The sequence below is a fragment of the Pleurodeles waltl genome, chromosome 5 (genome assembly GCF_031143425.1).
Source record: "Pleurodeles waltl isolate 20211129_DDA chromosome 5, aPleWal1.hap1.20221129, whole genome shotgun sequence".
NCBI lineage: Eukaryota > Metazoa > Chordata > Amphibia > Caudata > Salamandridae > Pleurodeles > Pleurodeles waltl.
In genome coordinates this window covers 524469202-524541290 of record NC_090444.1, presented here as the reverse complement: position 1 = coordinate 524541290, position 72089 = coordinate 524469202, and the positions used below count along the sequence as shown (strand labels likewise).

The 72089-nt window shown below is 45.7% G+C and overlaps 1 long non-coding RNA gene across 1 annotated transcript; it reads right to left on the bottom strand.

The window, feature by feature from the left end:
• Positions 1-32071: 32071 nt before the first annotated feature.
• Positions 32072-33540, bottom strand: LOC138297281 (uncharacterized). The gene is made up of 4 exons (XR_011203997.1): positions 33365-33540; positions 33119-33180; positions 32978-33033; positions 32072-32869 (listed from the first exon to the last, which is right to left on the bottom strand). It is a non-coding gene; the product is annotated as an uncharacterized lncRNA (long non-coding RNA).
• Between the last annotated feature and the right edge of the window lie 38549 nt (positions 33541-72089).

Below are 72089 nucleotides of genomic sequence, written 5' to 3'. Positions count from 1 at the left end.
TGTGGTGTAATTTTGCCCAGGGTGCAGAATCTCTATGGAAAAATGCATGGGGGAAAAAGCATTTTGGGACCCCTCTCTTTTTCTTGGCCCCTGCTTGACGGATCACCCCAAAAAACTTTCAAGACAGCAGCTGAAGTGAGCGTCATATATTTTTTGGGGGAAATTTAGTGAAGATTAATCAAACTGTGCTAACGTTATTTGCAAAACAAAAAAAAGTTTTTTTCTGTAGAAACTAAAGGCCACATTACGAGTTTGGTGGTCCCACCGCCAGACCCCATGTTGGTGGTCCTGAAAAGACCATCATGTTGGCGGTGTCATAGACCGCCCTATCACAATTTACACATGCAGGAACAATGAACGCTATCCAAAAAAGGCTGACAGGCAGTGTTGTGAAGACCCAGAAATAGGTGGTCCGACCGCCAGCCTGACAGCATAGCGACCAACCACTGACTGTATTACAAGCCCAAAGTAGCAGTGGCGGGCACCCATGGCGGTCCGTGGTCTGAAAAGTAAAACGCAACTCCACACTGGATGCATTTGAAAACAACACAGTTGACACACATTGCCATACTGGACACACCTGCAAAGGACGGTGTAAAACACACCCATTCACACACTACATCCTTTGCATCTTCACAGCAACATATTGAAGCAAGAGCACCTATATCTTGAGAGCACATAGATTAGAAATCCTCAAATATTTCTCCATGCCATAGAACATACTGCACACACTTGTAGGAAAGTACCATCTTGCCTGGCATGTTACCTCCATTTTTACAGGTATGTAAGTTTGTTTTTGCCTGTCTCACTGGGATCCTGCTAGCCAGGTCCCCAGTGCTCACAGTTTCTGGCCTGAATGTGTGTTTCTGTGTAGTGACTAACTGTGTCACTGAGGCTCTGCTAACCAGAACATCAGTGCTTATGTTGTCTCTGCCTTTAAATTGTCACTATAGGCTAGTGACCATTTTTACTAATTCTAATTGGCACACTGGAACACCCTTATAATTCCCTAGTAAATGGTACCTAGGTACCGAGGGTATTGGGGTTCCTGGAGATCTCTATGGGCTGCAGCATTTATTTTGCCACCCATAGGGAGCTCAGACAAATCTTACACAGGACTGCCACTGCAGCCTGAGTGAAGTAACGCACATGTTATTTCACAGCCATTTTTCACTGCACTTAAGTAACTTATAAGTCACCTATATGTCTAGCCGTCACTTGCTGAAGGTTAGGTGCAAAGTTACTAAGTGTGAGGGCACACTTTCACTAGCAAAGGTGCCCCCACATAGTTCAGGGCCATTTCACCCGACTTTGTGAGTGTGGGGACACCATTACACGTGTGCACTACGTATAGGTCAATACCTATATGTAGCTTCACAATGGTAACTCCGAATATGGCCATGTAACTTGTCTAAGATCGTGGAATTGTCCCCCCGTGCCAAACCTGGTATTGGGGTGCCAATCCCATGCATTCCTGGGGCTCCACTATGGACCCCAGGTACTGCCAAACCAGCTCTCTGGGGTTTTCTCTGCAGCTACTGCCAACCCGCAGACAGGTTTCTGCCCTCCTGGGGTCTGGGCAACCCAGTCCCAGGACGGCAGAACAAAGAATCTCCTCTGAGAGAGGGTGTTACACCCCCTCCCTTTGGAAATAGGTGTTATGGGCTGGGGAGGAATAGCCTCCCCCAGCCACTGGAAATGCTTTGAAGGGCACAGATGGTGCCCTCCTTGCATAAGCCAGTCTACACCAGTCCAGGGAACCCCCAGTCCCTGCTCTGGCGCAAAACTGGACAAAGGAAGGGGAAGTGACCACTCTCATGTCCATCACCACCACTGGGGTGGTGCCCAGAGCTCCTTCAGTGTGTCCCAGACCTCTGCCATCTTGGATCCAGAGGTGTGAAGGCACTCTGGAGGCCTCTGAGTGGCCAGTGCCAGCAGGTGACGTCAGAGACCCCTCCTGACAGGTGCTTACCTGATTAGGTGGCCAATCCTCCTGTGAGGGCTATTTAGGGTCTCTCCAGTGGGCTTTTCCTCAGATAACGACTTGCAAGAATTCACCAGCGTTCCTCTGCACCTCTCTCTTTGACTTCTGCCAAGGATTGACCGCTGACGGCTCCAGGACGCCTGCAAAACTGCAACAAAGTAGCAAGAAGACTACCAGCGACATTGGAGCGCCTAATCCTGCCGGCTTTCTCGACTGTTTCCTGGTGGTGCATGCTTTGGGGGTTGCCTGCCTTCATCCTGCACTGAAAGCCACGAAGAAATCTCCAGTGGGTTGACGGAATCTTCCCCCTGCTCCAGCAGGCACCAAACTTCAGCATCACCAGTACTCTGGGACCCCTCTCATCCTGACAAGCGTGGCCCCTGGAACACAGGTCGTTGACCCAAGTGACCCAGACTGTCCAGTGGTCCAACTGTCCAAATTTGGAGGCGGTAAGTCCTTGCCTCCCCTCTCCAGACAGTAATCCTGTGCACCACGTGAACTGCAGCTGCTAGGGCTTCTGTGCATATTTCCAAGGAATCCTTTGTGCACAGCCACACCCAGGTCCCCAGCACTCCGTCTTGCATTGCTCAACTCCCTGAGTTGACCTCCAGCTTTGTGGGACCCTCTTTTGTAGTGTTGAGACGACCGCCGTGCTCAGGCTTCTTGAACCCGTGTTCAAGGACTTCTGCGGGTGCTACCTTCTTGTGCTTGGGCTCTCTGTGTTGCTGAGGGCCCCCTCTGTCTCCTCTTCCAAATGGCAACATTCTGGTCCTTCCTGGGCCCGGGCAGCACCCTTATTCTTCAACCACGACTCTTGCAGTTAGCAAGGCTTGTTTGTGGTCTGTTGCTAAAGAAACAACTCTGCATCCTCCAGCACTCCGTGGGACATCTTCTGCACGAAAGAGAAGTTCCTAGCACCTTTCGTTGTTGCAGAATCTTCATCTTCTTCTATCCGGAGGCGGCCATTTTTCACCTTCAACCGGGATTTAGTGGGCTCCTGCCCCCCCCGCCAGACACTTTCATGACTCTTGGACTTGGTCCCCTTCCTTTGCAGGTCCTCAGGTCCAGGAATCCGTCTTCAGTGCTTTGCAGTCTGTTGTGGTCTTTGCAAAATGCTCTATCACAAGTTTACTGTGTTTCTGGGGAAATAGCAGTACTTTACTCCTACTTTCCAGGGTCTTGGGGTGGGGTATCTTGGACACCCTTTGGGGCATATTTATACTCCGTTTGCGCCAAATTTGCGTTGTTTTTTTCGACGCAAATTCGGCGCAAAACTAACGCCATATTTATACTTTGGCGTTAGACGCGTCTAGCGCCAAAGTATGAGGAAAGAGCGTCATTTTTTTGCGTGAACGCCTTCCTTGCGTTAATGAGATGCAAGGTAGGCGTTCCCGTCTAAAAAAATGACTGCGACGCAAATGCGTCGTATTTATACTCCCGGGCAAAAATCACGCCCGGGAGTGGGCGGGGCAAAAAAACCCGCATTTGCGCCTCTTTTTAACGCCTGGGTCAGGGCAGGCGTTAAGGGACCTGTGGGCTCAAAATGAGCCTACAGCTGCCCTCCCATGCCCCCAGGGAGCCCCCCTGCCACCCTTGCCCACCCCAGGAGGACACCCAAGGATGGAGGGACCCATCCCAGGGACATTCAGGTAAGTTCAGGTAAGTATAAAAAAAAAAAGAAAATTATATATTTTTTTGGCATTGGGGGGCCTGATTTGTGCCCCCCTACATGCCACAATGCCCAATGACCATGCCCAGGGGACATAAGTCCCCTGGGCATGGCCATTGGGCAAGGGGGCATGACTCCTGTCTTTACTAAGACAGGAGTCATGTAAATGGCGTCTGGGCGTCGTTAAAAATGGCGCAAATCGGGTGGAGGCGATTTTTTTGCGTCAACCTGACTTGCACCATTTTTAAGACGCCCTAACGCCATTTTTCCCTACGCCGGCGCTGCCTGGTGTACGTGGTTTTTTTCCACGCACACCAGGCAGCGCCGGTCTGCTAGCGCCGGCTAACGCCATTCAATAAATACGGCGCCCGCATGGTGCTTCAGAATGGCGTTAGCCGGCGCTAAACTTTTTGACGCTAAACTGCGTTAGCGCAGTTTAGCGTCAAAAAGTATAAATACGGGCCTTAGTGTTTTCTAACACTCCCAGCAACCCTCTACACACTACACTAGCCTAGGGGTCTATTCGTGGTTCGCATTCCACTTTCATAGTATTATGGTTTGTGCTGTCCCTAGGCCTATTGCATCCTATTGTATTCTTGTGTTTGCACTATTTTTCTAACTGTTTACTTACCTGATTTTGGTTTGTGTGCATATTTTGTGTATTTTACTTACCTCCTAAGGGAGTATATCCTCTGAGATATTTTTGGCACATTGTCACTAAAATAAAGTACCTTTATTTTTAGTAACCCTGAGTATTGTATTTCTTATGATATAGTACATATATGATATAAGTGTTATAGTAGGAGCTTTGCATGTCTCCTAGTTCAGCCTAAGCTGCTCTGCTATAGCTACCTCTATCAGCCTAAACTGCTAGAACACTACTAATCTACTAATAAGGGATAACTGGACCTAGCACAAGGTGGAAATACCATCAGATACCCACTATAAGCCAGGCCAGCCTCCTACAACACTCTTGACCTTTCAACCCCTATTGCACCTCTCCTGTTAAGCAAGTCCCTGTCACCCCAGTTTTCTTTTTTTCTATTTCACCACCATGTCACGTCTTAAAAATCCCCATTTTACAGATGAAGAGTTAAGAGCCATGGTGGATGAAATCATAAGAGTAGAGCCACAATTGTTTGGAGCACAAGTCCACCATACTCCTCTCAGTAGGAAAATGGACAGGATAGTCAACAGAGTAAATGCTGTAAGCACAACCCTGTGCACAAGGGAGGACATGACGAAAAGGTAGACCGGGTCTGCACCCTGGTCTCCAGGCACCAGCTGCAGGCGAAGAAGACTGGTGGTGGCCATCCCACTGCCCCATTACAGCTACTACCTTGGAAGGAGAAGGCCATGGCCATCCTGCATACTGGGGGCTTCACAGGCATACCTGGGGGAGTGGAGTCTGGTAAGTCACAACAATAAAAATATCACCAAAATGCTATGCCATGTATAAACATAGTCACCTGTTGCCTCATTTACTTTTACTCCACTCACCAGCCCACTGCCCACCTGTCCAAACACAACCTTTTGGCAAATCACAATTGAAGTGTAGTCACTTGGGGAGGTAACATATGTACAATGTGTGTAGTTTAGGGACTGACATGGCTACAACTCCCAGGAGCCACTGTTCCTGTAACTACAAACACTACCACAGTGGTATGATCATACTAAAGATCTGTATGAACAAAGAGCAATTGAAGTAGACTCACCTGAGGGGATGACATTTGTACAGTGTGTAGTGCAGAGAGTGACAGGTCTACATCTACCAGCAAGCCTTGGATCTGTGACTCCAAACAACAGCACAGGCTTCACAGGCCCAAATAACCTGCCCACTCCAGTGCTCTACACTCAGCTAGGAGGATAACATTTGTCTAGTGTTGGGAAGTGGAGGGACTGACATGACTGCCAAGGCCAAGATACACTTTCTCTGTGACTACAAGCACAAGACCAGTGGTCACTCACCAAAATGCCCCTGTTTGTCAACTCCCAATTGAAGTCTACAGAACCTGGGAAGATACCATTGGTAGAGGGTGTGTAGCAGAGGCACTGACCTGACTACAGCTCACAATATGCCCTGTTTCTGTCACTTCAACCACCAGACCAGTGTACTGTCCAAATACATCAATTTGTCAAATCCAAAATGCAGTTTACTCACCTGGGGGATACCAATTGTTCAGTGTGTGAAGTACAGGAACTGGGCTGACTACAGCTCACAATAGGCCATGTTTTTGTCACTACAATCCTCATACCAGAGTACTCCAGCCCAAATTCTCTTATTCGGTAACCAAAAAATGAAGTGTACCCACATGGGAGAACAACATTTGTCAAGTGGGGGAAGTAGAGGGAGTGACATGATTGAGAAGGCCAGGAGGCACCCATAACTACAAACACAAGCCCAGTGGTCACATGCCAAGATACCCCTGTTTGTTAAATCCCATTTGAAGTTCACTCACCTGGGAGGATAACATATGTCAAGTCTCTGGGAGCATAGGGAGTGACCTGAGTGCAAATCCCAGCAGCCTCTGTAACTGTTACTCCAAACACCAGACCAGTGGTCACTTGTCAAAATACACTTGCTTGCTAACTCTCAATTGAAGTCTACTCATGTGGGAGAATAACATACGTAAAGTCTCTGGGAGTACAGGGAGTGACCTGACTGCAACTCTCAGCAGCCCCTGTGACTGTTACTCCAAACACCAGACCAATAGTCACTTGTAAAAATACACATGCTTGTTAACTCACAATTGAAGTTTACTTGCCTGGGAGGATAACATATGTCAAGTCTCTGGGAGTATAGGGAGTGACCTGACTGCAACTTCCAGTAGGCCATGTAACAGTTATTCCAAACACCAAACCAGTGGTCACTTGTCAAAGTAAACTTGCTTCCTAACTCTCAACTGAAGTTTACTCACCTGGAAGGGACCAAGATACAGACCATGCTCAACTCAGAGATGTGTCTGCCTACCTACCTCCAACTTGACCTGCTAACCCAAGATGAAACTACTGAGGACAGGAAGGACACCTTTCCCAGTGTGCAAAACAATGATTGCAAAGGCCTCAAGGTTCATCACTAGAATGGTATTGGCAGCAGACACATTCACACTACACTCACCACATGATCACTCCAGTCTTGTATACAACAAACTCCTGCCTCTGCCTGCATCTCAATCAACTAGGCCACTAAATGGCCAAAGCCATATCCTGCAGGCACTGTTATGCATGCACTGGTGGTAAGATGGCATTTCCAGGCCATCCTCCAAAGTGCACATGATCTGCACATCACATCAGCTGCTTGGTTCAAAAGCAATTGGCAAACTTTCACACATGTAAAGTTAAAACACCCAATACCATTGTCACTTGCCACAAATTGGATCAACTGAAACTTAACTTTGAATAAGGTCTCTGCTTATTGTAACACTAAACTGTTGCAGGTAGATGTCACAATACAACAAGTAACATTGTACATTTCACATCAACAGGTCAAGCATCCACTGCGTACCCAGAGGCCACAGAGGAGACTGCCACCCCCCTGACCTCTCCCCCACCCACAGATGAAGCCCTCAGTGAGAACAGCACTCCTGGACTGCTGGACAAGGAGGATGCCCTTGGCCCATCTGGGCAACCTAGTCAGTCAGCTACAGTGAGTTTCACTATGCCCACATCAACACCTCCCAGCCCGGTTGCCACAGCATCTCAGGCAGCCATTCGCCCCCCCAAGCTGTGTACAAACGTAGTGTTGACAATCACATGCCCCCTAGTCCTGGATTCTGAGTTGCGATGCAACACTTCAGACAATGGGGGGTCCAGAAACAAGTGGGAGTGGGCAACCTGTTGCAAGGGCACAGGTCCGTGGAGGTAAGGTGTGTGGGAGGGATGCTGTGGACCAGCGGGGTGAGACTACTGGGGCCGCCGCCAGACAGTACACATTCAGCTACATCTTGGGGGGTCTATCATGAGTTCCAAAGCGTGATGGGTCAGGTACTGAATGAACTCCGGGAAATAAAGCCGCTACAGAGAGGCATCCATCGGGACATACAGGAGCAATGAGAGGCCCAGAACAACAACGTGGCCTCTCTAAAAAGAGTGATGAGGGACATCAACACAACCCTGGGCAGGGCTACTCAACATCACTCCACCCCTTCCTTTGGCACAGCAATACCAGGCCCATCGACATCGGTGCCAGCCACTGCAAAAGAGGCCCTACCTGGGGTACCACCAGACCCAGACACCTCTGTCTCTGTAGCAGCATATCCCCCCTGCAAGCGGGAGGGATGTCCAGCAAATAATCAGTGAGTTGCAGATGGCTAGACACCCACCACTGCCAGCAAGTGACCTCTTCCTAAGGGACTTCCTTGTGTGCCACACATATACTCTGTTGACTGATCCTGACCCACCTACCTGTTCAAATGAGAAGGGTACTCAGGACTTTGGACTCCCAGTGGTGTGGCATCTACTCAGTTGATTTCATCCACCATGACTGACCCCTTCAGTTTACTTTCAAGTTCATGTGTGTCTACAATGAATGTTTTGCACCAGCATTGTAATAGATTCACCCATCACAAACATGTTGTCTACTTGCTTCATTTCCACTAATTGCTATGTAGAGATGTAAGACTATGTGGACAATGATGAGGACACAATCTACTTGTGCAAGGAGGGATATGTCACAGGTACACAGTGTCTGGCTCAGGACCATAATCATTACACACCAACACATTAGCTCAAGTGTCTGGTCACACAAATTTAATTCCAGAGTAACACACATAGGCTGTCAATATGTCTGGACTTCTACAAACAAGAATGTGTAACTCATACTGAGTCATAGTACATTCCCAAGGTACAGCCCCCCAGACCAAGGAGGAAAGGGATTTGCCAGACATTGACCCCTAGAATAGGCAAACATTGAAGTAGATGATGTCACCAGCTTGAGCTTTATCACATACCACACCAAAGTTTTCCAACACCACATAATCCAAGATACAGACTGCTGGCAGTGCAGCACTCCCTGATCATAGGCCCGTCATGATCCAGTTACCATTCATCTAGTGGAATGACACACACATATGTCAGTTTTGTGACACAGGCACTGTGGCCTGCAATGTTGAAACACATCAAGGGGCATATTTATACTCTGTTTGCGCCGGAATTGCGTCGTTTTTTTTTTAGGCAATTCCGACGCAAAACTAACTCCATATTTATACTTTGGCGTTAGACGCGTCTAGCGCCAAAGTCCATGGAGTTTGCGTCATTTTTTAGCGTGGACACCTACTTTGCGTTAATGATATGCAAGGTAGGCGTTCCCGTCTAAAAAAGTGACTCCGAGACATGTGCGCCGTATTTACACTCCCAGGCAAAAATGTCGCCCGGGAGTGGGCTGGTAAAAAAAAATGACGTCCAGCCGCTTTTGCGTCGTTTTTTTGCGCCTGGTCAGGGCAGGCGTTAAGGGACCCGTGGGCTCGGAAGGAGCCCAGAGGTGCCCTCCCATGCCCCCAGGGACCCCCCCTGTCACCCTTGCCCACCCCAGGAGGACGCCTAAGGATGGAGGGACCCATCCCAGGGAACATAAGGTAAGTTCAGGTAAGTATAATTTTTTTTTTTTTGTGGCATAGGGGGGCCTGATTTGTGCCCCCCTACATGCCACTATGCCCAATGACCATGCCCAGGGGACAGAAGTCCCCTGGGCATGGCCATTGGGCAAGGGGGCATGACTCCTGTCTTTGCTAAGACAGGAGTCATTTCAGTGGGGGTTGGGAGTTGAAAAAAATGGCGCAAATCGGGTTGAGGCGATAATTTTGCCTCAGCCTGACTTGCCCCATTTTTTGGCGCCCAAGCTCCATATTCCCCTACGCCGGCGCTGCCTGGTGTACGTCATTTTTTTTGACGCACACCAGGCAGCGCCGCCGGCTAACGCCGGCTAACGTCATTGAATAAATACGGCGCCCGCATGGCGCTTCAGAATGGCGTTAGCCGGCGTTAGATTTTTTGACGCACAACTGCGTTGGCGCAGTTGTGCGTCGAAAAGTATAAATATGGCCCCAAGTGTTTAGTCAATGTAAAGGTAAAATGATCCTTTTGCAATCTATGACTACGTGTCATATGCTGACAGACATGATGCAAGTGGCCCATCCACAGCACAAACAACAAGTCCAATGGGCATTTCTGAGCTTCCACCAAGACACTGAGCAAGCTGTCTTGGCACAGCTCTCCAACACCCACAATCTGTGACTAACATTACCTAGAACAATCCATGCCCACTTTGTCTGTCCTAACAGCATCACAAAACTGCTAATGTCACAACTCTGAAATGTCAAGCTGAGGATGTCATGGTGAAGGTACCTGAACAAGACAAAGCATGGATAATAGGCTAGGAATCATAACCATGACACATTTCCAGCAACTTGTAAAAACCACTTACAATGCAGGGAAAATAACGATAACAAAGCAACATCCTCAATGTAGGGATGTATCAAACACAAATTATTCTAACTGCCTTTGGCTGGTCATTGCAGCTCACATCACATATTTCTTGTGTGTGACGCAGTGCAAATAGTCAAGTACAGCATTTCAGGGCACCAAAATGGCGGCTGCCTGACCTACGCCACTGGACATTAGGAACTGCCTGCAACTGCCTGCATAAGTCGTCATGGCGGTAGGTGGTGCAACAGCGGCAGACACAGCCATAGGCTAACATTGTTGCCAGTGGTGGTTGCAGGCCAATGGCTATGTCCGCCGGCAGTGACCACCACGTACGTGGCAGACATGACCTCCATATTCTGCAGATTCACTCACTTGACTCTGACACTGCTGCCAGCAAGACCTCCACTACCTGAGTTGCTGTGTGCCGCCTCTGGGAGCAATCATGCCATGTCCAGCAGGTGATAGGGCCCCTGCCTTCTCTCCAGAGGAGCTGGAGAGGCTACTGGATGAGGTCCTACCCCTGTATGAACAGCACTATGGTGCACCCAAGGAGCAGGTAAGTACATCATGTGCACCGTTTTCTCTGTACTTCAGAATCCTTTCACTCCTCACAGGCTAAAATGTGGCCATGTGTGCCAGTTTGTCTACTCATGTGCCTGTTGGTGCAGTCTGTGTGGCACCAATAGGAGGGACAATGTGCTGGTATTGGTGGCCAGTGCCACATGTAAAGCTCATTCTCAATGTGTTTTGAGGGTTTCTGGGGTTCCTAGATCCTCCTTTAGTTGGAAGTACAATGAGGAGACATTACTGCCATCCACTGATGTCTTTCCTCATTGTTGTAAATGTCAGACAATATGTATGGGCATGACAGCATAAGCTGAGTATGCATGTTGTATAAGTCAGATGTGAGTAATGTGAGCAATGTGTATGATGCTACAGAGATTTATTTACACATCTGCCCTTGCTAAACTGTTGTTTTGAAGGCATATCATGACTAACTGTGCCCTCCAGGTTGCCACACATACCACATGCCAAATTGCTGTTGGCTACATGATGTACTGTCCTGCATGGAAGTGATGTGAATGTCTTGTCAGGTAGGTTCTTTCTGCTCAGCCTACAGAGACCAGGGTCTGTCACGTATCTCCCAGTATAGCTCCTAGTCCAGGCTAGGTAGAGTCAATGTGGCTATACAACTGTGGCACTGTGTCCACTCTCTGTACTGCAGCAGATCTTATCTTGTCATGTGGACAATATGGGGCTCTGGTGTAAAATCCTGCCCAGAATGCCTCATTCCCTTGATTAGATTAGGAATGGGTTCAGAGGTAAGTTACTAATCTTGTCCACATGTGCACTTAGCATCATTGTCAATGTGAGTGTTTGACTCATGATAGGTCCCTTCCACAGCCCTGTTGTCACCTACCTTCCCATAGGTCATATTTGTCCTGCGCAGGCTTATTGCATAAATGACAGTCCCACAGTGCAGCCAGTGTGTTAATTCCTGGGAGGGCATGATATGTGACACAGCAGCTTTGTCACATAGCAGAAACTGTACAACACATGCCTTTGTTTGTTGGATGCCATCTCTGTAGGATCGAAACATGTCGAAAGGGGTGTGCTGTGATTCAGGCACATAACATAGAACCCCACCACCTGAAGTAGCATGAGTCTGCATTTGTTAGGCCACATATTCACACATGGACATGGTAGACACTTTCTGTACCCACCAATCCAGTCTCTTCATTGTGACCCATGTGAAATCTAGGAGTTTGTACTCTGGCAGTTGTCTGTAGGGACTGAATGCAAAGAGTAATTCTCCCATAGTATGAATGTGTTGGTCCATTCATATCTAAGGAGTTTACCCTTCAGAATCTGCAGAGGTGTGATGTGTCTCATAGTGGCTCACATCTCAGTCAGGTTGCTAGAGCATGGCCTACATGTTGTCAGTAAGCTTGCTTAGTTATTATAGGCCCTGAGCAGAGTAGTGGGTTGGTCTGCAGATGGAGAAATGTATGTCTGTAGTCATGTCCCTGTACTCATTGGCTTGTATGTGTCACACTTGGGGAGTAGTGACAAATAGGAACGTTCTAGCTTGATGTTACTGACATGTATGTGACTCAACCATTTGTGATGAGACTTGTGAAGATATCAATGGAGTCTATCAGGAGTACAAACACACAAGTCCTTGAGGATAGTCCATCGCCACCACGTACACAAATTTAGGTATATCCAAGTCAACTGAAATACTGGTTGGTTCAATGTTCTTTATTCCAGATGAAATAGAAGCAGCTGACATGTTTCGTCAAAGACAACTTTTTCCAGGATGCAAGTCTAGACTCAGGCGCAACTGCAGTGAGGACACTGATTTCAGTCTGAACTTCATGCTCTTGAAAAAAGGTTCCTTTCTAGGGGTTATTTTGCCTTGGTCATCACAAGTGCGAGGCTCAAAATACTCAAAGCCAAACATCAGGCTCTACTCACAAACAAAACCTTCCCCCCCAGGAATGCTCCTAAATTGGCTCTTGTCACTCCATATCACTACCAGACTTGTATCTTTTTCAAAATCTAGTCTTGTCATTGGCACATACTCAATTTAGATACAACACTATGTGAACACATTTCCAAGAGGCTGTAGATCAACTATAGTAGGGGTAAAACTGTGCGCAATACACTGTGCCCCAGCTTCCTGGCTAAAGACATCAAGCAAACTCCTTCAACTTGCTCAATACATTATCTCAGGCTTTTACATGTGTGGACACTGTAATATGTGTCCCTTTGCCTTGGACAGACTGAAATGTTTCTGTTACAACACTACCAGTACATACACAATCAAGTCCTTTTTCAACTACAATACTAAATTTGTGGTCTACTGTATCATATGTGTCTGTCACCTCATCTACATAGGAAGTACAATTATACCACTTAAGAAGAGGATGCAGGAAAATATTTGTGCCATCCAAATGGGAAACAAGAGCTATCTCCTTGCTCTACACTATGTTGCTCAACACAGGATTGGCGAACTTTCACATTTAAGGTTTCACGCCATTGGCAGTGGTCCTGACCATTCAAGAGGAGGTGACAGAGTCCAGGTGCTCAGGAAATTGGAAACAAGTTGGATCACGAAACTTAGAGCAGTGGACTATGACCTCAATCTGGACTGGGAACTACATGTATTTCTTGAAGACTGAGACTTTGTAGGCCCACTTAGGCCTTTCACTTTATGATTGGGCGTTACGAGCAGACGCATTTATCTGAACTGGCAAGTTTATATCATCTTTGTTGATGCTTATATTTGTATTACTGTTAGACCTAACAGCCTTAGGGTAGTCACCCCTAACTTTTTGCCTGCCTCCCTCCACTTTTTAGATACTGTTTTTGCTGGTTTTAAAACTCTGTGCTTTTTACCACTGCTAATCAGTGCTAAAGTACATATGCTCTCTCCCTTTAAACATGGTAACACTGGAGCATACCCGATTGGACTATTTAATCTACTTACAAGTCCCTAGTAGAGTGCACTATATGTGCCCAGGGCCTGTAGATTAAATGCTACTAGTAGGCCTGCAGCACTTGTTGTGCCACCCACTTAAGTAGCCCCTTAACCTTGTCTCAGGCCTGCCATTGCAAGGCCTGTGTGTGCAGTTTCACTGCCAATTCGACTTGGCATTTAAAAGTACTTTCAAAGCCTAAAACTCCCATTTTTCTACATATAAGTCACCCCTAAGGTATGCCCAAGGTAACCCGTAGGACAGGGTGCTGTGTAGGCAAACGACAGGACATGTACCTGTGTAGTTTAAATGTCCTGGTAGTGTAAAACTCCTACATTAATTTTTACACTGCTGTCAGGCCTACTCCCTTCATATGCTAACATTGGGGCTGCCCTCATAAATTGTTTGACTGGTAGCTGCTGATGTGAAAGTAGTAGGAAGGTCATATTTAGTATGGCCAGAATGGTGATACAATATCCTGCTGGCTGGTGAAGTTGGATTTAATATTACTATTTTAGAAATGTTACTTTTAGAAAGTGAGCATTTCTCTGCACTCAAATCCTTCTGTGCCTTACAATCCACGTCTGGCTGGGTTTAGTTAACAGCTCCCTTGTGCATTCACTCAGACACACCCCAAACACAGGATACTGCGCCTCACTTGCATATATCTGCATTTTGAATGGGTCTTCCTGGGCTGGGAGGGTGGAGGGCCTGACACTTGCATGTCAAAGGACAGTAGCCTGCCCTCACACAAAGGACTGCCACACCCACTACTGGGACCCTGGCAGACAGGATTGAACTGAAAGGGGATCTTGTGCACTTCTAAGCCACTCTTTGAAGTCTCCCTCACTTCAAAGGCACATTTGGGTATTTAGACCCTGAACCAGAACCTGCATCCTGCCAAGAAGACCTGCCTGGCTGCTCAAAGGACTCATCTGTCTGCTTTCTGTGAAGGACTGCTACCTTGCTGTTGCCCTGCTGCCTTGCTGCTCTCTGGCTGTGGTGACGAAGTGCTCTCCAAGGGCTTGGATAGAGCTTCCCTCCTGTTCCCTGAAGTCTCAGGACCAAAAAGACTTCATCTCTAGAAGAAGGACTCCTTGTGTGGTGAAATTCGACGCACAGCCTGCCAGAAACGATGCACAGCCTGCACTGCTGTGAAAATTTCACTGCACGCCGAACCGTAACGATGCAGCCTGACTTCACATCGAGAAGATCGAAGCAGCGCCAGCGTAGCGACTGGAAATTCGACACACAGCTCACCGGATCGACGCACAGCCGAGCCGGAACAATGTGGCCCGACTTCCAGAGAGGAATCGACACAGCGCCTGCTGTGCGGTAGAAGATTCGGTGCAACGCCCACCGAATCGACTCAGCTCCTGTGACTTCATCCTGCCAGTGCAGAAAATCCACGCATCGTCCCCGGGGCGTCCGAAAACTCCATAGCCCGAAGAGGATCCATGACCAAGCGCCGGAAATCGACCCACAGCCGTCCCCACGTGAAAACTAAACGACGCATTGCCGTGTGCGGCCCGAGAAATAGACGCACACCCCTTTGTTTCCATGCATCTCCTCCTCTGCGGCTCTTGGTGGAGATTTTGCACGGTAGCCAGGTACTTTCTGCTTGAAAGGGACTTTGATTGCTCTTAAAAGACTTAAGACACTTTATATCACTTTTACAGTGATAACTGAACATATACTTATTGCATTTTAATCGTTTTGACCTGCATTTATCCAGATAAATATTATATATTTTTCTAAACACTGTGTGGTGTATATTTGTGGTGCTATACTGTGTTGTTGTATGATTTATTGCACACATACTTTACACATTGCCTTCTAAGTTAAGCCTGACTGCTCAGTGCCAAGCTACCAGAGGGTGGGCACAGGATAATTTGGATTGTGTGTGACTTACCCTGACTAGAGTGAGGGTTCTTGCTTGGACAGGGGGTAACCTGACTGCCAACCAAAGACGCCATTTGTAACAATTGCCATATGTGCCTAAACATGCAATAATTGATTCGCTAATTCCCTTTGATTGTTACCTGTTCTGGACCATGAGTTATTGGTTTTTTGTGACGACCCATATATGTTGGTGAGACTTTTTTTTTTTTTGAGTTTGTTTTTTCTTACATCATGATTATTAGCAATGTGTTGTTGTACTATTATGTACTCCATTTTTCCCTGAGTGTATGGTGTCTCCTAATTACTCACAAATGTTGTTGGTCAGACCTTTTGCCTGAGCCAGGACTTTTTCAATAACCATCAGCACTGGGTTGTTGTATAAGTATGTACTCCATTTGTCGCTTGCTGAACTTTTGAATGTCTTACTACCCATCTACAGTTTATCTCTGTAAACATACCAAAGATACTTCTAGAACCACTCATGTTCTAATATTTGTGATTACTGTCTCCTCCCCTGTTATTACCGTTTTCTCACAATCCCATCTTTTTTGTCCAATTACATACGGGCCGTCATTTCAGTCCTTTTTCCATGACCTATATAGTCTTTTAAATCTCGTTATGGCAAGGACGAGTGCACTGTCACTTATTGTGCTAGCTTCACCACACATGTGCTGTAAGTCTCCCTATATTTTTTGACTTTGGCCATTGATTACTCATCTGGCATTTCTGTGACTTTTAGTGATCAAGCATGTGCTCATTGTTCAATTACAGGTGCCTCGTGGCATATTATTGCCTCCTCCACATCCTTCTGACATTTTTACTACCTACTACAAATTGGCTACGACCCAGTGCCCGTAATACAGCCTTTTTGCCCTGGAGCGCTTTCTCTTCTACATCAGGTATTTATTCTACTACACTTAACTTACGAGTCATACTTTTTCATATGACTCCCGCCTTGTATTTTCATTTTTCTTCTAAACTAGTTATAACTTTATTTGCTCATCCCTTGCCTTTGTGGGGACTGCTACTCAATCTGCTTTTCTGGCAATACTGATCTTACAGTTACCGCTTACCCTCATGCATACAGGCAAGTTTAATTAACTGAATCTTCTATTCTTTTCTTTTCAGTTGTTTCCCACACTAAACCTGGATGCTCCCTTTTCCAACTTGTAACTGCACACGGTTGAGACCGACATACTTTTTTCAATTTTCCTTTCTTTCTTGTGGTCATGGATTCTGTCTGACACCTACATGGGGGTTGTTGCCTTGTTTCTCATGATTTTCAGCGGTCACTGGCGTTTTGGTGTGTTGTGACGCTTGTGCACCTTGGGGTGCTTCTTTGTGGTTTGGAAGTCACTATGTGTATACATAATACAATGTATACTTATTTTGGCTTTATGATGTTAATCTTGCAACCTTGAAAAGGTTGTCTTTGATGCAAAACGTGTTGGCTACTTCTATTTGTTCTGGAATAAAGAACATTGACCCAACCAGTATTTCGCTTGACTTGGATATACCTAAATTCTTGTATCTAGTGGTGATGGACTATTCTCAAGGACTTGTGTGTTTGTGCTCCTAATAGACTCTATTGTTGTATTTGTATGTGGGGATTTTCCCTGATTGTTTTGACACTGTTTGGTGGTTCGGTATCACTATCAGTTGAGCTTAGTCTCTTCTGAATTTACTCTATTTCAGGGTACTTGTGGGAAGTGCGGCAGCCTCTATACCACAGCCACCTATCCTACTGCCAGACTTCTGAACATGATCTCTTGATTTGTCTTTTGTATTCATGCAGGTCAATGCCCATCAAAAGAAGGGAATACAGAGAGCCCCAGTAGATGAGTGATTGTTTGTGTAGACTTGTCATGTGTTGTATACTGATGTGCCTTGCCTATTGAACCAGGGACCTAGGACACAACTAGGTGGAATCCACAAACCACTTGCTATGCAGGAGCGACATATGATTTTGTACATTGAACAATCAAGTACTGTTTGTTGTTGTGGTGAGTGTAATTTCTATGCAACAGACCACTACTCCTAAATTTTCCATGCCAAAGGTTAGTTAGTGATGGATCACTGTCCTCTGCCATGTATCTGGGTAAATGTGTAGATAGGCATCTGCCACCCAGAAACTAGTTGTCTTCAGCCTATGATGGGTGCTGGTACCTCAATGCAGTCTGCAATGTGAAGTTGGCCAACATACATGTGACCGTGCTTACATTGTTCTTTGGAAGCAGCTATAGATCACTACTTTCCCTTGGTAAGTGGGGAATGTCCATTGACATGCTTAATATGCCATCACTGCTGTCATCATTTCTTGTGCCTACATGCTAGCATATGTCCCTTTCTCTTTAGAAAACATTTGTAAGCTGCAGTTTCATGCATGGTCTGTCTATGTTGCTGAGGTCTGTTTTCCCTTGCATATATGTGCATGGCAAAGTGTTTGCGGAATAGTACATTTACAATGGGTATACATTTCATGTTGTGCCACATACAGAAGTGTACCACCATTGTTTATTGGCTGACATATACCCTCACATGTCATGGCATGGCAGTTGGCATGAACAACTGCAGTAGCAATGAGGAACATGGCAGGTAGGCCTAGATTTTAGAGCCGGAATGTGAATATCTATGCCCTTGATGTGGCATCATGTAGAAAAGTGAACTGCACATGTGTAATGGGTAAGGTTTGTGCCCTGGCTGCTGGCGTGCTTCATGGAGTGACTTGCAATTATGTTGAAATCACACGAGTTTGGGAGCAGGCATTCATCCACAAACAGACATCTGGGTTTGCATGAGCAAAATGGGGACAGTGATGTAGCTTCCCATTGGGCAACATGTTGAGGGTCTTCTACAAGTACTTGCAAATCTGTGTCTCTCCAACATGCAAAGGACAAATGGCTTCTACTGAGGCACTCAGAGTAAGGGGTGCCATATATTAGTGGTGATTACCCTGTGGCTTGCTGATTCATTGTGTTGTGTATTTTGGGGACATTTCTCCATGACATATTGCACATGATGTCTACTATGTCAATTTCCATGCCACATGTGGCCTTTCTAAGCAACATGAACACTACCTCCATGACTCTATTGGGACAAATATCACTTGATGAAGTGTGCATTGCTGATACGTTTCCAGTGTGCCATGGGCATTTCCAGGTCACCTTCCCCAGGATATTGTACTTTTGTCATCAACATCGCATGATTATTTATCACCATTTCTTAGTGTTGGGCCATAATGTATGTGGCACATAGATGTGTGCATAACCTTGTGTGGGATCTGTGGAAATGCATTTTGCATTGGCCTACTATTGTATGCCAACAGGTGACTGATGTGTGCTCCATGGGACAAAGCTTTGAGGGTGATGTTGTCTCCTAATGTTTGAGTGATTATTGTGACTGTACAACTTCAGTCATGCAATTGTAGTTGTGTTAGATCCTGACTTTCCTGTGGTCAACTGTTGACAGTTTATACGGCATGCATACATGTGGTATGGCACACGTATGGGCCACTTAGATGGAGTTTGTTGCTGGGGCCTACTTGACATCATGGTAATGTATGTTAATCAGAGCTGTTGTTCAAGTGTGATCATGTATATGTGATGACCCTATTTTTCTTTGTATTTGCAGCATCTGCACCGGCAAGCAAAGGAGACGGGGCACAACCAAGAGGTTATCATCTGGCCAAGGGACCTCAGGTCAAGATACCACCGACACAGAGGGACCCAGTTGTCTGGAGGGTGAAGGAAGTGCCACAGCAGAGCCAGCAAAATCATCATCATCGGATTCTTCCCCCAGTGGACACTCCCTAGTGGTGGTGGACCCATCAGGCATCCCCCTGTACCATGCTTGTCCGCCACACCCATTCTATCGCTGTCCTCCTTGTTGCTCCCCACCAAGTTGTCCATGCCCGCTCACTCAAGAGGGTGGGTGTCTCCTTTGCTGCAGGCACCTCAGCCCCCACCCCCTCTGCTGCCCTCAGTGAGGAGGCTATTGACCTCCAAAGAAGTATCTCTGTGAGTCAGTGAGCCATTGTGAATGTCAACCAGGGATTGGCAAGTCAGCTACAACAGACCAATGCATTCCTGGAAGGCATCCATGGTGAAATGGCTGGCCTAGAGAGGTCTTTTTAGGCTCTGGCCTCCACACTGACAGCAGCAGTCACCCCCCACCTTCCGTTTCCCCTACACCTCCCTCTTCCCACTCCAAATGCTTCCTTCCCCATCCTAGCCAAAGCAAACACACACATTCGCACGCAGCCAAGTCAACACACAAGAACAGCACACACAAACACAAGCTCCGCAAAACACACCGGCACACACACACACAACAGCCACCCACAGACACAACAGTCACAACTTCCCTAGACATCCCCACCACTCCTAGCATTACACATACCACATCCAGCAAATCCACAGGCACCACACCAACAGTCACTGACACCCACACCACACCCATCTTACCCCCAGTTACCACCCCAGCAGACCCCCGACATCCACCACAAGCACCATATTTGCAGACACCACCCCAATAGACACACACACATCCACCACTCCATCCCCCAGCACCTCCACCTCCCAGACTCCTAAGACAAACAAACACACTCACTCACCCACACAACAGACACCAGCCACACACAAGCATACTCCCAGAAGCACGCACCCACGACATCCACACCTACTCAGCAGACAGCCACTTCTCAACCTCCAAATCCCGAACCCTTTCTACTGACCACCCCTGTGTCCCTAAAGAAAAATTATGCTTGACCTCAATCTTTTCCCTGTTTCCTCCACTCCAGTCTCAAACCCAAGACGCCCCCACCCAGCTCCCAGCCCCTCCCTTTCAGCTCTAAGGCCTCCCCTATTCCCCCCTGCAAGCACCCATACATCCCCTCAAGAAGAAGCCCACCACTCCCAAAAAGCAGCCCCCCCAAACCCAAGACCAAACACCCCTTCCCAAATCTGACCCCATAACCCCAAGGATGATCCTTGAGGTGACTGCCTGTCCCCTTGATGCCCCTTCTTGTGGAGGTTACATGGCAGTTAAGAGTCAGGTTTTGGCACAATACTTTGCTATAATGCTGCATTACATGGACTGGCCAATGGCCTTCATTCAGATGCATTTGTTCATAATAAACCCAAACTGTTGTTGTTTTATTGGGTACACATTTGTCCTGAAATTCCTTTTCAACCTTTATGTTGTTCCTGAGTAACTTGTGTTGCGTGCCTACTGTTGTGTGTTTTTCAGCCTGCTTGCTGTTCCTTTTGCTGTTGTTTGCAGTATGTGAGTTTGTGTGCAGTGCTGTTGTCTCCCAAGTCAAGGGTATATATTGAATGTATGGACATGTGGGTGTACATGCAATGGTGGTGTCATGGCATTGTGCACTGTTTGTTAAGGTAAATATTTCATCTTGTGCTGTCCAATGTGAGCATGTATGGTGTTAGACTTGACCCCCTGATATGGATAATGTAGTCATCTGATCTGTGTCAGCTTAAGTTTTGTTTGTGCAGACATGGAATGTCTTTAGTTGTGCTAGTTTTGTTTGCATTTGATTGTGCATGTGTCCAGTTAGCTGTGTGTACCTTGCAGCTACTTTATGTAGAAGTATGTCCCATGCAGTTGGAGTTGTATGTGTTTTGTTGACTTGCATTTCCGCATTGTGCAGATAGGCATGCCATTTGGGTCTAGTAGTCTAGTAGTGTTTGTCACAGAAATCGATGTACAGCCATTTCCTGTGCAAATGTTGTTTTATGGGCAAGTGCAAAGTGATATGTGTCCCAGTGCAGCCTTCCTCCCTGAGTGCTCCTGATGTTCCCATTCCAATTGTGCAGGTATTGTTTGCATAGTGATCTTAGTCTATTTGTCTCTCTTTGTATTGTGCATGCCATTGTCCTTCCATTGTGCTGTGATGTGTGTGTCCATTGCAGGGCTATTTAGTGGTAGTGTTATTAGTGTTCCATGCCACATCCAAACATATGTGTTTTGACGAGAGTCCATGGCATGTGTGGAATGTAAGTGTGTGAACTGTTTTTATTGTATTTGTATTTAAGTATTTCGAAAGCGCATTCCGGCCTTAGCATCGAAGCGCTAGAGTAGGTACAGTGAGAGCCCGAGAGAGAGTACCAGCTGCCGAAACAGAAAATTAGTGAGGAAAAAGCCAAGTTTTTACCAGCCTCCTGAAAGTCAGGAAGTTGTCCTCCTTCCTAATGTCCCAAGGGAGCGAATTCCAGTGCTTAGCGCCACCACTGTGAACGCTTTGTCCCACCATCTCGCCCTGCGAGTGCGACAAACTTGAATCAAGTGAGCATTTTTAGATCTAAGTTGCCGACATGGCGTATACCACTGTAGTCTGGCAGCTAAGTAGTCTGCTCCTCCTCCATGTACCGCCTTAAACGTTAAACATAGAGTTTTAAATATAATCTGCTCCGCAACCGGAAGCCAGTGCAGTAGTTTTAGGCTCTTGCTGGCCAAAGCTGAGTGAGGGAGATCTAAAATCAATCGGGACGCATTATTTTAAATCAATTGGAGCTTTCTCAATGACATTTTATCCAGGTCCAGCAGCAGAGAGTTACAGTAGTCCAGTCTGGACATTACCAGAGCCAAAATGACCGTAACTCTCTCCTCGTGCTGCAGATAAGGAAAAATTGTCCTCAATGTTTTTAAAATCCAAATGCTTGTTTTGACCATGGCGTTTACTTGAGGCTTAAAGCACAGACAGTTATCGAAGATAACTCCCAAATTTTTGGTGGCCGTAATGGGGGAGGGAAGCTCCCCACACTCCGATGGCCACCATTGAGAATTCCACACCTCATTACTGGATCCGAAAAGCACAATTACTGTTTTATTACTGTTAAGCTTCAGCCAATTCTGACCCATCCAACGATTGATCTCCCACATACAGTTGCAGAACCGGTCAGCCACTTCCTCCCAGTTTTTCCTAGATACCGGGATGATAAGTTGGGAGTCATCCACATAAGAGGTGAGCATAAAACCGTACGAACGGATCAATTTAGCCAGAGGGGCAACATAGACATTAAACAGAGTCGGGCTGAGCGCCGAACCTTGAGGAACCCCACAAGGCAGACAAAAGGCAGGTGCCCTAAAGTCGTCCCAGCACACAGTAATCGGTCTCTCGCCTAAAAAGATTCCAACATTTTAAGGGCAGAATCTCTAATCCCTGCTTGGTGGAGTTGAGATACCATAATCTGAGGGGAGATGGTAACAAATGCTGCTGAGAGATCCAGCAGGACAAGAACGGCTCCCTGCCCCTCATCCAGCAACCTGCAAATAGTATCGGAGGTTGTCAGAAGCGCCGATTCGGTACTATGGGCCTTCCGGAATCCATATTGAGACCGATCTAAGCTGCCTGACTGATGAAGAAACATAGATAGCTCAGAGTTAATATGTTTCTCGAATATTTTTGCCAAAGTGGGAAGTAAAGAAATTGGTCATAGGTTGTTCAGCTCATGTGAGGCTCGGTCCGGTTTCTTTTTCAGAGGGAAAACCGTTGCTTCCCTCCAGGATGGGGGGGAAGACTCCAGTAGATAATACCTCCTGAAAGACCGGCACAAGAGCCAGAGCAACTAATTCAGGAGCCATCTGTAGAATATGAGGTGAACACAGGTTATTCTGGGAGCCTGACCTAATTCCCATTAGAAGTTCTGTGATCCTATCAGGCAGTAATGGCTGAAAATTAGTGAGCAGTGCAATGTCGATGTCTGAAGTGGAGTTCGAAAACTTAGAAGGACATTGCATCTCAACAGAGTGCGAAAAGTTTGAATGAATGTGTAAAATTTTAGTTTAAAAAAAGGATGCCACTTTATTGCAAAATTCCTGAGGATTATCCAACTCAGAGGACGGAGGGGGTGTAGTCAAGGACCGCACCACCCTAAATAATTCTCTTGGGATTTTTGATGCCCCTCTAATCCTAGCCATTAAATAGTTTGACTTGGCCTCGAAACATGCATCTTTATAGACCTTCAGGACTCTTCTCAACTTATCCTTCTCTACTGAATTAGGAGTTAGCTTCCAATTCCTTTCTTGTTGGGGATATCTCCTTTGTGGTAACTTCAGGTCCTTATTGAACCATGGGCAGCTATTTTTTTGTGTTAACTGACTGAGTCATAGTCACAACTGGAGCAAGTTGATTCAAAGCAGAGTTAATACCATACTTAAAACCGTCTAAAGCAGACAAAGGAAAGCTAGCCGCCACTTCCCACCCAGCAATCAAGGCAGGGCTTAACTGATGCTTTGTGATCTTGTTCCAGTGACGCAAGGAGTTGCATTTCATACCTGTATGTTGACCCGGATATTAATTCCTACATCTATAGATTAAAAGGTGATGATCAGACAACTCCAGAGGGATGTTAGTCACCATCACTTGATCCTCAGGACGGGCAAAAATCCCATCTAAAATATCGCTGGCCGAATGAGTGGCGGAAGTGACTTTAAGATCCCACTCAAAGGTCGCCATAAAATTAACCAAGTCCTTAATATGAGTATGTTGACTCTCATCAAAAAGGAGATTAAAATCCCCCAAAATAATACAGTTTGTGGAAATAGTCAATGGCTCAATAAAATTTGGCCAGTCTTGCAAGAAAGTAGCATGAGGGCCTGGGGGTCGGTAGACTAAGAGTCCTTCCAGAAAAATACAATTTTTCTGACGAATCTTAAAATACAAGCCCTCACAAGTCTTCGATAATGGATATGCGGGCTCCCACTGACAAGTGAAGTGAGACCTACAAAGAATCGCTAACCCACCCCCTCTTCCCGTAGATCTGTCCAGTCTGAAGAAGGAATATCCTAAAGGAGTCGCTGCCATAAAATCAGGAATCAAGTCGGCCTTGGCCCAGGATTCTGTGATAAAAAAACAATCTAACTTATAATAACCAATCAAATCTTCAATTTCTAGCTTGCGATTGGGCAGGGACTCCGCATTCAACAAAGCACAGACCAAAGGGCTCATAGAATTAGCCCTACTTAAGCGAATCCTTTTCCTTTCTCCATAAGGCGGCTCGCCGCCAACTGAGGTCTTAGGTGCCCGACCACAAAGTTCACAAACATTCTCTGTACAATTATATGAGGCCAAAGGTTTCAAATGCTTGCATGAAGAGGCTGCTGCTAAAGAGTGGTTGGTGTGGGATGTATAGGAGATTCGCCTTGGAATAGCCTGAGGGTACACCTTTGTCCTGAAATTCCTTTTCTACCTTTATGTTGTTCCTGAGTGACTTGTGTTGCGTGCCTACTGTTGTGTGTTTTTCAGCCTGCTTGCTGTTCCTTTTGCTGCTGTTTGCAGTATGTGAGTTTGTGTGCAGTGCTGTTGTCTCCCAAGTCAAGGGTATATGTTGAATGTATGGATTTGTGGGTGTTCATGCAATGGTGGTGTCATGGCATTGTGTACTGTTTGTTATGGGAAATATTTCATCTTGTGCTGTCCAATTTGAGCATGTATGGTGTTAGACTTCTCCCCCTGATATGGACAATGTATTCATTTGATGTGTCTCAGCTTGAGTTTTGTTTGTGCAGACATGGCATGTCTTTAGTTGTGCTGGCTTTGTTTGCATTTGATTGTGCATGTGTCCAGTTAGCTGTGTGTACCTTGCAGCTACTTTATGTAGAAGTATGTCTCATGCAGTTGGAGTTGTATGTGTTTTGTTGACTTGCACTTCCGCATTGTGCAGATAGACATGCCATTTGGGTCTAGTAGTGTTTGTCACAGAGATCAATGTACAGCCATTTCCTATGCAAATGTTGTTTTATGAGTAAGTGCAAAGGGATCTGCATCCCAGTGCAGCCTCCTTCCCTGAGTGCTCCTGATGTCCCCATCCCAATTGTGCAGGTATTGTTTGCATAGTGATCTTTGTCTATTTGTCTTTCTGTGTATTGTGCATCCCATTGTCCTTCTATTGTGCTGTGATGTGTATGTACATTGCAGGGCTGTTTAGTGGTAGTGTTGTTATTGTTCCATGCCACATCCATACATATGTGTTTTGACGAGAGTCCATGGCATGTGTGGAATGTAAGTGTGTGAACTGTTTTTATATATGTGATGTTGGTGTGTTGTTGGTATTGTATACCCTTCACTGTCCCTGTGCTGCCTGCGATGGTCAGACATGTGTTTTTGTGTAGTGTTGCGGTGAAGTGTGACTGACCTGCCCAAAGGGAGCATATTGTGACTGTGAATGTGTCCATCTTTCTGTCTGTTTACGACTGTGTACACAATGAGACGTGTACTTGGTGCCCCTAGCATGAGCCTCATACCATGTGGGTGATGGTGCAATTATCTGTCGTAACGGTTGATGAGACAGGTAGTTGTATGTACTTATATTCAGTTTCACCCATGGCGGCATAGATTTTGTTTTCCTTCGAGGATCAGCAGCAGTTGCAGGACATGTGTGATGGGTTCCTTGGCAGCACAGGACGTGTGAGGCTGCTTGCAGCTGAGTATCTCCCTTTATAGTCCCTATTCCCGCCTGCTGGGACATGGTGGTTGGACTGCCACAGTCACATTGGCATTGTGCAACCTCGTAATGTGTTTGGCAGATGGTTATTTAGTGCCAGTGTCAAATTTGTGGTGTTGTTCTATCGGTGGTATGACTCTTCCTATAGTCATGTTTATTCAGGATCACTATATTTCTGCCTTTATCTACCAATTTGATTTCAACTACATCATTTTGCATCAGACGTTCCAGTGCGGCTTGTTCTCCCTTAGTTTGATTTTCCTTTAATCCTTTGTTTCTCTTTTTTGCTAATTTTTCAATGTCCGCAGTTACCAGTTAAGAAAAGGTGTCCATTTTATTGCCGGGGTAAGGAGGGTAGGGCAAAATTCAGACTAAGGTTTTAGGTCACATTGTTTGTGAAAGCCAGAATCTATGCCTAGTTCCTCCAATACCTGTGTCATAGTGAGGGATTCATCTTCTAAATTATACATTAAGTCAAATGCAGTTTTTCTATCTTCCACTTGTGCAATGGTCAGCTCCGTTTCCTGAATTTGTCCTCCATCATTTTTATTGTATTTCAGTGTTGTTTTAGAGAAATATTTAGCTAGTTTGACCCTGCGTAAGAATTTATAAATATCAATTTTAGTTTGTGCATAGTCAGCGTGTTGTTCTGGGCAAAATGTCAAACCTTTGTTCAATACTTGTATCTCTTCTTTATCTAGTTGATGACCTAAGAGGTTAACTACTTAATTGTTCTCTGATTCTTTTTCCTGATGACTCATTGATCTAATTTCTAACTCCGTAGTTGGTATTCCCTTCCTCGTCTTGTTTTCCACTTCCTTTGATCTGTTTCTTGAATCCTCTCTTCCTTGTCCCCGTCCCCTTCTACTGCCTCTTGGTGTTCTCTGGTCTATATACATGAGTCTCATTTCCTCTAAAAAAGCTGTCTTGATGGATACAGTGGATGATCCTTCTCCTTCGCTCATTTCCCCATCCGATTCACTCATAGTGCCATTAAGGGATACATTCAGCTTTTTGTTACCTGAGTGACATTGTTTCTTTAAATTCTCAAATCTTTTCGCAAATGTTAAGATCCTTCCATTTGCGTAGTCTTGCTCATCTCTTAAAAAATGTCTTTCTTTTTGACCCTCTATTTCTGTTTCGTGTTTGTCCAGATTACTTCCTATGATCTTTCTAAGGTTTCTGCTTTCCTCCTCTTGTTTTTTTGCTTGCATTATTGAATCTACTACTCCAATCCGTCTATGAATTTCCTCTATGTCTATCTTTGTCTTTTTTTATTTTGATAAGCATCATCTTTTTAGAACACTGCATGCTGTTCTGCCCCCCCATTCCTCCAGCATCTCTGGTTTAGTATCTGGATGATTTGGCAACGTAAACATTCTCAAGCCGCTTGGATCTCTTCCTACTTGTACATACTTCTCCAAAGTTACGATTTCCCAACTCTTTACCTAGTTTAAGAGCTGTCTATAACACATGAGTTATTAATAAACTAGCACTTTAATGGTCAAAAATATTAACAAACATCTATTGCTTTGGCAGAACTATTACCAGATATGCGAGGAACTAGAAAAGCTGCCTTGCAGAATAGAGCTGCAATTGATTATTTGCTTTTAAAACATGATCATGGATGCTCAGAATTTGTAAGGAATGTGTTGTTTTAATCTGTCAGACCATTCTAAATTTATCCAGTCTCACATTGGAGCCTTGCATGAATTGGTAAAGGGGGTGAAAAGATGTAGACAAAGGTTGGTGGGAGTGGTTTTTTTGGACAGCTCCCTGATTTTGGTCACCTTTGTTGTATTCTAGGTGGGATATTTATGGTAATCTTTATTATAATAATGCTATGTTACTGTGCACACTGCATGCCTAATCTAATATCCATGTTTTGACCTTAGAGAGTTGATTTCAAACCAGTATGTTATGAGAGTCAGTGGTCAAAGGGTGGAGTGTGTTGCTATTTAGATTTGACCATCATTTGAGTTCTGAGATCCCGATAATGTAATGGGTGATGAGTTCACCCAAAACTCACTGAATAGGCATGCACAAGAAGCGGCATTAAGTGGAAATGGTATATACAGGACAGGGCCCGAGTGGGACCAGCAGGAACCACAGCCCTGCATGAACAGGTGGCACAGGCCCCCGTGGAAGATAAGGAGGTGTTGCAGGAGGTGCCAGAGGTAAAAGAGTCACCCAGGAAGTGGGGTGAGTCATTTGAGTCCTTGTCCCCTGAGGACAGGAAGCATGTATGGTCCACTGATGGTTCAGCAAAGTATGTGGAGGCCAAGAGACATTTGAAGGCAGTGTCATAATCCTGTAACCAAGAAGCTGCTTTCTACTACTGGAGAAGGGAAGAGAAGTCAATATTCAGAATTGTATGCTGCATTTCAAGCCTTAAAACAAGAATCACCAGGGAAATGTCACATTTATACTGATTCTTGGTCTACTGACAATGGGCTAGCTACCTGGCTTCCCACATGTCATGCATATAACTGGCAAATACATTTAAAGGCGTGTCAGGCAAAGAATTGTGGCAGGAAATTTGGGAAATGTTACAGCAAAGTACAGTCCCCCTATATCATGTAGATGCCAACTGTCCTACTGAGTCACTAGAACATTGGTTAAGTTCCCTTGCAGACGAAAAAGCCAAAATCTCGGAAGCAAAAGTGGTGACACTGGGCTCTAACTTGGTCGGGATGGCTAAGTGGGCTCACCAAAAAGGCGGACACCTGGGAGAGAAGGCCACTAACAGGTGGGCAGAGATTAGAGGGATGCACATTCCCATAGACTTGATAAAAACTGTAATTATCCATTTCCTATTTGTCAACACACTCAAGAGCGATCTGCCCACAGACCGTCAGAGGTCATGCTGGGGAGAGAAAAGTTGCCGGGACAGTTATGGCAGATTGATTACATTGGGCCAATGCCAATTAGTTGAGGAAGTCAGTATGTCTGCACAGTGGTGAATACTTATTCTGGCATTTTGATAGCATTTCCATGTAAACGTGCTACTTAGTTAAATACAGTTAAGACACTAAACTTGTTGATGTTATACTATGGAGTTCCACTCTAGATCCAAAGTGATAACGGATCCCATTTTCAAGATAAGTTGGTGCAAGACTACTGTTCACAGCATGATATAGAGTGGATCTATCCTGTTTAACCACAAACTGCAGGATTGACTGAGAGAATGAATGTATTGTTGAAGTCTCAGTTGAGGAAATTGTCAGATGAATCTTTGAAAAATTGGAAAGATCATTTAAATGAAGCATAACAAATACTGAACAATAGACCTTTGACAAATGCAGAGACTCCTTTAACGCGAATGCTGACCCCAGCCATACAGGTACAACCTCATGTAGCAACTAATACAATTATGTATTGGGAGACAAACAAAGGAGCATTAGCTCTGTACCAGGCAACACCAGAGGCTGCAGGTCTTGATTTGCATGCTTTTAACATGTACAGACTGAAACCAAGAGATACACTACTCATTAAGACAGAAGGCCTGATACAAATTCCCCTGGAGCATTTCAGATAGATTTCTCCTTGATCTGGGCTGGCATTCAAGGGTATTCAGGTATTGTGGGGGAGTGACTGATGCAGACTATCAAGGCAAGATCAAAGTAATATTTTTGAACAGTGGAGACACTGATTTGATGATACAAGCTGGAGACAGGATTGCTCAAATTATGAGTAATCCATTGTATGGAGGAATAGTCAAAAGGGACCCTGCCCCAGTCCTTCTTCCTGTGGGAGAGGAGGGAAGCTTTGGCTCCACTGATACGAATCCTGGTGCTAAGGTGTGGGTAGAATCTCAAAATTGTCCCCCTGAAACAGCGAAATCATTGCAAAAGGAAAGGACAACAGTCTGTGAGTCATGAAACAAGAAAAGCGGGAACATGTACCAGCTGATAAATGTTACTTGAGAGAATAATCATACTTGTCTCTTTTGCAGATCATACTACAAGGTGCCTTTGTGCAGCATGTACTACATGGAGTGTGTTTGGTCGGGTCCGAGTGGGGTCAGGAGGGACTGAGGGCCCCCAACTCTAAAGTGATCGACCAACAGCACTGATCGACACCTCTGCTTCACCATTCCAGAATGTATGGATATACCTGGCAGAAATTGTGCTTAACAGGTCAGACTTTTGCATGACAAATATGAAAAGCAGCACAGATGTCATCTCCACCTACCTAGTTGCCATTCCAACTTCTGCTAGTGTTTAGCTGCAAATATTTAACGTCATCAATGCAGATGGGGCAGTGGAGGATAGTGACGCTCAAACTCATTTCTCTCCATATGAATATTACCAGATTTGTCATGAAACAACTGATGGTAAGTGGCATAACCTAACTCAAGTGATCACCAACAATATTACCGCATGGTGATGTGTGTTTCTAATTTAACTTGCAACACCAAGAAGACTGGAAAATGTGCCTTGAAGCGTCAACAGTCCCCCCTCAAAAGATCCAATGGGAACAACAAGTGCTATGTCAGAGACAAACTGACAATATATGTAAAAATGTAAATAATATGTTCTGCAAGAATGTAGTGTCTGCTGCTGGTCAGATCAAGCATGTTAAGTTACTTGTTGGATGGTTATTTTCTTGTGGTAATGCCACTTACACCTATAGCCCAGCAAATATAACGGAAGGGGCGTGTGCATTCACATGGCTAGGACTTTTGATGTTTCCACTACACTCAGCATTACATACTTAAAATAAAGAGGAAACAGTTCAACTAAGTGAAGACTGTGATTCAGGAGTTCAGTTATTATCTAGAACAGAATATGTAAGCTTAGGTCTTTCTATGGTAGGAGTCCCAGGATTAGCTGTTTATAACACTTGAGTTATTAATGAACTAGCAAGTGTAATAGTCACAAATATTAATGACACGTCCATTGCTTTGGCAGAACTATTACTAGATATGCGAGGAACTAGAAAAGCTGCCTTGCATAATAGAGCTGCAGTTATTTGCTTTTAAACACAATCATGGATGCTCAGAATTTGAAGAAATGTGGTGTTGTAATCTGTCAGACCATTCTAAATCTACCCAGTCTCACATTGGAGGCTTGCATGAATTGCTAATGGGGGTGAAACAAGATGTAGACAAAGGGTGGTGGGAGTGGTTCTTTGGATAGCTCCCTGATTTTGGTCAGTTTTGTTCTATTTTAGGTGGAATATTTATGGTAATCTTTATTATAATAATGCTATGCTGCTGTGTATAATGCGTGCATAATCTAATATCGATGTTTCGATCTAAGAAAGTTGATTTCAAACCTGTATGTTATGAGAGTCAATGGTCAAAGGGTAAAGTGTGTTGCTATTTAGATTTGAACATCATTTGACCATTGACTCCATTTTGTGCCCTGCTGCAGTTGCAGGGCAGTGCAGGTGTTTTTCCTTACAAAACGTGTTTTTCTCTTCACCAGCCAAGAGTCGGATAGTGCTGAAACATTATGTGGGATGAAGACTTGATAAGAGTTCACAAGGCTGAGACTGTTTTTACCAGAGGAACGTACAAATCTGTCTCAGAACAAACAATATCTCTGGTTTAGTGTCTGGATGATTTGGCAACGTAAACATTCACAAGCCTCTTGGATCTCTTTCTACTTCTACATACTTCTCCAAAGTTATGATTTCCCAGCTCTTTGCCTAGTTTAAGAGCTGTCTATAACACATGAGTTATTAATAAACTAGCATTTTAATAGTCAAAAATATTAACAAACATCTATTGCTTTGACAGAACTATTACTAGATATACAACTTTTATTTGATATTTGGGAAGTGCCTTAATAAATTAATAATTTAGACTAAGAGTACTGAATCCTTTTGGCATTGTGTCCTCCTAGTTTAAGTAAGAGCAATACAGTTGGTAGCCCAACTTTTCTTCTTATTCGATTCTCCGTTTTGAAATGCAGAATTGTCATATGCTTCTGGCTACGACTTGTTTCACTCCTTCTCCATTCCTACACATGGGGTGCTTCTGCAACATTCAATCTTTCCCCAATGGTCGCAATGCAGCGCGCTCACTGTCGGTGCCAGTGTTGGAGATCTACCATTCTCCATATCACTTCCTTTGCCAAAGAACTGAAAGCTGCACTCGAGGGATTTCATGACTTCTCAATTAAGTCTCTTTATTACATAGGCATCAGCACGGCACACAGACCAATTCATTTCGACTTCTAAAGTCTTGTTCACGTACATAAGTCTCTCTTCACTTTCCCTATATATACCTAAGCCCAATGTGCCCATAATGAGGCAATACAGGAATAGCAGCTCATAATAAACATTCAAAAGATACTTTGGCATATTTACATGATTGGAGGCATGTTTATCAATGCTCCAAATCTATACAGCTCATTTTCATTTGACCATCATATCCACTTGGACATCGATCCCATTATTCATAATTCCTGGTTTCATTGTCTTACATGTGGGTGGCTGGTCACAGGACCATATATTACAGACCACAGATGGTAACCCAGGAACCCGGAATGGGCTGGGTAAAAGTTATCAAGAGACTACAATGCCCACTCGGGGAAACAAGCTATTAATAATAATAAGCAGCATGATAAAAACAATATAGAAAACATATCATTTATTAATATACAAACAATTAAATCACATACAAAACTACAAACCCCTATCCCAACCTTAAAATTCTGTAGGACAGAATAAAGTGCTTAGAAATAAAGTGCACGTGATCATAGAAGAACGGACAGAAAAAGGTCCATCAAATAGAAACAAATTCACAGACAAGAAGCCTGTTGTTTCAACTTTCTCCTCATTGAATCAGTAGAACAGGAAATAATCAATCCTCATTAAAGTCCAAGAAAAAAACTACATCCAGGCTCAAAATACTATTGTCGACGTTTCGACCCATCCAATTCTCGGGCTAAATCTGGGCTCACATATGGGTCTTCATCAGGACTAAAGCGATAGGGGTCTGTTAAAACAAATTAATAGTCAATCTTAATCCACTCTTATAAACAATTTCATAATAAATAATTATTTAATATTATGCTGCTACACCACCATTAAAAACAATACTTACACTGATCCCAAATTCCATTAACCAAATCTTCTTCCATAAAACACCACACGTCACATCTAAAAACATACAAACCACTTTAGTGACCAAACCACTAACCCATACAATATTCCTAAATCAACACCACATAATCCATATACTTACCAAAGGTTCCTAAAATGGTACTCCTTATGTTTTCTTTGAAGCCGTTTACTCCACAATAGCACCTTAAAAATAAACATAATTATATCATAAGAACCTCACCCAACAAAAGCCAACTATCTCCTATACAACACACATACTCATTAACATCACTATCCCATATTTATTAATACACAATGATTCCCTTTAACATCCTTATCTGCACACAGCACAAACCCTACTTACAAAGTCAGATCCCCAAGCACCTACCTTGAAAAATGTACGTAGAGGTATCCACACCATAGCAGCCTCAGTCCACATCTAACCGTCAGTAAAGAAAAGCGCTGTTAATTCCACGCGATTAAATATCCTCGTCTGTTTCCTTAAGCAGGCGCAGGTGTGAACACCGTAAATACGGTGTTCCACTCTGGTCCGCCTTTTTTAAAAGATTCAGCAAGCCCTCTTCGGCAACGAAAATGGATTCTCTCTTTCTCTAAACGGAACAGAACGAAGAGGTCCGCTTAATTGGAAACACTCCTTAAGTCCTCTACGACACCCAGAAACACGATGTTCCATTCTGGTCCGCCTTCCTTCAAAAAACTTCATTAAACCCTTCTTCCGGCAACACACGGGCTCTCTCCTTATCACCAAGGAAATGGACAAAACATATTCCTTGCGTCCGCTCCGGCATTAACAAGGGAATAATCAACTTCATTATATACCACGGAAATGGACGAATTCACTCGTTCCATTCCGTACAAACACAGAGACTTATTCACAGACTCTCCTCGGCCATAAAAGCTCACTTTTAGGCCACAACCAAATAAATCAATCAAAACAATAACAACAGAACTCAGTGCCTCGCCTCGTCCTCTGCAAATATGCTGGAGGCTATTGCGTTCTAAGCACCCTCTTCAATCTATATAAGCAATCCTTAAATACACAAGAACTTCACCAAACCTCTAATATTGCCAACAATTATTCAGATATCAAGGTGAAAAGAAATGGTATTTAGAATAATTAGTTAATACCTCTCTGATGCAGATATCGACCATACTGTGCACAAGCAAATTATCACAACATTGAATGATTAGTATACCATCATTCTACCAAATTAACCGCAGAGCAATACAACAAGGACATCCCATTGTCCAAGGTATATTAATCAAACCGAAAAATCAGTATCTTATTTTAATTGCCATAACCAGTATGGACCCCCAAAAAACACTTATAAAAAATTCCAGTCAACTCGTATCAGATTCATAACACCCTGAAATCTAGTCTAACCATTAGACAAGCTTGCTGTCTGCCTAGCTATCTCCTCATACTGATTCAGATCTTGAGCAACAGAATCCAAAAGATGAATCCATTTACATTCTCGTAGATTCAATATATTTGTCAAATTGCCACCCCGAGGGGTGACGGTAATCTTATCAGTCACCCCCCACTTTAGGGAATCTACTGAATGATTCAATGTAGAAAAATGTTCAACCAACGGTGCCCCTTGGTCACAGGACCATAGGCATGATTTTGGTTACTTTTCCATGAGAACTGCTCCACAGCAAGTGACCAGACATACAATAACTTGCTGTGTCGCTCTCACCAGCTTGTGCATTATTATGAAGAGTTCGGAATACCACTTGTTCAATGTGTGGACCCAACTTTGTTTTTGCACAGTTTACCACATTTTCTCCAGATTATTACAGAAATGCACAGTAAAACATTGTACTTCAATAGCTAAATGTTTCAGTTGGACTTTCCCCAACACTTGCATACAAACATATTCAATGATAAATTATCTGTTCCTCAAACACATTATTTCCAGCTAAAATTTAAACCGACATACAGAAAATGTATACATCATTAATACTAGTAATAACTACTTCCTTGGAGCAACAACTGATTCCAACCAACGTGTGTTTCACAGTAATACGTGCTGCTTCTTCAGGGCTGAAATTATATGAACAAAAAACACATTTTCAATACATCCACATATCATGTTTGTACTAATAACATTGTAGCCATGTTACATCAAAACATACATTTATTTGGATTGCTATAAGAAAATCCATATTTGTAAATGCAAACCCAGTTATCAAATTAAATCATGAGAACTATTCATAAAAGAGCAAATTCCTTTTAGCTTGTAGTACATAAATGATGTTCAATCTTTACTTCACATCGAAACCAAAATAACATTAATAATACTCCAATAATGATCCCAAATTTTGTAACTGAAATCTGAAACACACTCACTCTAAAGTACTGTTATAACAAAGGAATGTCTAAAAAAAATCATAATATTTGCATTGACTTCACCCTTCTTGCGCAACACTGTAATATTTCCTGGAATTCAATCAAATGAAAAAAAGTGAAAGTAATCTAGTTAAAGAGAAGAACAAAATGATTTGAAAACTACAGAACAGTGGCAACACCATACATCACCTCATATATCCAATGCTAGCCTTATAATTGTTCCAATGTTTATTCATGCAATAATGTCCCAAGCTTAATAGTTCCACATGCTTTTGTTAATCTTATTTCCTGTTAGGAGTCATTACTATTTATACATTTTCAAAGTTTTGCAAACCAAGATACTTGCTCTTCCCTAGACAAAGCCCTGTCACTACTCATAAAAGCAATCCCCTAATCAATGTATATAAAATTAAATTGCACACACCCTCCAATAAATGCACAAAAGCAATATTTATATGGCTGGTCAGTAGCAGTTATTGTCGTGCCGCGAGCCGAGCATTCGGCTCGGGATGTGGCCGCAATCCACGGCGGCAGGACGTGCCGTGCCCCTGTCATTCCATATTTTCATTGTGGCCCCAAATTGGGCATGGGGCCTCAACGAGGTACGGGCGCAGCACGCCCCTGCTAGTTCTGCTAGCCTCCCTCCACACACACACACTCTCACTTACCTTATGCTTCCTTTTTCTTTCTTCTTTTCTTCTTTCCTTGTTTCTCCCTGTATTTATGCCCTTCTTTAGTTACCATGATCCTTTTTCCTTCTCCCTGCATGCCTTGGAACCTTTTTTAACATGGTGACTTTTCTATAGGTTTCTATGCTACATTCCCAAACCAATATGGTGTCTTTTTCTTCTTGTTGGTCACTTCCTGTTTTTTTGGTTATATAAGGTGTGTGATTCCTGTTCTCTTTGCGCTGCAACACTTACTTTGGGTGTTGATCTTCGCTCCTGTTTCTTCTGCATCAGTTATATTGTTTCTTAGCCTGTTCCAGCTTTTTTCATTGTCATTTTGTCTTTTGTTCAGATTTACTTTTTACTTTTGTTTTTGTTCCAGGAGTTCCTGCTTAAAGTTTTTTTTCTCCCTTTTTGGGTTTTTTCCCTCTCGGACTCCTTCTGGAGGGCACAGACTGCTTTTGGCGTTCCCTCCGTCAGCAGCACCGTGGCTACCAGAAAGGGTCGCCCCTACTTGAGTCAAGACAGAACCTATAGGAATCAAGAAATCGCCGCATTTCCAGTGTGCCACAGACATAGACAATGAGTAGTTCGTGACAGATTGCAGCGCCAAATGAACCAGACTTTGGGGGTGATTCTCACCCTGGCGGGCGGCGGAGGCTGCCCGCCAGGGTTCCCCCCTCCAAAATACCGCTCCGCGGTCGAAAGACCGCTGAGGGTATTTTGGCTTTTGCACTGGGCTGGCGGGCGACCGCCAAAAGGCCGCCCGCCAGCCCAGTGCAAAAGACCCTTCCCACGAGGACGCCGGCTCAGAATTGAGCCGGCGGAGTGGGAAGGTGCGACGGGTGCAGTGGCACCCGTCGCGTATTTCAGTGTCTGCAGAGCAGACACTGAAATACAAAGTGGGGCCCTCTTACGGGGGCCCCCCGACAACCCATACCGCCATCCTGTTCCTGGCGGGAGAACCGCCAGGAACAGGATGGCGGTATGGGCTGTCAGAATCCCCATGGCGGCGCAGCGAGCTGAGCCGCCATGGAGGATTCTAAAGGGCAGCGGAAAACCGGCGGGAGACCGCCGGTTTTCCGCATCTGACCGCGGCCAAACCGCCGCGGTCAGAATGCCCTGTGGGGCACCGCCAGCCTGTTGGCGGTGCTCCGGACCGCCGGGGTCAGAATGACCCCCTTTGTCAGGCAGAATGGAAGATACTGCAACGGCTGTTGCCAGTCCCTACTCGTAACTATTGAACAACAAGCCCAGGAATTGCAACAATTACGAAATGAAAACGTGGCTTTACGACAAGCCCTGGCATCCCGAAGTACAGATGTTCCTACAGTCTCTACTACTACACCTCGGTTTTCAGGAGACCCAAACAAGCTGGGAGAATTTCTTGATGCTTTGACTGTCTATTTTGCCTTTACACCAACACAATTTGCGCAAGATAAAACGAAGGTGGGTTATCTCATCAGTGCCTTGTCTGGTCCTGCCTTGGCCTGGGCACTTTCGTTAGTAGCCTCCAATGACCCGGTGCTGTCTGATTGTTCAGCTTTTGTGGGCACATTTAAACAAATGTTTGAACGCCCAGGATTGGAAGCGCCAGCAGAAGAAATGCTATGTGATATCCAATAAGGTACTCAAGATGTTCTCCAATACATCACACGCTTCAGACAACTAGCAGCCGAGACGACATGGGTGGAACGTACTCTGGTAACTCTTTTTCGCAGAGGTCTACGAGAAGACATAAAAGACAAATTAGTACATTCCACCAGAATAGATGATCTACGAGGTTTGATGGATTTAGCACTCTCAATAGAATATCGTCTCCAAGAACGACGTTTAGAAAAAAGAAAGAATTGTGGACCCTCCCAGTCAAGCAACCCACGTATCTTTGTACATCGTCCTGAAGAACCTCGACCTGTATCAAGGGAGACAACAGAAGGAGAACCTATGCAGGTAGATACTGCTCGTGGTCCACTCTCTACTAGCGAGCGTGAAGATAGACGGAGAAGAGGACTGTGCCTATATTGTTGTGCAGCTGGCCATTTGCTGCGCACTTGTCCAGTTCATCCTATGAAGACCTCGGGAAACGCCACTTCCTGTCCTCTGTGAGAAGTGAGGGGACGGGATCTTCTGCAATACCTTCCATCAGTTCTTCAAAATGAAGATGCCACAATTCTATTTTTGTTACCTGTTATCCTGCAATTACCTGACGGTCGTGAAGAAAGGACCCTGGCATTATTAGACTGTGGAGCTAGTGGCATTTATATGGATGTGAGCTGGGCTAAAAAACTACAAACTCCACAACTGCCTAAAGACGTTCCAGAAGTGTAGACGGATCCTTGTTATCATCCGGTCCTGTCATTAATACCACTGCAATTCTAGGTTTACACTTTGGGAAACATCAGGAACATGTCTCTTTAGATTTAATTTCCTCTCCCAATCATTCAATAATCCCAGGAATACCATGGTTTATGAGACACAATCCATATATTAATTGGGAAACCAGAACCATTTCTCTGTCTTCTAAGTTTTGTCACAATCATTGCTATGCTTCTGATACCTATTGGTCTTTCAGAAAAATAATATCCTCAGAAACAAATTTAGGATACTCCGTAAACTCAGTCCAAGGGGTACCAAGTCATTATCTGGAATTTTTAGACGTATTTCAAAAACCATCAAAGCCCGTACTACCTCCAGACAGAGACTACGATTATACCATTCTCCTGGAACCTAGATCGATTGTTCCTTTTAGAAGAATGTATTCTCTCACTGAACCAGAAAAACAGATTCTCAAGGACTATCTTCAAGAAAATCGACAGAGTAGTCTTACTACACCATCTTCTTCTCTTGCGGGGGCTCCCCTCTTCTTCGTACCTAAAAAGACGAAAGATCTTCGTCCCTGTTTAGACTTCCGTGGATTAAATAAAGTCACCATAAAAGATCAATATCCACTACCCCTCATCAAAAACATTTTGGAGGCTGTCAGAGGGCCACAAATGTTCACAAAATCTTCGTGGAGCATACCATCTCTTGTGTATTAAGGAGGGAGATGAGTGGAAAACTGCCTTTCGTACACCCTTTGGACATTACGGATATAAGGTAATGCCTTTTGGTTTGACGAATGCCCCCAAAGATTTATGGATTCAATATTCTCCGACTTATTAAATCACACTGTAGTGATTTATTTCGATGATATCCTCATATTTTCCAGACGCCCTGAACTTCATCCTAAACACGTAAAGCAAGTCTTGAATAGACTTAGGCAACATCAGCTCTACTGCAAGCCGGAGAAATGCGAATTTGAGAAGACTGAGGTGAAATATTTAGGCTATCACATTAATCGGATTGGTATCTCTGTGGATCTGGAAAAAGTTCAAGCCATCCTAGAATGGCCATCCCCTTCCTCAAGCAAAGAAACTCAATGTTTCTTAGGGCTGGCCAACTTCTACCGTCAATTTATCCTGGACTTTGCTAAACAAACCAGTCACATCACACAAACTCTCAAAAAAGAGAGTTTGCGAAACAGTTTCATCTGGACGGACATGGCTGAGACTGCTTTGCAAAACTTAAAACAGGCCTTCACCTAAGCACCCATACTGAGACATCCGGACACCAATAAACAATTCATAGTTGTTACTGACGCCTCAGAAAGAGCTATTGGGGCAGCATTATTACAACAACTGGACGACGATGGATTAGAACATCCGATCTTTTATCTATCTTGTGTGCTCTCTGATTCTGAGCAAAATTATTCAGTACTTGAAAGATAACTTTTGGCTCTAAAAACAGCCTGTCAAGAGTGGAGACAATTTCTCATGGGTTCAAAAGAACCTTTTGAAGTAAAAACGGACCATCGTAATCTGCAATGCTTACGCAATTTTCAGTGTCGAAGCAGTCGACAAGCTCGTTGGGCCTTTTTCTTTAGTCAATACGATTTCTATGTTACCTATATTGCAGGATCTCAAAATATTTTGGCCGATGCCTTATCTCGCCGTTATCCTGATAGTTCTAATACCCCTTCACAATATCTACTTGAACCAGACAAAATAATTGGTATAGTCATTCCTCGATGAAGTACAATCTGAATACTCAACCCTTTCAGAACAAGAACTAAAGGATCTACGTCCCAAAATACACAAACATAAAGAATACTACAATTACAAGGACACCTTATTTCTACCTTCTAAAAAAGTGCAAGAAAAGGCACTTCAGATGTGTCATGATTCCCCTGTAGCCGGTCATCGGGGTGTTAAAGCCACGTAGGAATTACTTCTCTGCTCTTTTTGGTGGCCTACGTTGAAACAAGATGCAGAAAGATGCATGGAATCTTGTCCCATTTGTGCCCAAGTGAAAGTACCCAATACTAGGCCCGCAGGACTACTTCAACCATTACCAGTTCCACCAGCCCACTGGAATACAATATCAACTAATTTTATGTGTGCTTTGCCTCCATCAGTGGGAAACCGAGTTATAATGGTGACAATAGATTCATTTACTAAGATGGCTCATTTTACTGCCTTGAAGAAATTACCCACATCTCTAGAATTGAGCCAGATCTTTATTCAAAACATTTTTCGTCTCCATGGTCTCCCACAAAGTATTGTGTCAGACCGGGAACCTCAATACATATCACGGTTCTGGAAACACTTTTGTAAGATCTTGAATATCAATGTAGCTTCATCTTCTGGATTTCATCCCCAAACCAATGACAGACAGAACATCTAAATCAGGGACTTGAACAATATCTTCATTGTTTTTATAACTCCACTCAGAGCAACTGGAGCACTTACCTTCCCACTGCAGAGTTTTCTTACAATAATGCCATCCATAGCGCCTCTAAAGTCACTCCTTTATTCTGCTCATCTGGATTCCATCCCACATCTTTTCCTACCAATCCTAAAACCTCTTCTACATATCCTGCTATCACCTCTTTTTCCCAGAGACTACATGTAATCCAACGGCTTATTTGATCTAATCTAGTAGTCACTAAAAGATACATGAAAAGAATGGCCGATAAGAAACAGTGGGGCATATTTATACTCCGTCTGCGCTGATTGTGTATCAAAAATGTTGACGCACAATCAGAGCAAACGTTGCCCCGTATTTAAATTTTGACGCCCGAGCCCGCGGACGACAAAATTCCACCGTGTGCGTAATTTTTTGGATGCGGCAACCCGCCTTGCGTTAATTATATGCAAGGTAGGCGTTCCCGTCCAAAAAATGGCTTAAACGGACGTGCGTCGTATTTATGCTTTCGGGCAAAAATGACGCACGCCCGGGAGGCAGAGCCAGAAAATGACGCACAGACCGATTTGCATAAAAAATTAGCACCTGGGTCAGGGCAGGCGTTAAAATGGGGCAAACACACCTGTATTTAATCAGAACACACAGAACAAACAGCAGAGCAGCAGAGCAGCAACAGGGAGCCATGGAGGTGATTCTAATCCAGCGTGCACGCAGACGCAGAGCCCAGCAGCAACAACACCAGCTACAACAACACCAGCAGGGACCCCAAAGGCAGCGCAGAAGGCAGGAGAGGATATTCCGCCCAAGAACAACCCTTCAGGGCCTCAGGGAACACAACATCATACAGAGGTACCGGTTGAACTGGCAGGCCATTCAGCAACTGCTGCGAAACATTGAACAGCAGTTGGCCCCTACTTTGGTGACACCCCGCACCATCCCAACAGAAACAAAGCTGTTTGCCGTACTTCACATGCTGGCAAGTGGCTCTTTCCAAACAACTGGTGCCCTGGTTGGTGGAATATCACAACCATCATTCTCTGCCTTTTTGCCCAAAGTACTGGACGCCATCATTCGATTGACACCCCGCCACATCTGCTTCCCTAACACACTGCAGAAGCAGCACTAAACTAAACAGGGGTTCTACGCAATCAGTGGCTTCCCACACGTCATTGGTGCAATCGACTGCACACATGTACGCCTTGTGCCACCTGCTGCAACTGAACATCTCTACCGCAACAGGAAGCACACACATTCCATCAACGTGCAGGCCATTGTCGATCACCAGGGATTGATCACCAACATCGTGGCTAAATATCCTGGGAGTGTACATGACTCCTTCATCTTCCGTCACTGCACCATCAATGAACACTTCCAGGATGGACGGTATGGCAATGGACTACTTGTTGGTAAGTACAAAAACCTACATATATGTACACTGCACAGCAACCCTCTAGGACACACAACACATACACCACAACAGCAACATGTCAACAGGAACACACGGAGGTCGTGACTTCACTAACCATGTTTCTTACGTCACCATTAAACCTGTCACACATCGGAATTTACTGTACAGCCTAATGTGAAGACGTCAATGAGTGTGGTTGCCCAAATGTCACCTTGCAAATTGTAAGTGTCCCAATGACCTTTACATTAATACATTGCATAAGTCTAAAGGTATGGGATGTCCAGGGTACTTTGATATGAACGTGTTAACAACACTTTCAATTTTAACTGTGCATGGAACTATCATCTCACCCCCAGTGAAGACACACGGACACCTGTATCACAAGTCACAATGCTAGGGAGGGCACACTGTACTGCAAATCCCAAAACATACTGCTGACAAACGGTTAGCAGACAAACACTCGTTCAGCCAAGGAAACAACACAATGCAGATGGTATAGCCTACAAGCATAGGATGTCACATTAGTACACAAAAGAGTCACAGACAACACAAGACAACTACTGCCATGAAAGGTCTTTTCAATAGTGACAGCTACATCAACATGATCCCATTCATTTTCTCTTGCAGCTGATCAGGGGTATGGCATCCAGCCATGGACTATGACACCATTTGGCAACCCGAGTACAGCTGCACAGCGTGCATACAACGAGGCCCATAGGAGGACACGCAGCATTGTCGAGCGGACCTTCGGCATCCTCAAGTCAAGGTTCCGCTGCCTCAACATCACTGGTGGTAGCCTCCTTTATTCCCCCGAGATGGTCTGTAGGATCATCCTCACATGTGCAATATTGCACAACATTTGTATCAGAAGAAACATTCCCCTCCTGGAACCAGAGCCACACATGCCTGAAGAGGAGGAAGAGGAGGATGCTGGCCTGCAACAGGAGGGGGAACTACAGAACACAGCTGCTGGTATACGCAGGCGGCAACAGAATGTAAATAATTTCTTCTGAATATGATCACCTTCACCACTTTAGTTAACAAATTTAAATAAACACCTATTATAATCACCATATCATGGTCTGGCTATTGCTTTTTACACACCTTCATCTCTACTTATCAGAATCAGAGTGTTGCCTCATGGAGCATTGCTGAGATACTGAGTAGGACACGGAACATCCCAGAGCTTATGTGATGCCTAACATACAATGGTCACATACACACACACTCTTAATGACATATATCAAGTACATATCTGCTTTGAAGGCCAATAGCAGAGGACCACAACTATTTCACACATACATGTTGAAAGCAAGGTCCAACGCAGCATATGGCACACAACTATGAGGTAGTCAATGTGCTTTGGCATCACTAACAGAAATGTCTGACAAGACCCTTGACAGCAGTTAGTCCAACTGCATCCAATATTTGCAAGGAATATCTGTGACTAGAGTTCCATAGAAGCAGAACATAGACAGCATAAGTGCCACACATATGACATGCATTGCGCACATGACATTCCATGCACATGTCAGCCCATTTCCTAACTCCTGACACACCCATGCACCTGGTCACAACCCACCTGTCGGAAGAGGTCCCTGGAATACTAAGATGTGTACCCTGATAATACCTCCTCTACACACACAGACCAACATTAGCAAACCAGTGTGCTACACCCTTTCCTAAGGTATGCCATTGTCATATAACATCTGACTGCATGGACGTCAGGTCAATTTATACACTGTCTTCTAGTTTCAAAGCCCTGTTAGCACATGTAGATTGCTTCCCCTTGTGAAAATGTCTGTTGTCCCTTAGAATGCAAGTCTCACCTACAGGACTGGTGAGAAACAGATGCAGCCCACACCTGTGATCACCTCCATGCACACCACCCATTTAAAAAAGCACTGCCCCTGATGATGCCTGGAACAGCATAGGAGTTGCCATTATGTCAAATACACCGTCAACCATTGATACTAATTAAGCCGTGTAACACAGCCCTTGGGTTCATTTGTCACCTTCAAAAACACAGGACGTACACAGATTGACATGTCAACTGTCTAGTTTGTCCTCCAAACAGTCTCAGTCAGACCACTGATTATGTAACTTGTCCAGTAGCTGGCTCCTGAATCACCTTGCATTCTGTGAGCCTGACTGGCAACTGTCTGTGCGTCACACTAAAGTATCCCTGTGTCTACATATGCACCACACTTGCGTTAGCAAACCTGCCATTCATCAGGGGGCATTGGGCATGGGCTTCTTCCATGCATACACAAATACATTGTATAGCATCATCTGCCTTTTAACTGTACCATTTGTGTTACTTCCTCTTGGAAATGCAAAATTCATGGCCCATCCCTTGTCTGGGTTGCATATATGCATAAATGACAAAGTGTGACAGTGTCCCAGGGTCATAGGCAGGGATTGGGTACACACAACCAGCAACCTCTGATAATGTTCATGAATAATACACAAATGTCAGAACCATGACAGTTCACACACAGCATCACAGTGCGCACAACATAGTGATGGGCCGTGTGTGGTGAATAGCTGCGAGAATAAACAGCACAGAGGCTATGATGTTCCCAGATGCAGTGGGAAGTGCAGAGGCCAACCTGTGTACAAATGTTGTAATGACACCTGCCGGAACATGACAATTGAGACATTATCTCACTCAGCACACCAAGGTTGCCCTGTTGACTGTCTCATTACACGTCTTTATTGACAGGGTGGGACCATCCACATGTTGGTTCACATGTCCACATCTACTTTACTCACATTGATCAACAAAGGATACTCAGTAGTTACAGGAATAGCTGCCGCTGACTCATGATGAGTCCTGGTCCGAACTGTGACAAATTACACCCCAAACAATCTACAGGATCATCATTGGACTACAAACATGAACAAGACACCTATGTGCAATTGATCACTGGAAATATGTGGACACGGGCTGTCTTGTATGCTGGTCCACCACAGCCACTTGATAGTTGGGCCTTACTTCTATGGCCTCAACTGTGGTGTCATCATATATATGAGATTGACCCTTGTCTGTCTGTGCAAACAACATGGTACCCACTTCCTCAATGCATGTGTATGACTCACTGTGGGATTCTCCAAGTAGTGCCTAGGAAGCTCTTACCAATACTCTAGGACATAGGATGTAGAAAATGTGGACGACTGACATGAACATGCGTCTGCCATCCATCTGGTGCATGCTATGTCACATGTGGTGTCTACGTGACCCTAAAACTTGGAAGTATACTTTACGGGTGTTGTTACATGTATGACTAACACATGCCCTTGCTTATTCCAATTTTGACTTGCATCTTAGGGTTGGACACATGGACGTCACATTCATACAACCAAATGTACAATAATGCTTCATGTGATATACACACACACTTGGTCAACCAAAAAATTAGTTGTCAAAGCACACACTTTGAGCCAAAGGCAATTAGGTATTGTACATATGTGCGTCACATTGCTATTCTCTCCTTATGGCAAACATGCACAATTTGTGCCATACATATATGTAGGCCACACTTATGACCATCTATGACGTCAACCAACTGTAAACATACTGTGAAGGGTGTAGTGGATGATGTTCCGCTGCAGTATGATGTCACACATGTGAACATACACCATCAACACCATACTGTCTTCAATTAGCCAATCTCTGATGTGTTCCAAATGTAAAATAACCAAAAAAGAAGTAAAAATGCCCCAAACCAGTTAATGCACTGTAATTTTGACGTCCCTAGCGGTGTGCGTCATTTTTTGTTTACCAAAACTGTATTTGTGTCATTTTGTTTGACGCACAGGAGTGAAATTTAGCCCGCATCCAGATATTTGTACAGTCCATGTATCATTATGTGGATGCGGGTTAATATTCACGTCTGTACGTAAAAAAAAATTACGCAAATACAGTTTTGTGCAACAAAAAATGACGCATAACGCGAAAAAGGCGGGACTTTTCATACAGGAAGTGATGTAATAGGATATCCTGTTTACAGATCATGTACAGTGGGTGTACTTTCACTTTCACTTTGCAGTCTATGATCCATCTAGACTGTGTGGCTGTGTAGAGAGTGTTGTCCCGAGATTTTGTGCTGTATTTGTCCTGTGTGCTATCTGTAAAGTCCTTTTGTGAAATAAATATTGTTTGTGTATACTGTAGTACTGTGTTTTGTCTACATTTGTCCATTTATCTTGTGTATTTCTTGTTTGTGGGAGTCTGTTGTGGGTAGTGTTAGTTTGGGGATAGTTGGGCTCTTTTAGTGTTTAGGTTTACTTTTTTTCTGTCTTTTTACCCCTACTTTCACCCATTTCCCCTTTCTATTTCTTTTACCCCTATTCCTTCTCTTCAATTATAAGTATGTCTGGTAGGCCACGTCTTGGCAGGATGAGGGAAGAGGAGTTAGGGGGCTTCATCTGGCTCATGATCCAGGCAGGGGGCAGGGTCATACAGGGGTACCCGACAGAGGCGCGCAGAATCCGGTGGGGAAAGGTGCTGCATCACCTGCAGCGTGTGTATGCCAGCCAGAGGAGTGACCACCAGCTGAAGCACTGGTGGGCTGACCTCATCACCAGCAAGCAGGATCTCTTGGACCACCTGGGAATCATGATTGGTGGCACTGTTGGTGAGTACGACTATTGTTATTGTGCACGATTAAATGCTCTGTAGTGACATCAGGGGATTAGTGCAATGTCTGCCAGCTAACTTGCTGACTGTGTGTAATGCTGGGGAAATATAAGGGGATCATTGATGCACTATGGCAAGGATCACAATTGCTAGCTGTCTGGTAGCAAGTGCTCAGCAAACTTACAGGTAACTTTACAATGAAGGATATTTGTGCAGCCTTTTTGTCAGCACAGCTAACAAAATAGGAGCCAATCATGTCTATATAGGGTATTATTGACATAGAAGTACAGATGTACCAACATTTAGGCCAACAATGTTGACGCAATTGCTAGACTGACTTTAGAATCACTACATGATGCTGAAAATGAGTGCTGCTTTCACGTCAAATGATAATAGCAAAGTGGCTCAAACATTGGTCTCATGTTAGTCTGGTGAGTGTGGAAGGAAAGCGTTCACAGAAGTACTATGAATGTGTGGGATTATTGTGTTTCTTGATCTTTTTGGATACATGTCAGTTCATTATTTGAAAACATTGTGAAAATGTGTAAGGTGCCCTCAGCTAACATCTCAAGATGTTTGTTGGAATCGGTTGAGCCACAATCCAAATATGGATGGCAGTCCAAGTGTATGCACATGGCTTCACATCTCAATGGTTGGTGCAACTCACCATAGCTGGGCCACATCAATTGACTATACTGTAACAACAGGATGGCTTACAGGAGTCCCTGCCCCTCCCTCTGTACATTGGGCCTATGTGCAATAAATGTGTCATGGCCACAAGGCATGTTTGACTGGTAATGCAGTCCTCAAGTAACCAGGCATTGGAGGTTTCTCTTGGATGCACATGATGAGTCGATTACACTCCATATTTTTTAGTGCTCACAAATTATGGGGCAAGTTTGCAACCAAATGATAGTTAGGGCCAATGTATGTGTGCAGATATGTGTGTAACTGTCTCAGGAGACCCATGCTATGTACAAGTTGGCCGTGAAATATCAGATGCAGTACCATCATTTCTGAATGGCTGCCATGTCCTTATTCAGCCTACACATTGTAAATGATACTGAAATTGTTGCACTGTGCACAGATTTTGAGCACATTTCTTCGCTCCATACCTTACAGGTGGACCGGCACCCTACACTGTGGGAGAGGTGGTGACATTTGAGGACCCCGACCACTCCAGTAAGTGTTGATATGTCTGTTATGTGTTGTATTTGCTGGTTATGGACTCGTGTGAGTTGGACGCATAGCAAGGTGTGATGCGTTGGGCAAGTTTTTCACTTGTTCCATGAGTGGGAATGCAGTTCTCACATGTTTTGAGTTAGCCAATGCGTATCCAATGCTATCATGTAGGGATTGTAGGACATCCCTGTAGGCCCCACTGTGAGTACAGGGGATAGTCATGTGTCTGACACTTGTATCACCAAGAGTCGCAATGGAAGTCAGCCCCTATTTAGTCAGCCTGTCAGACCCACATTCTCTAAGATTGGTGGAGCTAATAGCTTCCCAATAGACATCTGCTTCACTATTTACCTACGTAAGTTTGAAACAGTAGGTAGAACCTCCTAGCAGCATGTACTTCCACATGTAGTGCATCAAGTCTGTGGAACCTGAGTGTAATGGCTTAGGTGTGCATGCAATTCATGATCATGGGTGTTCTAGCAACTCTGGCCCTCATTCTGACCCTGGCGGTCAGTGTTAAAGCGGCGGCCAAGCCGCCAACAGGCTGGCGGCCTAAAAATATGAATTCTGACCCTGGCGGGAACCGCCAACACAGGCCGCCGCTTTAACACTCCGACCGCCACGGCGGTACAAACAAACAGCGTGGCGGTCACCGCCAACAGGCAGGCGGCAGACAATGTACCGCCCACCCTATCACGACCCACCAATCCGCCACCTTTTCCGGGGCCGGAGCCCCGCCGACAAAAACACGGCGGAAACAGACATCTCCAATGGAAAACGCTTACCTCGACACACTCCACGCGGAATCGGAACAGCATGGAACCCGAACTCCACATCCTCCCAGCCATTGCCTTCCTGCTCTTCTTCCAGGATCACGAACCTCGCCGCAGACGACAACGGTGAGTACTGCACCTACGACCCAGGGGAGGGGGAGGAGGAAAGGTTACGGGCACACACATACGCCACACACCCACCCCCACCCTCACCCCCACCGAAATACCTACACACCTATGCAGATAAAAAAGTCAGAGTGACACCCCCAACCCCCCCCCAAAAACAAAGACAAAAGCCAATGAATGTAAAAGTAGAACCATATTATTGCAACAATAAAGTATAGCGACCTTAGCAATATATGAAGAATGAATACACATCTAGAACTCTATCCATACAAGCAGCAAAAGTCCGGCCCAGTCAATCAAAGTCCAAAGGTCCGTGGGCCAATGTGCAGCAACACATGGGCAAAGCCCACACACGAGATCCAGTCCATTGGAGAGAACACTGCTGGGGCATCACTAAAATAAAAAGACAGGCACCTCAGGGGGAAGGGAAGGGGGGGCACCTCAGCCACATGAGTCCACGACGCCAGATCCACGAAGGGCCTCCATGCCCACTGTGCCATCCTGGGGAGTGCAAAGCCACAGTCTCACAAGTCTCTACAGTGGGTGGATTGCCCACTGTGCCATCCTGGGGAGTGCAAAGCCACAGTCTCACAAGTCTCTACAGTGGGTGGATTGCCCACTGTGCCATCCTGGGGAGTGCAAAGCCACAGTCTCACAAGTCTCTACAGTGGGTGGGTTGCCCACTGTGCCATCCTGGGGAGTGCAAAGCCACAGTCTCACAAGTCTCTACCGTGGGTGGAGTGCCCACTGTTACATCCTGGGGAGTGCAAAGCCACAGTCCATCAGGTGGATTACAGAGACCACTGGTCATGGAGGAGGCATGGTGGGCAGAGTGCGTCGTGAAGGCCTGCCCGACACAGAACCAAGACTGCCAATGGGCCAGCGGTGCTTGACAGGAAGGGCCCAGCGGAGCGGTGCTTGAGATGAAGGGCCCAGCGGAGCGGTGCTTGAGATGAAGGGCCCAGCAGAGCGGTGCTTGAGATGAAGGGCCCAGCGGAGCGGTGCTTGACAGGAAGGGCCCAGCGGAGCGGTGCTTGACAGGAAGGGCCCAGCGGAGCGGTGCTTGAGATGAAGGGCCCAGCGGAGCGGTGCTTGACAGGAAGGGCCCAGCGGAGCGGTGCTTGAGATGAAGGGCCCAGCGGAGCGGTGCATGAGATGAAGGGCCCAGCGGAGCGGTGCTTGACAGGAAGGGCCCAGCGGAGCGGTGCTTGACAGGAAGAGCCCAGCGGAGCGGTGCTTGAGATGAAGGGCCCAGCGGAGCGGTGCTTGACAGGAAGGGCCCAGCGGAGCGGTGCTTGAGATGAAGGGCCCAGCGGAGCGGTGCTTGAGATGAAGGGCCCAGCGGAGCGGTGCAGAGACGGCGGTGCCCAGCGGAGCGGTGCTTGAGATGAAGGGCCCAGCGGAGCGGTGCTTGAGACGAAGGGCCCGGCGGAGCGGTGCTTGAGATGAAGGGCCCAGCGGAGCGGTGCTTGACAGGAAGGGCCCTGTTCAGCGGTGCTTCTCACGGCGGGGCCCTGTTCAGCAGTTCTGGTCACGGCGGGGCCCTGTTCAGCGGTTCTGGTCACGGCGGGCCCTGTTCAGCGGTGCTCCTCACGGCGGGGCCCTGTTCAGCGGTGCTTCTCACGGCGGGGCCCTGTCCAGCGGTTCTGGTCACGGCGGGGCCCTGTCCAGCGGTTCTGGTCACGGCGGGGCCCTGTTCAGCGGTGCTTCTCACGGCGGGGCCCTGTTCAGCGGCGCTCCTCACGGCGGGGCCCTGTTCAGCGGTTCTGGTCACGGCGGGGCCCTGTCCAGCAGTTCTGGTCACGGCGGGGCCCTGTCCAGTGGTTCTGGTCATGGCGGGGCCCTGTCCAGCGGTTCTGGTCACAGCGGGGCCCTGTTCAGCGGTTCTGGTCACGGCGGGGCCCTGTTCAGCGGTGCTCCTCGCGGCGGGGCCCTGTTCAGCGGTGCTTCTCACGGCGGGCCCTGTTCAGCGGTTCTGGTCTCGGCGGGGCGCTGTTCAGCGGTGCTCCTCACGGCGGGGCCCTGTTCAGCGGCGCTCCTCACGGCGGGGCCCTGTTCAGCGGTGCTCCTCACGGCGGGGCCCTGTTCAGCGGTGCTCCTCACGGCGGGGCCCTGTTCAGCGGTGCCTGTCTTGTGTTTCCAGTGAACCACACCTGGCCAATACTTGCCGCTCACTCTGCATCGGACCTTTCCGTTGCGGGCCCTCCTGTGATGGAGTCCTGGGGCCCTGACTCTCCTTCGATACCCCCGGAATGGGGCTGGTGGGGCCCTCATGGCCAGGTCGGCTGCTCCCTGCCTTTTGCTCCTTGCTGCCCTTGCCCTCCTTGGCAGCCTGTCCGTGGCCCTTGGCTCCCTTACCCGATGTGGCAGGTGACGGTGCAAGGCTACCTTCCTTGGGGGCAGGCGTATCAGGCCTGTCGCGCCTGCCCTTCAGTTTTTTGGTCCTCTTCCCAGAGGGGGGGGGCTGGCTGTGCCTTTGCTGCTGGACGATGTCCCAGCCCAAGGAAAGGGCGGACTCCAAAAACCAGGCACGACGTTCTTTGTAGTTGCTGGGCTGGTGGTGGCTTAGGTGTTTGTGGAACTCTTACGGGATGGAGGGGGTGGGTCAGGTGAGGAAAAGAGGTCCACTTTAGAGAGGAAAATTTTCTTTGGAGCCATGGGAAGGGTGGCTGGAGTGGGTATGGGAGTGGAGGAAGAGGATGTGGTTGTAGGAGAGTCAAGTGTGCTGTCTTTGGGTGCAGGTGCTTGGGCAGGAGGCTGACGTGAGGTGGAAGGCTGTTGTTTGGGTGCCTGCCTGCGTTTGTGTGGTTGGGAAGCGGGGGTGACAGACACACTGGGAGAGGACACAGGGGACGTGTACATGGCAGTGGGGGTGGTGACTGCACGTGTGCGGACTGGTGTGGAGGTTGTGCTGGTGATGGGTGCAATGGCTGATGGTGATGTGCTTGCAGGTGTGTGCGGAGACGTCACAGGGAGGGAGGAGGGAGACGAGGAGGTGGGGGACACAGAGGAGGTAGTGGCTGTTGGCATGTCTGCATCTGGATGTTGCTTGGGTGAATGCTTGTGTGTCCTGTGATGCTTATGTCTGGATGAGCTGCCCTTGGGTGTTGAGGTGTGTGCAGGCTGGTCTGTAGGTGTGGATGGGATAGGCAGAGGAACAGGGGAGTGGGACTGGGTGGAGGGAGTCAGAAGAGGGAGGCTGGAGACAGGGACAATCGCTGCCGTCAGTGCTGAGGCCAGAGCGTTGAACGATCGTTGATGGGCAGCCTGACCCGAATGAAGGCCCTCCAGGTATGCATTGCTTTGATGCACCTCCCTCTCCACACCCTGGATGGCATTCAAAAGGGTAGACTGCCCAACAATGATGGTCCTCAGGAGGTCAATTACCTCCTCACTGAGGGCAGCAGGGGTGACTGGGGCAGGGCCTGAGGTGCCTGGGGCGAAGGAGATGGCCGGCTTCCTGGCCTTGCGGGCACGGGCCGAGGGCCGAGGGGCTGCTGGGAGGGCGGAGCTGGTGCGCTGGGTGGCAGCTGTACCTGTTTCTGCGGTGGGCACGGATGTTGCCGCCACCGCAAGGGAGCTCCCTTCCGAGGACGTGTCGGTGTCGCTGCCGTCTCCACGGGTCCCCGTGGTGGAGCCCCCCTCACCCTCCGTCTCACTGGTCATGTCGGAGTCCGTTGCATGGCCCTCCGGGGCCATGTGAGATGCAGCTCCCTCTTGCGCCGATGCCACTTCTCCTCCGCCTGATGATGCTAATGCACACATTCACAGAAAAACAAAGAAAATGGGGGGGGGTGGAAAACATAAAGACAAGTTGAGTGCATGCATTGGGGACACCGTTGGCGGAGAGGACAGACACAGAAGCCCCCTGCACTACGCTGCGCACTTGGGGTACACTACTCATTCAATGGGACATGCCCTACAAGCCTATGGGCGACAACTGCCCACAGAGTATACACTGGTCCATGAATCGCGTTACTAGGCACCCTACAGAGGTGGGGGGCGGGGGCACAGGACCATACTTCACGGATGGGCCTATCCTACAGAAATCGCCTTGGCCTAGGGATACCCACAGCCCTCCTCCCCCACCCAGGCACCTCCACTGCGCGCAAAATAGCTGAATGTGCTGGTACTCACCCCCTTGTGTCTGCTTTGATGTCCTCAAGCGCCCATCTAAATCGGGGTAGGCCACCGCCAGGATCCGGGACATCAGGGGGGTCAAGGTACGACTGGCACCCCTCCTAGGTTGGGAGGCCATCCCCAGCAGAGCCTCCGCGGTCTTCCTGCTCCCGCGGCAGATGTCCTCCCACCTCTTGCGGCAGTGGGTGCCCCTTCTGGTGTGGACCCCCAGGGCCCGGACGTCCTTGGCGATGGCACGCCAAATGTCAATCTTCTGATGGGCGCTGACCTATGTGACATGTACAGGGGGGGATGAGAAACATCATCACTTTTCTGCATGCTCAATGTGAGTGGCCCCCCCTCCCCAACCTTGCCATGTGGCACATGCTCTCATCTGTCGTGCCATGCATTCGTCATTCGCTGCCCTCCCCTCCATCGTACATCGTCCCCACTCAGCCCAGGCATTGGGCACTATGCATTGCCCCCGTGTACTCACCTGTTGGTCTGGAAGCCCGTAGAGTAGCGCATACTGGGGGAGGACCCCGTCCACGAGCTTCTCCAACTCCTCGGAACTGAAGGCGGGGGCCCTTTCCCCAGTCGCAGCAGCCATTGTCACTTCCAGACCGAGGTCACAGCAGCACTTGCAGCATAGGTCCTCTCCTGTGGATGCTCAGGTCTCGTGTGGTTAAGCAGAGAGAAAATGGCGGTTACGGCTGCGGCGGTGCGTGCCGCGGCGGTGCGTACCGCGGCGGTGCGTACCGCGACGGCCGGCGCTCACCGCCATTGGCTCCTGAAACCCATAGGGTTCAATGTTGTCCAATGCGGCTTTGCGCCGCGGACTGCGACCGCCTACCGCCACGGTGTGCCACGCTTGCGCAATTACCTCACTTCACATTGTCACACTTCACAGGTCAGGCAGCCGCCATTTCAAGGGCCCACATGGCTTAATTCCTACTGCGTCACACATGGCTAGGCCTTGCACCGACAATCATACTAGCCATTCAATCCCGAGAGATACGTGTACTGGGCATGCTGTGGGCACTTACCTGTGGGTTGCTTGACTCTGTGCTCCATGTTGTCCTTCCTAGGCATCGTCCGCTGGGACTTGCAAGGAGACGGAGGAATCTTCCCGTGTACAGACCGCTGGTGGACCTGTCGACAATGGAAGAAAGACACGTCATACTCACCTACAGACTCAACCGTGCCACTATACAGGAACTGTGTGCCCAGCTGGAGCCTGACCTGATGTCACCCATCCGCCAACCCACAGGGATTCCGCCTCTAGTGCAGGTGCTGTCAGTACTGCATTTTTTGGCAAGTGGATCATTTCAAACTACTGTGGCCATTTCATCTGGGATGTCTCAGACTATGTTTTCAAAGGTGTTGTCCAGAGTGTTGTCTGCCCTGATGAAATACATGCGGAGCTACATCATTTTCCCTGAGGTGGGTGACTTGCCTACAGTGAAGGGTGATTTCTATGCCCTTGGACACATTCCCAATATCATTGGTGCCATTGATGGTACCCATGTGGCTTTGGTTCCCCCAAAAGACGACGAGCAGGTGTACAGGAACCGTAAAAATTATCATTCGATGAATGTCCAGGTGGTCTGTTTGGCTGACCAGTACATCTCCCATTTAAATGCCAAGTTCCCAGGGTCAGTGCATGACGCGTACATCATGCGAAATAGCAGCATCCCTTATGTGATGGAACTGCTACAGAGACACCGTGTGTGGCTAATTGGTGACTCTGGTTACCCAAACCTGCCTTGGCTATTGACCCCAGTGAGGAATCCCAGGACCAGGGCAGAGGAACGGTACAATGAGGCCCATGGGCGGACTAGGAGGGTGATTGAGCGGACCTTCGGCCTCCTGAAGGCCAGGTTTAGGTGCCTGCATATGACTGGTGGATCCCTAATGTACTCACCAAGGAAGGTGTGTCATATCATCGTGGCCTGCTGCATGCTTCACAACCTGGCTTTGCGACGCCAGGTGCCTTTCCTGCAGGAGGATGGTCCAGATGGTGGTGTTGGGGCCGCTGTGGAGCCTGCGGAGAGTGAAGAGGAGGAAGACGAAGAGGACGACACAGACAACAGGGACAGAGTGATACTGCAGTATTTCCAGTGACACACAGGTAATAATCTACTCCAGCATTGTATTATATCTGTAACTGTAGTGGCTCTCTACTGTCTGACCTTTCACCCCAATGTATGGTAACTTAGTTGTGTATATCACTTCCTATTTCAGTGATCTGATCCCCACGGAGTGCCCTCTGTTTTTTTTCCCCATGGACTACCGCTGTGTGACACTGGTATGTTGTCATCACAATGTAACTAGAAATGTTTTGTTGGTTATATCGAATACATTTGGTTTAAATAAATAGATAGCAGAATCCAGTTGGTTAATGTGCAATAATTGTGTTTATTGAACTTTTAAAATAGGTGTATAGTTCAAACAGGGTGATGGTGGAGGCATGTCCATGGCAGTGTCCAGACTGTTGTTCCTATAGGTCCATTGTCCATATGCCTGTGGAAGGTGGAGCAGGGGCAGTTCAAGGTTGGACAGGGTAAACAAGTGGGACAGTGGGATGACATCCGGGGGTTTCCGTGCATGGCGGGGGTCTTGACATCCTACTCTGTCTTCTTCCTCGATCTCAGGCCTTTCTTGCGGGGTGGTTCTTGTTCTGCAGGGGGTGGGGTCCGGGAGGGCCGTTGCTGTTGTGTCAGGGCCTCCTGACCACTAGCGCCGGCGGAGGTGGTGGGCTGTTCTTCCTCCATGCTAGTGGCAGGGGCCCTTTGGGGGGCCACATGGTCCCGCAATGTGGTGACAATCTGGTTGAGTGCCACCACGATTGTACCCATTGCGGAACTGATGGTGCGCAGTTCTTCCCGGAACCCCATGTACTGGCCCTCCTGCATGGCCTGGATCTCCTGGAACCTGGCCAGGACCGTCGCCATCGTCTCTTGGGAGTGGTGGTACGCTCCCATGATGGTGGTGAGGGCCTCTTGGACAGTGGGTTTCCTAGGCCTGTCCTCCCTCTGTCGCACAGCAGCCCTCCCAGTTCCTCTTTGTTCCTGGGCCTCTGTCCCCTGGACGGTGTGCCCACTACCAGTGCCCCCAGGTCCCTGTTGTTGTTGGGGTTGTGGGTTACCCTGGGTGCCCTGTACTGGTAGACACACTGCTGCTTGACCTGTCCTGGAGACAGAAGCATGGGCCCGCTGGGTGGGTGCTGTGCTGGTGTTTCCTGAGGGGGGTAGGTCTGCTGTGGCCTGGGGCTGACTGAGGGTAACCGATTGTCCAGAGGTCCCCGATGGTCCGGGCTGGTCATCAGGTTCTAGGTCGACAGAGCTGCTGTCATCACTGGGGGCCTGTTCTGGGGGTGGGATGGACAAATCTGGACCCTCCTGGCCGGTGTGTTGGCGTTCGGGCCCTGCAGGGGTAAAAGAATATGGTTATTGATTGTGTGTGTGCCGTGGCGTGCGATTTGTGGGTGCCCTTGTCCCCCAGTGCTGGCAGTCCCATGTGGGAGGAGTTGTGAGGGTGGTTTGTGGGGGGGATGGGTATGTGCAGTGGTCATGCTTAGGTGATGGGTGTCCATGGTTTGTGTTGGCATTCAGGGGTTTGGGTTGGGTTGGGTGGGTTGTGCTGGTGAGACATTAACAGGGAGTATGTGTGCTGGGGGGTTAGGGGTGAGGGTGGGGGTGTGGGTTGGCATGCTGGTGGTTGGGGGGGTGAAGTAGTTGAGATTCGACTTACCAGAGTCCATTCCTCCGCCTACTCCAGCGAGGCCCTCAGGATGCAGGATGTTCAAGACCTCTTGCTCCCATGCTGTGAATTCGGGTGGAGTGGGTGGGGGTCCGCCGCCAGTCTTCTGCACAGCGATGTTGTATCTTGACACCATCGACCGCACCTTCCCCCGTAGGTCGTTCCAGCGCTTTCGAATGTCTTCCCGATTTCTGGGATGCTGTCCCACAGCGTTGACCCTGTCGACGATCCTTTGCCATAGCTCCGCCTTCCTGGCTATTGTGGTGTGCTGCACCTGTGTGCCGAAGAGCTGGGGCTCTACCCTGATTATTTCCTCCACCATGACCCTGAGTTCTTGGTCCGTGAACCTGGGGTGTCTTTGGGGTGCCATGGGGTGGTGTGGATGAGGTGTGGGGTGGTGTTTGTGGTGATGAGTGTAGTGGTGTTTGGTGTTTTGTGCGTAGATGTGGTGTGGGTGATGATGTTGGGTTCCTGTGTGTGTTGTGGTTTGTGTTCCCTGTGCTCTCTCTCTGTGTATTGCGCCTTGTCTCTGAATTTCGCTTTGTGGGGGTTTGTGGGTGATGTGGGTATGTGTTTTATATGGTGATGGGTGTGTGGGAGTGGTGTTTGTATGTGTATCAGGTGTGTGTATTTGGAATTGTCCAATGTGGCTGTGTTTTGTAAAGGTGTGGGTATTTTGAGCGCGGCGGTGTGTACCGCCAATGGAATACCGCGGTTGAAAGACCGCCGCGTGGATTCGTGGGTCGTAATGGCATGGGCGTGTTTGTGTTGGCGTGACGGTGGAGGTTTGGTCATCTCCAGTTTATCGCTGACCGCTGATGAGGCGGGCTTCAGTGGATGTCAGGTTTTTGGCGGTTTGGCAGTTGTGGGTCAGAATGACCGTGGCGGTTTACCGCAGCCGCGGCGGGATGATGGCGGTCTTCTGACCGGCGGTAAGTGCCTTTTACCGCCAGGGTCAGAATGACCCCCTCTGTGTCTGATGTAAGTCAGGCCTCACTGGAAGTATATGTTGTGTACTAAGTTCTGCATTTCCTGACATGTCTGACCCTATGAGTGCTCTAGGGTTTGCTGACTCCAAATTGTAAATAGACCTTACCTGTGGTGTGTCTGTAGAGACAAACATGTGTGGAGTTGCCTATACACTCCTCGGTGTACATGTTGTTGGCAAATTATAGTTGTGTATCCACCGCTCCCCCTCAAACATAGCCATGGGTTTGTGAATGGGGTACCTAGTATTGATGCTACCAGTATGTTACAGATACCTGTGAATAAGTGACGGTTTGGTTGCATAGTAGTATACACACTTAGGTTTGGCACTTGGTACCATACTGGAAAGTCCAGATACAACTTGGAGACCATGTGGCTTTAGTTTTGCTTTCTGTACACTGACATTTGTAGCCCAGCTCTTGGTGGAGGATATGCAGCATGATTCTTAGATGTTAACTGTCAGAACTCAGATTGCAAGTCAAGGCCAGTTGTTACCCATCTTGTGGGTTATGGATGTGCTTTGTGTGATGTCACCTTTGTTGTCTGGCCTGCCATATACTTCCTCAGGGACATTCGATGCTCTGTATCGTGATATGAGCTGTTACAAGTACAGTAGATGTAATGTCTGATTAACTTGCTGTGCCGTTTCACACAATGCAGTTACTAATGTGGCACATCTGCATTTGTCTTCACAGCAGCTAACATGACTCCAGACCAGGTCTGTGAATTTCAGCGTCGGGCCATGCGATACCAGCCCATCCTGCTGGTGGAGTCGGGGTTCCGGAGGATGGCCCGGCGATATCGCCATGAACGTGCCTCCGGGGCATGGCGAGCCTTCCCACAGGGTGGGCCTACTTTGACCACCACAGCCACCACAGAAACAACCACCAATCAGAGCCAGGTGGCCCCACCCACAGCTGCCTCTGTTGATTCAACATCTGCTGGACTTCCTGGCCCCAGCATTGCCACCGGTGCAGGACAGCCCACACAGACCTCCTCCACCGGTACCCAGACTGCCAGTGCTCCAGCTGTTGACCCTGCAGCCTTCAATAGACTTGAACACAAGATGGACAAAGTGCTGCGCAAGGTGAGCCACCTGAGCCGAGATGTGCAGCACATTAAACGGCAGGTCAAGGATATAAAGAGGACCCTCCGGAGGGCCAACCTCTAGACAGTTGAATAGATGGACATGATACCCTCCCCTTCCCTCCTCTTTCCTTGTTCTTATAGTTAGTGGGCTTAGGGGGCTTAGTGTCAGGTTAGTATAGGCTGTTGGTTTAGTCAGTGTTAGTGGGTGGGGGGTAGGGGGTCCTGCTTGTTTCTTTTTTGACTTATTACATGTGTGGGTGGGTGGGTGGGGGGCTATGTTGGGGTTCTTGTGTGTAAAAAAAAAAAAAAAAAAAAAAAAAGCTTAACATTTTTTTTTTTAAATTACCCCAAAAGAATATATTTGTTTAGGATAGTATAGTATGTGTTTAGGTTAATATGTGTTGTCCTCAATGTGTCCCGTCTCATAAGGGGGGTGAGGGGTAGATGTTTATAACGTTTCGTTACATGTGATAAGTAAGTGTAGCTTAGGTTAGTTAGGGACAGTTGTGGGTAATGAGTAGTCAGGGTAGATTAGGGTAGGTAAGATTTTTCCTTCAGTTTCCTCATCTATGGTTAGCTTTTAATAAATATTTGGTTACCCCTTAATAGTATGTGTTGAATGGTACTTGATCGTGGGTTTGGATTCAGTGTACATCTCTTTTGTACTAGAACATCTGTGTCCAATGCTACAAACAAATCCCAACTGAGCTGTACGATTGGCAGCTAACCCAGAGCTACCTTGCAAAGTGTCTACCCTTTGTTGCAACCACCAATCACAGTTAATATGGATCCCAATATGTTTCTGTTGATAAGTGTGTTTTCAAAGTCACTAACAGTGCTTCCAGACTTGATATTGGGGAAACAGTTTTAGGTCTGACTGCAGTGTGATGATCATGCACACCCTTATAAGATGAGTTCTCATTGGCAATCTTGTATTCTTGTCTTCATGACCCACATACATCATTTGTGACACAGTTCGGCATGATTACCTATTTGTATGTTAACTCAGACACCTTCATTTGTGCAGTTTTGTTTTTGTATTTACTTAGATTAGTGTGGCATGTTTATTGTGTTATTTCTGCATGTTGACAACATTTAGCGGGCACTATTTGATGACTTACTTATCCCCTGAGGAAGCATTCTTCTGTCCTACACAGCATGGTGATGTATGGTTTCTCACTTCATCAGATTATTCCCTCAGGATGGGCAGAGTATGATGCAATCATGGTCACTGTGCAGATTTCTCTAACTACATAATATCTGGAAAGTTGTATTGACAAGCTACGTTATTTGACAGTAGGCACATTTCAGTTATCTACTGCACAGTTGATATGTCACATTACCCAGAGACAGATTTGTTGTGTAAGTGCTATTTATTGAAAAGTGCTGTAGTGCTATATGTACATTGTCCATGATTGTGAGTCCATTATAGTGATATCTTCCATTGTGATCCAACACAAGGGTTTACCAAAATGCTTTTGTCATGCTGGGGTTGCTGTTTCAGACAGTGCAGAGGGACAGACTTAGCCAATGAGTAGGAGAGAGACAATCACTGGGCTGGGTGACAAGATATACAGTGGTTAGCAGAACAGTGCTTGAGTACAGTTGTTGTAAGACTGTCATGTTTCAAAACGCAGGACTTTAGTAATAGTTGGCCATGTGGCAGGGACTAGTGCTTCCGGGTACTTTTCCTTGTGAATGTGATCTGTTCCATGTCTTCTTCTTCTGATGTGTGTGTTGCCTGCTTTGTCCTTGTTGTTGTTGGTTGTGAAGGGGCAACACACACCTCAGTGTTAGAAGACGTGGAGTCAGACATCCCGGTCGCTGCTCCCTGTGAAGGTCTTAAGGGCAGTACTGCTGCAAGGAGGGCCTGCTGGTTCTTGTGAATAGCAGCCACATCACGATGGTAGGCAGCCAGGTCGGCCCTGAGGGGTTCAATGTTGCATTCGTGCACGCGTTGACAGGATTGCTGTTGTAGGTGTTGGGTCAACTGTATTACAGCTGTGCTGATTTCCTTCTGGGTTTTCTGCAGTTCCTGCAAGATAGATGTTAGGGCTTGCATAGCTGCTGCCTGATCTGCAAATGACATCATGCACAAACGCATCCCCTCAAGGCTGTCTGCCATATTTTGCATCCCCACCCGCACCTCCTTGGCCAGCTCCCGCTGTACTCCAACTACAGTTCTCTCAAAGCTGGTGCCAGTGTCGTCTGAGTCCTCAGCTGTATTGGAGCTGGTAGGTCTTACAATTTGGGTGGTGGGTGGTTCCTCTGCGATGGCTGCTTGTTCTGTGCTCCTCCTTGTGACAGAAGGTGGGGTCTGGAGGGTTTCAAGGACCTTTTGGATAGTCTCCTGGGGAATGTTTATCGGCTCGTCATCCATGTCATCAGGGAAATCTGGGACAGGCATATCGGCAGGAGATCCATCTTCCTCTGCAATGAAACAGGGTACAATTAGTGTGTCTGTGTTGTGACAATTTTGATGTGACGTGCCTGCCTTTTGATGAATTCACTTTGTGATCTTGTTTTGTGTTAATATCTGCAGTCCTTCAGATGGGCATTGTTTCAGGCCTATGGCCCACCTGTGTGTCACATGTATGTTATTGAGTTATCAGACTTGTCAGCCTCATCGCCTCTAGGTGTTGGTTTATGCCAAATAGAGAATTGCCACCTTCTTGTCCTACTCGACCCTCCGTGTACATCCATTCTCATGGTGAGACCTTTCACTGGCTGTGGGTGTTCTGATGGCCCTGGCAGCACACTTAACAATCTGGACCTGCCCCAATCCCTGATCGTTCACATCAACTTAAATGTAATTGGCATGTGGCATATCCTATGCATGGCAATGTTATGATCTGATATGGATGTTGACATTGTTAATGGGTCCTGCTGATGTTGGGTAATGTGTGTTACATTGGATTGCCCTGATAGTCGTATCAGTGTCCTATTTCGTCCTCTGACTGTGCAGGTGTATTTCAGTGACCAGTTACATGTGTCCCCTCCTCAATGCTGTTGTCTGAGCAGTATGACATTTGGGATGTTGCCTTGTTACCCAGGCACAGGATGGACCCTGACATATGCAGCATGGGTGTGTCCTTAGTGCTGTGTCGCTCCTATTGTTGTTTACTTTGGCTGATGTTTGTGACAACTATGGGCATTGACATTTGAGTGTACTGGGGCCTTTGTCTTGTTTCAGGGAATTGTTGCAGATGTCATCCTCACCCCCTAATTGAGGTGTGTATGATCCATTGGGAGGTTACTGCCATTGGCTACTTGAGCTGCACACAGATCAGAGGTGGTAGTGGCAACTGTTGTCGCAGTTACTTTGCAGTTGTCGGTTTGGCTAGAGGATTGCTAATAGGGCCCTAGTTAATGTAGGAGGTATGTTGGCTGACGAGTGCCAGGATGTAAGTTTGACGTAGTGGCCTTACCTCCTGTCGTGGCTTTCCCTTTGCTCCATCGTTGGCATGACAGCATGCCCCCATGGGACTGTTGTTGGTGTAGTGTAATGGTGTGCCCCAGCTTCTGTCTGTGCAGGCCATGCCCCAATGCCATGCCCCTTTACCCATGCCACTCCATGTATATGTTGACTTCCATGCATTTTGTGGTCGGTATCCCCCCGCTTGCAGTTAACATTAGTGCATTTTAAATCCTCATGCAACTTACCCTGCATGTGGTTGTCTCCTGGTAGTCTGCGCTGTCCTGTCCTTGAATCCCTGTGACGATCTCCTCAGGGATGACGGCTGCGACCATCTCCTCCATGTGGTACAGGGCCTCCTGGTGTGCTGGACTCCCACCTCCAGTCTGCAGTGCTGCCTTCCTGTTCCTGGCCATCTTTTCCTTGGTCCTGAGTTTGCAGTCATGCCAGCGTTTCTTGCACTCGATGACAGTTCTGCGTACTTCAGCCACACTGTTAATCTTGTCGACAATTTGTTGCCATAAAGCCTCTCTCCTACTGATTGGCAACTTTGATGTGACAAACAGTTGGTGCTGGTGTTCCGTCACCTCTTTAACCAGGATTTCCTGCTCCTCTGCACTGAAGCGACACTTTCTTTTCTTCTTAAAAGTGTCCTGGTTCTTGTGTGGGTCCTCCTGGCTGGTTCCTGGTCTGCTGTCATCTTCCTGGGGTCTGTAGTGGCATCTGGGATCCATTTTGGCTCTCCTCTGGTGAAATGGCTGTGTTCGTTGGGGTTTTTGACGCTATTGCGTAAAAAAAAACGGCGCATATCCGGTTTGCGGTGTCGTACATCGACCCACAGTAATTTCTGCCGCGTTAACGTCGTTTTCCTTTACGACTTGACGCCGTGGTGTGCGTCAAAAATAATGAATCCCACCTGTTATTTGCGCCGCTGTGCATCAAAGTATAAATATGAAGTCTGCACGGCGCACAAAAATGGCATTAGCCGGCAGTAATATTTTTGACGCAAAACTGCGCCGGCGCAGTTTTGCGTCAAAAAGTATAAATATGGCCCAAAGTGAGGCTTCAGCTTATCACGTTCAAGATAAAGTCTGGCTTTATTCAAGATTTTTGCCCCTACGTCCTTCCCAAAATAAGTTTAAACCCCGTTACTACGGACCCTTTTATATTCTTCAAAATATTAATCCTGTATCTTTCCGTCTCCGTTTACCTCGAACCTGGAAGATCCACCCAGTATTTCTTGTCTCTCAATTGAAACCCTATACACCTGATCCTTTTTCCCGACATTTCACATGTTCTCCCCCTTTGGTGGTGGATAATGAACCTGAATATGAAGTACAAGAAATATGTGACTCTCGTATATTCCGGAACCATCTCCAATATCTTATTCATTGGAAAGGCTATCCTCTTAGTGAATGTTCTTGGGAAGATGCCTCTTCTGTTCATGCCTCACTTTTGATTCGTTATTTTTTCTGGCTGTTTCTGCACAAACCCGGGGCTCCGTGGGTCGCGGCGCGAGCCGAGCATTCGGCTCGGGACGCGGCTGCGATTTGCGTGCCGCGCCCCTGCCATTCCATATTTTAATCGAGGCCCCAAATTGGGCAGTCCAGTCTGCTGCTTATGAGGGCGTGAGTGACCGTTCTTCTTGTTTCTAAAGGAATCCATTTGAAAGTCTTGCGTAGCATGCAAATGGGTTGAAGCAGGAGGATGATATGGCGTTGATTTGGTGAGTCACGGAGAGAGAGGAGTCCAGTATGATGCCAAGATTGCATGCATGGGTGGTGGGCGAGGTCCAAGGGTGGTCGGCCACCAAGAGTCGTTCCATGCTATCTTGTTGGGGCGAAGATGATGATCTTGTTTTTTTCTGAGTTCATTTTGAGGTGGCTTGCTGTCATCCAGTTAGCGATGGCGAGGAGTCCGGCGAGTGAATATCAGGTGTCCCAATGAGGCGATGACAATTCCCCAATCCAGGTGAGGACTAACGTGAACGTGATGAAGAGTACATTGCCCTCTCACACGTCCTCAAGGGGAAGCGGAATTGGGAAGAGAAAAAGAGAAAACACCTGGACTGCAGAATCAGACTGCTGGACCCTGGACTGTGTGTCATTTTGGGTGTCAGGACTTCTGATTTCTCAAAATACTGGGTTCTTGGTTTTTAGGATTCTGGGCTGCAAATGAATGACATCATTAATACATTGATTTTGCATAAACTATTGAAAAATGTAAGTTATTGTTCACACATTGTGCATACGTTTCTATAAGGCTGAAAAAGTCTCTTCCTCTTTTCACAATACTTACAGAGTCTCCAAAGCAACGTCCAAACTCAAAAACAATTAACTTGACTAAAGGGCTTCTTTATGTTCTGGTGTAATCTCGTGCCAATAATAGTTTTGATAAACTTGTTCTATTTTCGATCTCCTAATTTTCAGGGTAGAGCTTGTTACAGAAAATACATCTTTCCTTAATGTCTGTTTAGCGGGATCTTGGATTCCCACCCAAACAATAAATCACCCTAGTTCTTATTGCCATTAATTATTTAAAAGACAGAGCTCTGTTTTGTTTCATTTAAGCGATTAATCTATCTTTACCTTGAAATGAAGTTACTTGCTTGAAAATTTCAGAAGAACCAAAACAGTTTTTTCACCTTTCTTCTTTTCTCTCTTTTACAGGAAATACGGGATCATAGGCAGAAGATGGAAGAGGAGAGCTGGGACTACGCAGGAAGCAGACCAGAGGGCGAGGATCGGACCGGAGGCTGTCCAGAGGACAAGAAATGCTAGAACTTGACTGGAAGCTAGTCGGAGAACAAGGAACACTGGAACTCGACTGGAGGCAGACTGGAGGACAAGGAACCTGACTTGACTGGAAACAGGTGAGCACAGCAATAGGTACAAAGCCAAGCAAGGCCTCAGACTCTCACGCCTCCTTAAATAAGCTAATGTGCATATGTGCTTTTTTGCAGTTGATTGCATGTTAAGGAAATTAGCAATTATCCTCCTGATTGTGCACATGTTCAATACATTTCTCATTGTGCAGAGCACATGTTTTGGCAGTTACAGTTTGAGCAGGTGGAAAGGCAGTTGGTTGCTTGTTAAGGAAATGAACAATTATCCTCCTGATTGTGACACATGTTCAATACAGATCACATTGTGAAGAGCACATGTTTTGGCAGTTACAGTTGGCACAAGTTTAGCCGGTCAAATACAATGTGTATAATCAACAAGCACTGGTTATAATAAATGAGACATTTAACAAGCATAGGTTATTGCAAACTTGATATTCAAGAATGTAATGAATATACCCAAATAAGTCTGAATGTTGCAAGCAATAGCGCCTTACTCTAATCAAGCTCTTGGATGTGCTAGTGTACCCAGAACAAATTCAAACTATACAACTACTTCCAAACCCTGAAAGGGATTCAAATTCTAAACTCTTCTGGTATCAATCCATCACCGTTCTACATATCCCTACCGCAACCTTTCATCACACAGTTTACTGTTTGTCATCAACAAATTTTCTTCCAATGATTTTAAATTATTCTTCAAATTTGGTTTGCACTGGTGCCACCTCAAAAATCAACACTCTAAGAATAAAAAACTTACTATATTACCCACAAATTACTAAAGACATTTCTTCAAGTCTTTTTGCTACAGTATCAGAAAGTTCTGTCTTTTATCTCTTCCTGTTCCGATATATTTGAAGTAACAATAAGATTTGGTAGGGATATGTAGCTCTGTTAATTGACAGATGTAGTAGTGTAGATACCAGAATAGCTGAGGCTTGTGGTAAAGTGTACAGCATCTCTGGAGGTTGGGTTCACTGTGAATTTTAGAAGAGATGTATCTAAAACTGAAAAATCAAAACTTTGGGAATCGCACATGTGGTACGAAACGTGGTAATTACTGTCTAAAAATATAGAATAATTCATTTTGATTTGGAACATTTAGCAGCTTGTGAGTTGATAGCTTATAGCGAGGATATGTGGTTTGTCTAATCAAGCATGGAAGTAACACGACTAGTATAATGGTTTGGGGATGCTAAGATGTGAATAGGATCCTTGGGGTTCAGCTCATGGTGGGGTAAGAATAGATGTATTTAAGAAATAATACGTTTTTTGGGGAATCATGCATGTTACATGTCATTTTTTTCATTTTTGTTTATGAAACAAAAGAGAAAAATAATCATAGAAATTTGAGCTTGCAATAATAAGTAGCTTGTAAGTTGATAGTGTGAGGTAAGGTTTTGTGCCTTTACCAATCGAGCGTGGAAGTAACAATGATAGCGTAATGGTTGGGGTATGTTGAGATGTAAGCTGCATCTCTGGGGATTTGATTTCTGATGGATACTTGTTGAGATATGTTAAGTAACTTCACTTTTGGAACAGCATTTTGTGACAGAAGACTTTATAAATCTATTTAAAAAAATTGAAAGAATAAAAATCACTAAATATTTAATTTTATGAGAGGCGGAGACCGCGAGGAATGGAACCTAAGGAAAATCACATTTTATATTGATAAGTTGGTAACATGAACGGTGATTGATTGATACCAGAAGAGTTTGGAATTTGAATCTGTTTCAGGATTTGAAAGTAGGAGTATAGTTTGAATTTGGTCAATTAGGCTTTGATTGGTGGTTAGCTTTTCTGATTAAGTCTAGTATTTAAACGGTTGGATGGTGAAGACAATGGTGGCATGCGGTAAAAAATATGGGAAAGCAGCAACGCGGTTTACTACAGTACATTTGGGACAATAGTGAGGAATTAGATATGTAATCAGGTATGGAGGAGCTACATTTTACCTAATTGTTTCTGGCCTGTTTTGTTGAAGAATGAGGTTGGATGGTCTTTTGGCAGCTCATATCTGTATTTGAAACAGTAGCTCTATATCGAAGGGTTGAAAGACATACAATGTTAGTTGGTAGGTGCAATAACTTTGTAAATCCTGTACCGGCTGTGGCTCTGGTTGAACTTGATGTTACTGTTGCCTCTTTTACTGAGACAAATTGTAAAGTCAATAAACCGAATAGGATACAATATAAATGATAACCTTACCAGGCGCAGTACGGTATTACGATATAGTCATTAGATTGAATCCTAATGCATGTGGTGCTACTGATATTAAGATGAGACGTGGTTACAATGGACCTGATATGCCTTACAAGGCAGGAGCATAGTATAATTATTATAAACTTCTATTCCTAATGTTCAAGTTGTGAGCTAGAAGTGCAGGCAAATTTTGTCTGGAGGGCGCGTAAAGTGGAACTTTGGAAACAAAATGTTGTGCTCTGAGAAAGTGGGATGGAAGTGAAGTTTAGAACTATTTCTTTTTAGTATGGACAATATTAGTGGGCATGATCAGATTAATTCAGAGTATGTGCTATTGGGTTCTCTATCTTTCTTTTTTCTTTTATAGACATGATTCTTACTTGGCGATATCGGATGTGAGAAATCGTTTCTGATTGAAGAATCCAGTAACTGCAACTGACCAGCCATATACATATATATATATGTATGTATGTATATATATATACATACATACATACATACATATATATGTCCACAAAAAATGCCCGAAATATCGAGGCTCAGACGCAGCAATCTTGACATGGGAACGGGAATCCCATAAACATGCACCACATATTTCCTTGTCCAATATAAAGGAAAAGTCAAGACACAAACGGGCAGTTGCAAAATATATTAACAAAACAGAAACGGAGGAAGACTGTTTCTGTTTTGTTAATATATTTTGCAACTGCCCGTTTGTGTCTTGACTTTTCCTTTATATTAGACAAGGAAATATGTGGGACATACATATATATGTATATATGACTTTTGTGCCTTTATTGAAGGGTGAGTGCTACTTCATTTTGTAAACATTGATTAGGGGATTGCTTTTATGAGCAGTGACATAATTTTCTGTATGGTAAGAACCGGCATCTTGGTTTGCAAAACTTTGATACATTTCTAAATAGAAATAGCTCCTAACAGGATATAAGTTGAACAAAAGCATGTGGGGCTATTAAGCTTGTTACATTATTGCATGAGTAAACATTGGAACAATTATAAAGCTAGCATTATATATATGAGGGGATGTATGGTGTTCCCACCGTTCTTTAGTTTTCAAATCTTCCTGCACTTCTATTTAACTAGATTACATTGAGTTTTCTTCATTTGATTTACCTACAAACTCCAAGGACATATTACAGCTTGGAGCAAGAAGGATGAAGTCCATGCAAATATTATGATTTTTTGAGACATTCCTTTGTTATAACAGTACTTTAAGGTCAGCGCATTCCAGATTTCAGTGACAAATGTTGGGATAACTAGTAGAGTATCATTAATGTTATTTTGGTTTCGATGTGAAGTAAAGATTAAACATCGTGTACGTACTATAAACTAAAAGGTATTTGCTCTTTTATGACTCATTCTCATGATTTAATTTGATAACTGGGTTTGCAATATATGAATGTGGATTTCCATATAGCAATCCAAATACATTTCTGTTTTGATGTAATATGGCTACAGTGTTATTAATACAAACATGATATGTAAATGTATTGAAAATTTGTTTGTAATTTCAGCCCTGTAGAAGTGGCATGTATCGCTGCGAAACACTCATTGTCTAAAGTCAATTGTTGCTTCCAGGAACTAGTTAATTATTACTAGTAATAATGAAATATAATTTTTCTATACGTTGGTTTATATTTTAGCTAGAAATAAGATGTTTGTGGAACAGATGATTTATCATTGAATACGTTTGCATGTAACCATAGGGAAAGTCCAATGAAAACAAATTGCTTTTGAATTACAATGTCTTGGTGTTAATTTTGGTAATAAATGAGATGGAAAATTGAATAATTTATGTTCATCTGTTGACATGAGCTCCCTATGAAAATTTAAATTGGTTTTACGTATCAATTTGGTTGGGCACCACTCACGTAGGTGATTATCTTTGCCCATGATTTGATATATATATATTTATTTAGTTAGTTATTCATTTGCCAGCAAAAAGTACATTTATTTATGTGAGAGGCAACATGTTCACCCTGAACAGGGCTCATTTCAGAACTGTAACACATTGGTGCCACTCACAAACTGTAAGGAATGGAGACTTTATTATATGAATACCCCCAAACCTTTGGACTTAATGCTGCTGATTTTTCGACTCTGAAGTGTACTGGGCCCCACTTATCAGGGTCCAGTGCATGTGCTCTTACAGCCCCCAAGTGTATGTGCAATTGATTAATCCCTGATTGGCATATTTAAGTTACCTATACATCCCTAGTATATGGTACAAAGTTTACCTAGGGCTAGCAAGTTAAATGTCACTGTGGGAGGAGGGGCGGGAATAAGGCTTTGAAAGCTTGGTTGTTACATTTTTCAAAATCTTGGTTTTAAACTTTGCCACACAAAACAAAAAATGTAAATGTCTTTGGAAAAAAGAAGTTCCCCACAAAATGTCTGCTGCTCTTGTAGTTACAGCTTGTCTTAATTCTCTCTCTCTCTTTCTCTTCCTTGTTATGATCCTCATGGTCTTGCCACCAGCGTCCCTCAAGAAATGGAACAGGGATGGCCAGGTAAGTTTATGTTTTAGTTGATATTTTGTTCTCCTGGCAGCCTCTTCCACTAGACTTCTGCCTTCATTTCCCAATTTTCTCTTCCTTGTGAGTTCAAACCACCACTTCTTACAAGAGGAGCTTTAGAACGTAGGACAGAGAAAAGCCAGTCAGGGTGAGGAAGGGGAAAAAACAGAATAGACTTATCAAAGAGGGAAGGGAAGGGAAGGGAAAGGAAAAAAGTCTGTGACTGTATTAGTAAGGAAAATGGAGTCTTCTTTTCTTTACTGCCCCACCTGAGCTATTCTCTCTCTATATAATCTTTAGATGTGGTTCATAACATAGCACCTTTCTGTATCCATCAACAAAGAGAAAGGGAAGGACAAAAGAAAAAAACTTTCAAAATCACTGAGGCATAATTCCATTATTGAACCTCTCTTTACCTAGTGGTGAAAAGGGGAAAAAAAACCTGGTGGTCATGTGTGGTTTCAGGACAGTCGGGCAGCACATAGTAACTCACCCGGGTTGGGCACAGCCCTCCTGGACTGTGGTGGGATGTATGAAGTCAGTCAGTGGCAACCACCATTCCCTGTCCAGGAGTCTCTGTCCTCATGGTCCTCATCTCCTCCCTCCTCCGTAGCCACTCTCTCTCTGTTGGCAGAATAGCCTCTCCCACTCCTTTCCTCCACCGGCTATTCCTTCTCCATGCTCTCAGTCACATTCTGCAAGGATAATTCCTTCCTTAATCTCTCTCCTTTTCTTTGTTTTTATAGGACGCTCCTTTTCACCTGTCCCTGCCTATTTACCTGTTCTCTTTTTATTTCTAGGTCTCCTGTTTCCGCAATGAACAATGTTGTGAGAAGAGTGGTGCCTCTCACCTAGAAGTGTTTTGTCTTTTCCCATTGTTGGTCCCCACATCTCCCCTCTCTTCCTTTTTTCCTTCCTGGAAGAAATATATCCTGGGGTACCAGGACAGAAAATCTGCATTTATTTGATCTTTACCTTGCACATAGTAAGTAATAAATCGAAAGGAGTTTAATGCTAGAAACTATCTTAATACTCTGGTGTTATTCCCTAAATATTTGAGCTGGTACAGATCTTTATCTCTGTCCTCAGCCTCCACTTTCGTTTTTAATCTAGACAAGAGGACCCACATATTAAAACTGTTAAGTTGCCTCTTAGCCTATTTTAACTCACATTTCCTCACACCAATCTAGACCTACTGAGCCCGTACACCTACACTTAGACCTCACGTATGGCAAACAACAAAAGATCTCCAGCATGCCCTATGATGAAGCATGACACCCATCTGGGTGCGTGGGGGCTCTTCCCCCTGAGCACCCAGATATCTTGAATCTGATAGCTCAGTTTACTTACTGACCTGTATTCTGTCTTCTTTTGTTTCTTTTTTGTGCCAAGGAACTGCATACCCTTTTTGCATTACTGATAAATTGAGCCTGGCCCAACCTTTCTATCATTCTGACTGTTCTGGGTATGGGATACAGTTCTAATTTAGATATTTTGTTTACCTCACAGGGGTCCATGCCAAATATAATTGTCCTATCAGGTTTTGGTACCAAGATTACACAGGAGTTCCATTCACTTGAAGATGGCTCGATCACCCCAATACCAATGTGGTTTTTACTTGTTGGATGGCTTGTCTGCTTGCTTCGGGCACTTGGTAGGGTTCTAGTTTCTCAATTTTCCCAGGTTCAGTATTTACATGGTGTCATAAAACATTAGTGTGTCCTGGTATGGATGACAACATTCCCGAAATAAAATGCAGAGAATTGCACAGCTCGTGCTGTTTTGTTGGGTCTAACCTCTCACTAATTTACTGAATTTTGATGCATTTGTCTTACAGGAATCAATCCTTAATACTGGTATGGGATCTTCCCATTATTTTAAGGAGATTTACATGAAGTACATGTGTCTTCTTCTGTGCTTTGTAACCTCAATTTTATATGTCACTGGGGTAATTTTTTCAATTACCTTATAGGGTCCCTGTCATTTACTCAACATTTTGTTCCTGGATGTGGGAAACACAAGTAAAACATATTCACTTTGTTGGAACACCTTTAACTTGATTATTTTGTCAATCTGATATTTTTTAGTATTTTTTGCTACACAATTTCTCTTATTTCCCCTAATTGGATTTTCAAGAGTCCCACATTCTCCAAAACTGGTTTGGCTTCATCTGATTAGCTTTCCCATTTTTCCCTAGCCATGTCCAACAAAGTTGTAGGTTTTCTTCCAAATAATAACTCAAGC